The sequence below is a fragment of the Heterocephalus glaber genome, unplaced genomic scaffold (assembly GCF_053883595.1).
Source record: "Heterocephalus glaber isolate CG9 unplaced genomic scaffold, H.glaber_assembly_v1.0 deba00000071, whole genome shotgun sequence".
Taxonomy (NCBI): Eukaryota; Metazoa; Chordata; class Mammalia; order Rodentia; family Bathyergidae; genus Heterocephalus; species Heterocephalus glaber.
Genome location: NW_028258137.1, coordinates 2,252,688 through 2,322,659, shown reverse-complemented (window position 1 = coordinate 2,322,659; position 69,972 = coordinate 2,252,688). Strand labels below are relative to the sequence as shown.

At 57.0% G+C, this 69,972-nt stretch overlaps 1 protein-coding gene across 5 annotated transcripts; it reads right to left on the bottom strand.

Moving 5' to 3' along the window:
- Positions 1–51,035: 51,035 nt before the first annotated feature.
- Positions 51,036–69,112, bottom strand: Irf8 (interferon regulatory factor 8). 5 transcript variants are annotated; one of them, XR_015447009.1, is made up of 10 exons: positions 68,994–69,112; positions 65,720–65,894; positions 61,184–61,367; positions 58,927–59,015; positions 57,777–57,882; positions 56,828–56,875; positions 54,405–54,791; positions 53,265–53,380; positions 52,682–52,937; positions 51,036–52,519 (listed from the first exon to the last, which is right to left on the bottom strand). XR_015447009.1 is itself a non-coding variant. In XM_021256622.2 (10 exons), exons 3-10 carry the CDS (start codon positions 65,891–65,893, stop codon positions 52,761–52,763), a joined length of 1,281 nt encoding a protein of 426 aa, XP_021112281.2. In that variant the 5' UTR covers position 65,894; positions 68,406–68,459; positions 68,994–69,008; the 3' UTR covers positions 52,530–52,760. The 5 variants fall into 5 exon arrangements, 4 of the variants coding, with proteins under 4 accessions (XP_021112281.2, XP_021112282.2, XP_087056321.1 ...); XM_021256622.2 differs by lacking the exon at positions 51,036–52,519 and adding an exon at positions 68,406–68,459 and having other exon boundaries at positions 52,530–52,937; positions 68,994–69,008; XM_021256623.2 differs by lacking the exon at positions 51,036–52,519 and having other exon boundaries at positions 52,530–52,937.
- Positions 69,113–69,972: the final 860 nt, after the last annotated feature.

Sequence of the window (69,972 nt, the reverse complement as noted above, 5' to 3'; positions counted from 1 at the left end):
TGTGAGTCAGACACAGGTTGGGGAGGGGATGGCCCAGCCATGGCTGCAGCATAAACTCTTGTCACAGAGTCAGACGTCAGCCAACAGGATGTGTTATTCCTCCAGCCAGAGGCTTGGTTGAAGATGAGTTGCAACCCAACTGCAGCCAATGAGGCAGAAGAGGATGTGTGGAGGCTTCTAGGAAAGAGAGCTGTTCAGCTCTTTCTCCTTGTGAATGGGAATGTGTGGAGGTGATGCCTGGAGTTCCTGCAGCCCTTTTGCAACCAAGAGGAAAGTCAGTTGGAGTAGGAGCTAATGTATCTAAAGGAAGAAGAGAGAAAAAGAAATGAGGCCCTTGGTGACCCCATGGGCACTGAGCCAAAACGATTGTCATCTCCAGAACATCCGCTCACTCATGCAACAAACGGCACTCTGTTGTGCCCGCCGACACACCAGGACTGGGTTGCCGGCTGGCTCCCTTTGCCTCGTGCTCTGTGTGCCTCATGTCTGGGCTGACCTGAGCTCAAATCCCAGGGCAGGCGCAGCCTCCCTCCTGGGACAGGATGTCCCTGGGAGCCCGGCCTGGGCCCAAGGGCCACATCTGCACATGCCTGCCAGTCAGCGGCTCTGTCCAGCCCGGTTCCTCCGCGTGCACCTGACAGCTCTGTGGCTGGGCCCTGAGAGGTCGAGCACCTGCCCGAGGTCACAGAGCCACCAGGTTTGAGCCGGGAGGGCTGAGGTCACAGGACATCGCCAGCCACCTCACCCCGCACACAGCCGCAAGTGCCAGCTGGGCCCAGGGACTGCGTGGATCTGGGGCGTGAGGGACACACGGTCACATTCAGTTTCATTTCTGCCGCCCTGGCTGCCTCGCTGAACTACTGATTCTAAATGTTGACTTTTGTGGCCATTTTGACTTGGAGGAGAGCCAGCGGTCAGCGGGGGTCAGAGCCCGTGAGGAGGCGGAGGAGGGCGCCATGCGAGCTTCTCAAACTGCCTTTCTGTTGGGTGGTGCTCGGCGGCGGCAGCCAGTGTGTCTTTGGTCACAGCTCTTGAAGTCCGTCAGGAGCTGCTGCGGAAAGCAGTGAGGATGACGTGATGACTGTGGGGCGAGGGGAGGCCTCTGAGGGGCCCTCGGCCACGCCTATCCCCGTGACAAACGTCTTTGGAACGCCATGTGCCCTGGCCACGCCTGCACCCGAGGCCCCGGCCGGCAGCCTGAGGAATGGCACCCCCCGCCCTTCTCGAGGGAGGCACAGAGGCCTGAGACCCAGGAGCTGCTGGGGTGGGTGCATGCAGCCTGGAGCCCAAGGCTCAGCCTCTCTGTCCAGGCTGGGAGAGGACACGGAAGCCCCTCCCAAGCGTCCTGGGACCAGAGCCCATCCTGTCTGGGACCTGAGAGCTGCCCCGGGCACTGAGTTCCCAGTGGCTTCAAAGCCTCAGAGCCCTCAAGGTTCCCGGGGGACCAGGGCCCAGGAAGGCGGCCGGGCCGCTGTCAGACGTGGGGCTGCAAGGCTGCTTTGGTCTCAGCTGCACCGCCAACTGCTGACGGGGCAGCCTGGCCTGGCCGAGGGCCGGTGCAGCTGGGAAGCAGGCAGCGTCTCTGTCTGGGCCCCCAGGAGCTGCCAGAAACCTCGCAGTGTGAGCTGCACCTGGAAGGCGAAGGCTCCAAGCCCAGGACACTTCTCAGAGCCTGGGGGTGCTGAGCTCACACAGCCTCAGGCTGGGGCCTCCATGTCCCGGGTTGTAAAGGAGAGAAGTGGGGCCGTGCTGGTTGCCTGCAGATAGGAAGCAGGCAGTTTGGACAAGCCGCCGCTGCAGCCTCCTGCTCCTCCTCCTCCCCCTCCTCCTTCTTTCTTTTTTCTGAGACAGGGTCCTGCTATGTAGCCCAGTCTGGCCTTGAACTCACAGCAATCCTCCTGCCTCGGCCTCCCGAGTGCTGGGATGACAGGTGTGCACCACCACAACCAGCAGGAGAAGCCTCATATTCATCCATTTTGCAGCCAAGGAAACAGAGACCCCAGGGGACCGGAGCTCTGAGCCTCGCTGCAGCCGGAAGTGGAGGAGATGGGTTTCAGGCTGGGACAGGGCCGACTTCCTGCCCAGTGCCCCACACTGTCATATCCAGCCCTGAGCGGGCCAGGACCCACCCTGGAGGAGACGGGCTTGGGGAGGGGATATGGGGGGCCTGGGGAGGAGGGGTCCCCACTGCTGCCGCCGGGCACAGACTGAGCTGAGGGGTACAGGAGTGGAGGATGGAGGGAGACATGGGCCACTTGTCCCCACGGATCCCAGGAGCCACAGAAGCACCTGCATTGATGAGAACTGTGTTTGGGGTAGAAAATGTAGACACAGGTCCAGCGCGGTCCCGACATTCAGGCTGGAACCCACAGGGGGCGCTCATCACCACCCAAGTGAGCTGTCCTGCGGACGAGGTGCCGTTAGGCTCCACCATGACCAACAGAAAATCTCAAACCATGCATTTAAACCATATAGACGTCAATTCTCTTTTGAGTTCATGAAGTCAGAAGTAGCCAGTAATGTTAGGGACCCAGAGTCTTTCTATTTTGTTTGTTCTACCATGCATAGACTTCTAGTCCCAAGGTTACCTCCTAATCCAAAATGCCTGCAGGAGTGCCAGCCATCACATTCACCTTCTAACCAGCTAGAAGGAGGAAGAGAAGGATAACCACACATGTATGCACCTCATCCTGTTTAAGGACACTTTCACTTACTTTCTATTGACCATAACTTTATCAGTTTGCTGCATCTAGCTACAAGGAGGCTTAGAAAGCATCTTTATTCCCAGTGGTAGCCATGTGGCCAGTGATTTCACTCCTGTCTGGACCGTGGGGAGCAGCTGTCAGTGTGGCCACACCACAGCTTCACAGGCCGTGACACAGCTGAAGGCCAAGTCTGGTGCTCGGTGGGAGCTCAATGTGACAGGAAGAAGGGACAAGAGTGTGAGGTGGGTAAACAGAGGCAGGGGTCCAGCCGGACACCGGGCACAGGGAGGAGGCTCCCGGGCCGGGGGCTGAGGAGGGGACCCGCACACACTGACAGACGCAGCCCCGGGAAGGGAGGGGCCCGGGGCACATGCGGTGCAGGCTGCCCAGGCGTGGGGTGGGGTCGGGAGCGGCCTGGGAGGGCCTGGTGGGTCTAGGGACGCCCTCTCCACCTCCTGTCTCTGCGGCTTCTCCAGGCAGCCCTGTCTCTCAGCCTCCCTCTCTCTCTCTCTCCCTCTCTCTCTGCCACCACCCGGCCCCAGGCCACGACCCTGCATCCGGAGGGAGCAGCGGCAGCCATCAGGCAAGAAGGGCCTGGGCCTGGGCTGGCATGTGGGCCCTCGCTGGGCCCCAGCTGCTTCTCCTTCCTTCAGGTGTCGCCTGGGTCCCCTCCCCAAGCCGCACCCAAGCTGAGACCCCAAGCCACCCAGGGCTGCGGCTGTGTGGGAGAGACAGACGGACAGATGGACGGACAGGAGAGCGGTCCTGGGCTGCAGGAGGGTCATAAGTTTGAACTCAGCCTGGGCTTCTTAGCAGCTTGGTGAGACCTTGCCTCAAAGTAAAACGTGGAGGGCTGGGGGTGCAGCCAGTGCAGAGGCACGGGCTCCATCCACAGTCCAGCAAAAGATAGAAAAGGACAAGAAAAGCAGAAAGTGACAACCACCCAGCCAAGTGGACGTGATGGAGACAGGGCTGCATCTGGCAGGATCTCCAGGACCCTGTCTGAGCCCAGAGCAGTTTGAGGTCGCTGGCAGCAGGGGTTCAGGTCCCAGCTCGGGAACTCGGGCCCTGGGGGCTCCAGGGAAGGGCTGCATGGCCTTGGGCCACTGGTGCAGCCTCTCTGAACCTGTCCAATGCTCAGCCTCACTCTGACTCCGCCCTCGAATCGCGGAGACTGGAGGAGCCAGGTGCAGAGCGAGCACCACACAAGGCCAGGCCATAAACCTCCCGCCCTGTCCCAGAGAAGGGGCCAGCAGGACCGCCCGCTGTCACGCGCTCCGAGGACCCTAGGAGCTGTCTCCTGAGGGACAGGGGCAGAAGGGTCGGAGCTGGCAGAGGAGCGCTGGTGGGGTGTGGGCCCTCAGGGGAAGCCGGACTGACGCCCGCTTACCGCCACCAGGGGGCAGCAGCCGGGAGCAGGGCCGGGAGCTGCCACCCTGAAGCTGACGGGGTGGACCTCAGGCCTCGGGCGGGCGCTTATCCCTGCTAGGGACCTGGCAGGGACAGACAGAGGCAGACACCACGAGCAGGACACGCCTGCTCCCACAGCCCGCCGGCTCCTCCACAGTGACACAGCGCTGCCGTGGTGCCCGTGGTGTCCGTGTCTGTCTGTCCCTGCCAGGTCCCCAGCCGGGATCGGCGCCTCCCCAGTGTCAGCGGACAGTGGACCAGAGGACACGCAGGCTGTAAGGGTGCTGAGCATGCGCGACACTGAGCTGCTGTGACTGAGAGATACCAAAGAGCAGAACAGGGAATTTGTGAACTGAGTGCACACCTTCACAGCTATTTGTGTATTTTCCAAATCCTTTTTAATGAACCTCCTTCAGTAGGAAATCTAAACCTAAGAAACCAGCTCACAGACGCCAGGCCCAGGGAGGGCAAAGACGGGGGCCTCAGCTCAGCTTCTTGGAGAAGACAAGGCTGCAGACCCACTGCCACTGCACCAGCTCCTCCAGGTGCCCACATCTGGTGCATTATGTGTTCCTGGGCAGAGCACACTGAGACATGCCCAGCCCTCACTGTGGGTGTCCTCAGGGCCAGTGCTCACCAACCCTGTCCCTTGGGGCGACGCAGCCTGCTCGGGGCCTGTCAGGCCTCTTGTGCAGAATGAATATGTGAATGAAAGGGTGTTAGGGCGCCGACCCCTGGGGACCACTGGGTGGGCTGGGAGGAGGGAGCGAGCCTGGATACTCTCCAAGTTGATTTTCCCAGCTCTTGGGACTGGGAGGCCCAGAATCCAAGGCCAAGGACAGAAAAGGACCTGGAAGAATCATGGGTTCAAATCCTGCCCCCACCCAGGTGGCCCTAATCTGGTGGCCTCAGGTTGTCCATGAGCTCCCCTGGGGGCTCTGAAGCCCTGAAGCCCTGGCCCAGCCAGGGACTGTGACACTGAGGAGACACCCACACCGTGCCCCTGGCCAGGCCAGGCCCCGATGCTCCCACCTCAAGCTGCCCAGGGCGGGTCAGAGCGAATGTTGGGAGCCCAGGCAGGCTCAGGAAGCTCCAGGGCAGGCCTGGTGCTCCTGGTGAGCGGCCCCGGCCCCCGACACTGTGCCCAGGCCCCTCCACCAAGCCAAGAGGTGCACTGCCATCACCCTGAAGCCACAGGCATGGGGGAGGGGCCAGGCCACGAACACAATCGCACCCTGGACCCAGAGTTTCTTTGTCCCCACACAGACACTGCAGGCTTTCACAGGGTCCCAGCAGGGTCTGGGCCGGAGCAGGTCACTGAGACACCAGGAGCAGCCGGGCCCCATGACTCGCGTGCACACCCGGGCACTGTGCATCTCCGAGGCTGGCCCCTCCCTGTGTGGCACTGGGGCTTGAGTCCCCTCTCTGGGGCCGGGCAGCACCCTCCGCCCTGTCGCCTGGTGTTCTGCGGCAGACACAGCTGTGCAAATGTCCATGTGGTGGAAACAGCCCTTGCCTGGGGCACCGGGGGCCACACCTTGCTGTGCCCGCCCAGTCCTCGGCAACACGTGTGGTCACCCAAACGCCAGCACCAGCAAGGCCCCGCGTTGGTCTGCAGGTGCCTGGCCTTCTCTGCAGCCCCAGCTCCTGGGCAGAAGGAAGTGGGACCCGGAGGCCACCCTGAACCTTCCCCCAGGAAGGACAGAGTCCGGAAGTGCTATCCCCCTGTCGGCCAGCAGGCTTCGAGCTGGGCCTCCCCAACTGCACCGCACCCTGAGCAGTGCAGATTTGCTGTTTGAAGCCACCAGAGAGAGGGAGATTTCTCTCAGCCTGAGCAGATCAAGACAGCGGCTGTGAGCCCTAAATGAGGGAGGGAACCCGGTCTGCTCCATCCCGCCCCAGTCACCTTCTGGGGAAACATCCTGAGCGATTGGCAAACACCTGACATGCAGGGGCCAAGCCAGCCGGGGCACCTGCAGCCACTTCCGAGTCCCTGGGCTCCACCCCCGGACTTCACCTCGCCTGACCCCGCTGTTCCCTCATTGTTCTGTTTTCCTGACAACAGCTGGTTGCCCAGGAAACCCAGGACACACTCACCTCTCCATCTCGAAACCCCTGGTGTGGCCTCAGGAACTAGAGACCCCATGCAGGGAGCTGCAGCCTGACACCAAGGATGGAGGCAGGGCCCGGTGCTGAACACGGTGCAGCGGCATGGCAGGGTGCACCCCACCATCCAGACCGTGGCAGCCGTGTGCCCACCCTGGGGCCTGGTGGCCACTGACATCCTGCAGGGTGCACCCTGCTCTGCTGATAGGCACTGGGCCATGTAGCCCTGACCTTGGTGAAGGGTGGGTGCCACAGGCCTGGGGGCTGGGTCCCCGAGGTGCCACTGCAGCTGCTCTCCAGTCCGGGGGCGCCCACCTCACCGGCCCTCGCCCCACCCCTTTCCCTCTGTGCTTGGGGACACCGAGGCCAGGGAGACGCATCAGCTCAAGCTCCACAGGGCGCCCCCTCTGGTCCAACCCACCTGCCAAGGAGTGAGAACAGAGGCACAGAGAGGGGATGTGCCCTGCCCGGGCCACACACAGCTGGATGAGCCACCAGGCCCCAGAGCCCACGGCCCTTCCTGGCCTTTCCAGACCCCAATCTGCCCACAAGTCCGCGTCTCAAAGTGCAGCCTAGGAGCAGCGGCACCAGCGTCTTCTCAAAGCTCATGGGAATGAGAATTTCCAGGCCCCTCTGAGGAGGAGGTCTACACGGGGCGCCTGGCTCAGCCCTACATGGGTGGCCGCCACTCTGGGGGACTTGGGACAGTGCTCAGGTCTGGCCGCTAGAGGGAGCCAGAGCCCAGTTACACCCGGCAGGGCAGCTGTGCTCAGAGTACCTGCTGTTGGGGCGACCCTGGGGTCACCCGCCTGTGGGCTTGGGAGAGGGCCGCAGTTCACCACCAGGGGGCAGCAGCCTGAGCTCTGTCCACCCCGCGGCCCGCGCTGTCCCAGGCCCACTGGGCAGCCTCAGCCGAGCCCTGAGCCCTCCTAGCACTGGCTGTGGGGTGGGGAGGCTGGATCCCAGTGGCTGCAAACTCCAGTCCCAGCCTTGATGTGCTCAAGACATGGACTATCTTCTACGGGGCTTTGGGGAGCACTGAGCTATCTTGCCTCATGGACGCTCAGAGGGCAGGGGGAGCTGACACCAGGTCACAGGGTCACAGAGGAGAACCCGATCGGGGTGCTCTGGGAGGCCTTTCTGGAGGTGCTTCCAAATCATCACTGCAGGGCCCTTCTGCACCAACTCCCAGCTCTTCTGCACTGCTGCCAGGCATAGGAGTCGATCAAATACCACGATCACCACCCCGCACCAGCAGTGACTCCATTCCAGCTCTCTCCACCCAGGAGGTTCCCCTCGCTCACATGGGGATGTCCTTCAGAGCCCGGGGTTGTCAGGCCCATCTGTGACTGTCCCAGGCTCCAGAGTGCCCGAGGCACAGAGCAGAAACAGCCGACCCAGAATGGCCCAGCCTGTGGCTTCCCACGGCATTCCCCTCACAAGATGCAGAATCCCTCCCAGGACAGCATCCTCATCCCACCCCTGATGGCGCCTGTGGCCGGGGAAGGACGCTCTGCAGAGCGGGGACAGTGGGGCACAGAACAGCTGTGCTCCAAGAGCAGCCACACTGGCTACGCCCCTGGGAGGAATCAGGAGCTGGCCCTGAGGTTCATCTCCCGCCTCAGAGAGGGAACACCCTTCTCCCAGGAGCAGAACTGAAGGGCCATGGGGAAGGCACTGCTCCCCACGGGGCCCATGAGAATCAGGGCCAGGTTTAGAATCCCAACCCTTTCCTTCCTGCTCTCTCCACACCATCATGCAGGAGAGATTACTTGCATTTCCTACTGCAGCCACCCTACTCCCTACCAAGACCAGATACAGCTGGTTCAGACAGGTAGAGCAAGGCCTTGGTGTTGGTGATGCTGCTGATGCTGATGCTGATGATGATGCTGCTGATGATGATGGTGAGAATGCTGATGCTGCTGCTGATGCTGATGGTGATGGTGATGATGATGATGCTGCTGCTGATGCTGATGGTGATGGTGATGATGATGATGCTGCTGCTGATGCTGATGCTGATGGTGATGATGATGATGCTGATGGTGATGCTGATGGTCATGGTGGTGATGGTGTCAGTGGGGATGGGGATGCTGATGGTGATGATGGTCATCAGCAAAGGTAACGCAGCCCCTGCAGCCCCGACTCAGAGCTGCCAGGAAGAGTTTGTTCCACAAGTTTGAGGAAGAGAAAGCCACACAGCGCCATCTTGGCCAACAGGCCAGTGGCTCGGTTCTGTTTTCCTGGAACAGCTGACCAGCCTGGGAGGTCCCCTGTGGGACGTCTGGGCAGTGACAGCTCACAGCCAGATGTCCGACCCCACATGTGCCCTGGCCTCAGGTGCCAGGAATCAGGGCTGCTCATTTGGTGCCTCACTGCTGTTGGGCATGAGACAGGCACTGGCCTCCACGTGGGAGCCTCCCATCCGTCTGATTCCCCCCCGCCCCCCAGACACTGCTTCTTGGAGGATCTGAACAAACCCAGTGACTCCTGGGGAGCCCTGGGCGGTGCAGGGGACAGTGGTGTCCCCTTGTCGGCACCAGGGCCATCAAGCCTGTCAGGCCAGAAGGTCTCCCCAGGGCTGAGGTCTCAGGTCAGAGCCCCCAGCCAGGGCCTGGAGGTGCTGCCCACCAGGACTCGGGGTCCTGGAGTGTGGCCCCCAAACCAGCTTCCATAGAAGCCAGCACATTCCGCTAGGAGTGGTGGTGCACACCAGTAATCCCAGCACTCAGGAGGCTGAGGCAGGAGGATCACTGCAGCAAGTTCTAGGCCAACCTAGGCTACATAGTGAGTTCATGTCCAGCCTGGACTACAGAGGGAGACCCTGTCAGTGTGTCTTAGAGCCCCAGCAGCCTCTAGATTCATCTACTTTTGATGTGCTCTCTCCATCTTTGAAAGAGGAAATGGTCAAGAGACCTCAGAGCAGGGTTTTTGTTTGTTTTGTGTTTTTATCTTCAGTGGTTACAGTGGTGGCAGGTGTCCATCAGCATTCTTCCTGCCAAGGGATGGAGGCCCTGTGGTACCAGCAGGGGAGCATGGCTCACAGGAAAAGGGAAAAGGGAGCAGGACCAGCCCCGAGCCTATGAACCCAGCTCCTGGCTCAGAGAAGCAGGCAAAGCAGGCTGTTTTTAGATGTCACTAATTGCAGCTATCTGTTTGTTTGTGATACTAGGGATTGAATCAGGGCTTTGCACTGAGCTATATCCCCAGCCCTTTTAGTTTTTGGGGGTTTGTTTAAGGCAGGGTCTTATTAAGTCACTAACTTGCCCAGCCTGGGCTCAAATTTGCAGCCCTCCTGCCTCAGCCTCCCAGAGTGCTGTGGTTACAGTTGTGTGCCACCTCACCTGCCCTATGCCTGAGTTCCCATGGCTCCTGCTCTGAGCTAGGTGCTCCCCCTGCATGGTCACACTGTGGTCTCAGGATGTGTCATGATGTCCCAGCTTTACCGAGATACTGATAGACACCCAGGGAGCAGAAGCTGCCAGGTAATGGGTGACTCAAGGCCCTCACCACTAACCCCAGGATCAGACTGCTCCTCATCCTCGAGGAGCCCCTGCCAGCAAGAAGATGGGTCCCAAACACCAGCTGGATTAAAATGGTGGCGCTCTCTCTCTGGGCCAGAGGTTCCTCCTAGATGTGCGGGGTTCTAGACACCCAGCAGTGGGATGGGTCAGAGCAGGGTCTCCAAAGCCAGGCACCCGGCTTCACATCCCAGCTCTGTGGCTTCTCACTGAGGGGCCTTGGCCGGGTCACTCAACTGCCCCGTGCCTCAGTTTCCCTGTTTGTAAAGAGGGCATAACAGTCACCCAAAATAGACTTGTTCTGAGGATCAGAGGAAAGACCATTGTAAGGATTCATAAGCACAAGGTAGGGTTAATTGCATATGAAACAAATGTCATGGTTTATATCTCAATGTCCCTGGGCCCGTGGAAGGGGATAGACTGTGGGCGCTTCAGTGGACTGGCTGCTGAGAGACAGGGCCTGGAAAGGTTCATCTCCCTCCCAGCTCTGCCCCCTCTCTCTGCTTCCTGGACTCAGTGTCCTGAGCCGCTGTCCTCTGCCAGGCTTCCCCACCACGCCATCCTGCCTTGGAACCCACTGCCTCCGGGCTGAAACGTGAGCCAAATCAACCTGTCCTCCCTAGGTCATAGGTGCCAGGCGTGCTGTCCATGACACAAAGGGACTGAGTAAGCAAACTCCAGATCACCCTGTGGCATGGGAGTCTGTGGCCCTCCCTTCAGCGTCACCTTCTGTGTGCAACTCAAAGCTGTGGTTCCCCAAGACCCCGCAGAAGCCACAGTGCCCCCGCGGCCAACCCATGGACAGGGTCATATGGTGTGACCTCATCAGCATGGTGTCCAAGGGGTGGGAACAGGCTCTCCACCGAGCCTCTTCTTGACAGTCCCCCTAAAATGTCGCTTCCTGTGGGCTCTCTTGGGAGATGCACAGTAAAATAAGGGTGCACTTGAAGACACAGCGCTGATCGAAGGCTTTGAGGATGGGTGGGCACAGGAAAGAAAATTTGAAAAAATATCTGGAAAATGTCCCAGTTTGGTTTTAAAAAATCATCTAAGCCACAGATCTTAAAACCTTAATGAATATTAAGCTCAAGAAACATGAATAAAAGTACAGAGTCAAAGTACTTAAAATTAGTGATAAAGGTAAAATCTTAAAAGCAGCCAGAGGAAAATGACACAGTAGGAACAAAAGAATAAAGATAAGGATGTCGGTAATTGAGAGGGTTTTGTGTTATATGGGATGGAATACAAGACTATGAAAAGTTAGGTGTGATACAATAAACCATAAGGAAACCACCAAAGCTAACAGTAGAGAAAAAATATCACTAGCATAACACTAAGTTTAAAGAAAAAGAGAAAAAAAATCAGAGGCCAAATGAGGCAAACGGGATACCCCACAGGATGGCAGAATTAGCCTCAACTGCATCACAAGCATATTAAAATAAATAGCCTGAACACCCATTAAAAGCAGGCACTTCGAGACTGGATGAAAATACAAGCCCCACCTCTTGTCCAGCTCCTGGAAATGCTCTTTAACGCAAAGTCACAAATAAGTGAAAAGTGAGGTGACACAGGTGAGGCTGAACCAGGAGCTGCGGGCTATCTCAGCCTCCCACCTGCGTCCCAAAAAAGAAAAGAGGCCCAGCGCTGAGCTCACCCGACCTGAGAAGCCAAGGGGAGACTGCAAATGAAGCCAAAGGCGGCAGAAGGACGGAAACAGCACAGGTCCAAGCAGAAACCAGCAATATAGAAAGTAGAAGACAGTTCCCAAATCAAACAGCCCCAAACCAGTCCTGTGATAACATCAATTACACACGTATAACCCCCTCGGCAGGCTGCTCAGGAAGAAGAGAGAGAGAAGGCACGAGTTCAGGAACAAATACTGGTCACCTTCTTTGGGGGCAAGAAAAACCTAGCAGAGACTTTCCTCCTGTCCTGCCCGCCAGGGCTGGGCCATGCCAGGTGCAGGGAGGCCGGGAAGAGGGACAGGAGAAGGTCCCCTGCCTCTCCACCCCGGGCCCTGCCCCCTGGCCGTGTCGCAGGGCTGCAGTGTCCACAGCTGCGCTGCTGCAGGCATTTCCACACCTCGGGTGGCAGCCAGAAGGACGAGAAGGTGCGATTCGCGCACACGGCCCAGGGAGCTGCGTCTCGAGCCCGGGAGGCGGCGCTGGTGAGGGACGGGACTCAGAGCCCTGCTCCTGGCCACCCACCCCCCGAGGGTGGTGCCTGTCCACACCGACCGGCAGCCCGGGCGGCCCACACACTGACTCCCGGTCCTGGGTGTTCTGCGAGGGGAACCGTGCCTGTTGCTATGTGGGGACGGAGAACCCCCATTCTCTGCTGGAGTCCCCCAACACACCACCTGTGTGCTGTGAAATCACACGAAACCGTCCATTTTCTAGGCTACAAGAAAACACGGGAAAAATATTGGGCAACTTCCTACGATCCTGCTTAGCATTTGCCCGCGCCTGTTACTTTGCTAAACGCACAGTCCTGAGAGGCCGCCCTGGCTCTCCAACTTGGTATTTTGTTCTTGAAACCCACCCGTGCCCTGTTGGTGCCCCACTCAGCCAGCCCACAGCCTGCGGAAGCGGGACCATGGTCGTCACCCTCTGAGCCCCAGGAGGCCCAGGTGCGGACTTCGGGGGTTCAGAATCCAGGAGTGCACTGTGGGATCTCATATGTAGTCTTCAGGGGCGAGAATGCATCAAAGTCACCCACCCCGCTGACACCCCGAAGTGTAGCCAGCAAAAATGTCCTAGGGACCATGACGGAGGGCGAGGGTGCCATGGCCGGCCAGCAGGGGGCGCTGCTGCCCTTGGGATCCCTAAACCCAGGCGTCCCCGAGTGCAGAGGATGCTGGGGCTGCTCCCCCACCGTGCCTTCCCACTGACCCGAGACCGCTGGAGCTGGCACGAGGCCCAAAAGGCCAGCAGGGCCTTGTCTCTGGACTCTGAAGGGCAGGGTAGGAACAAAGTGAAGGCAAAAGAAGCTGGAGCAAACGTGTGCCCCAAGGCCGAGGCAGCTGTCAGCGGTCAGGGCCTCTCTGCCCCCCTCCTCTGCCTCCCCACGGTGCTGAGCCCTGGGCTCGCCACGCTGGACCACGAGACCAGAGCCCTGCACGCTGGGCAGGCTCGGCCCATGCCACGAGCCTCTCCTGTGGCGCGTGGGGGCGGTTACTAGGGATGGAACCCAGCACCTTCATCCCTAGCCCTTTTTATTTTTTTAAATTTTGAGATCGGGTCGCACTAAATTGCCCCAGACTGAGTTGGAACTTGCCACTCTCCTGCCTCAGCCTCCCAGAGTGCTAGGCTGACAGAGGTGCCACCACACCCAGCTACTTCTTCACTTTAAAACCCAACAGACAATCCCAGCAAACCGGAAGCACCGTGCCTCTGCCTCTTCTGAGTTCCGGAGACCCTGACTCCCTAAGCAGCTGTTCTATCAGATCCACGCCCAGGGTGTGGCGGATCAAGGCCGGGCACCCCGAGGATGCCCTGTTTGCAGAGGAGAGTGGGGCCCGGAAGCTGAAGGACACATGAGTGTCACCAAACAACTGCCGAAGGAGGGTTCTCCACCCTCGCCTGGGTCCAGGACCCGCCGCACCCTGAGGTGCAGGCCCAGGGCTCCCGCCTAGTGGGGAACCGGGCATCGGAGTGTGGGAGAACGTTCTAGAAAAGGAAGGTTCCCCAGCAGACCCCAAGCCAGCTTCGGGAGGGGACTTTGTGGCCCCTCGGTGGAAGCGGGGCAGTGTTCCGAGAAGTATGGGGTCCATGACAGCGCCGTATCTTGTGACGAAGGCCTGAGTTTCCCCCTCACTTTCCTTTCGGTTTTTCTTTCTAATTTTCTCCTCTCGTCTTCTTTTCTTTTTTCTTTCTAACATTGCATTCTCCAGACTCAGCCCATACTGCACTCGGGATCAGAACTGTTACTCTAGAGGCTGGCGAGGGCTGGCTTCCTCGTACCCAAAGGTCCAGGAAAACTGCTGGCGGAATGAACACGCCCACAGGATGTGGGTCCGTCTTCTCAGGGGCGTCCCGGGTGCTTGGCATCCAAGACAATGTTTACAGGCCTCGCTTCTCTCCATTCCAGGGCGGAGATGTGGCCATGGTGACGGAGCCAGGCCCTCGGGAGCCTCTGTCCCATCCCACTGGGGCCAGGCCCCTCATCTGGGGAACAGGGACACGGATCCCCTTGTCCAAGTCCTCAAGGCCCCCAGGGACGCGAGGTCGCTGGGAGGTGGCCCAGGCAGGGGTCCCTCGTTCCCCGCCCCCACTCCACCCTGAAAGGCTGCTAAGGCTCTCAGGAGGCGTGCTCGCTCCAGTCCTCAGTTTCCCCTCCATAAAAGGGCAGAGCCCATCAAAATGGCAGCAGTGCCCGGGGTTGGCAGGCACTCGTCATCTGCCTGATACAAGTGCTGTGTCAGCACCTGACATGCAATCCTCACAAGAGGCCTTTTCAAGTAGGTAAACTGAGGCAGGGCCTGCTTACATCATCCACCAGGGCCCCAGGGCAGCCGAGAGCAGCACCAGGATGGGAATGGGGGCCTCAGGTGCCAGGACCCACTCACCCAGCTTGCATGCAGCCCTGCTGGCCCACCCTCATGTGCCACCTGCCTGGCAGGGGAAGGAAGCACTGGCGGTCCCAGGGGAGCAGGCATCACACACCTGGAGCCGAAGCCACTTCCTGCCTTGAAAGGGACACGGCCGCTGCAGAGACCTCAGGTCCACCTGCAGATGGCTCTACGGGGCCACTGCAGGCATCAATTCCAGGCCGAGATCTGGTTCAGGACATCCAGCCACCTCTGATTAGGGGACAATCACAGCCACAGGCTAAGAATGTCACCACCGAGTCTTTAGTGCTCACAGGTGTCTGAGGACTATGGTCTGTCATTGTCCTTGTGTCCCCAGTGGGGAAATTAAGGCACAGGGAGGCCTGGGGGGTGTCGGAAATTAAGGCACAGTGGAGCCTCAGGAGCAGACCCTGCAAGCCAGGTGACACTATTCCCACCTGTTACACCTGGAACAGGGTGACAGTGCCCTACCCAGCACACGAATGGCCAAGCTGGACAGCCCAGGACACACAACAGGGAGCCTCAGGGGTGTGAGCACGCAGCTTAGGGTCTCAAGGACCCGTGCCAGGGCCACAGCATGGCCCTGGCCTGCACTGAGCTGCTGTATGGCTGGACCCCCAGCAGGGAGCCCACTGTCTCCGGCCGCCCCAGCTGTGCCCTCGGCCCACTGTGGCTCCGCAGGCTTCTCACACACCCAGGCCACAGTGGATGAAGGTCTCTGCACCCCAGGGACAGTCCTCAGCAGGGCCCTGAGGCCTCTCTGCCCCTGGCTCTGCACCCCTCAGGCCTGAAGACCAGACCAGGCAAAGGGCAAGGACCGCACTTTCCCACCAAACATGGGCACCCAGCTGAGTACTGCACTGGGGCCCTGGGATCAGAGCTGCCCTGGGCCCAGGCGTCCTTCATCGTTGCCCAGTGCTGTGTGACCTCAAGCAAACAACTCCACCTCTCTGGACTTCTGCCTCTGCTGAGGCTGGAAGGGGCTCCCAGCTCCCAGGACCTTGAGCTTCGTGCTCTGGTGGGCTAGCATCGGACAACGCTCTGTGAATTCTTTTCTTATGTCACCTGGCCCTCCCAGACAATGGCCCATCCAGGGGCTGGGCCCACACGAGGACTCTGCCACCGTCCTGGGAGGAAGGGCCCCAAGGGCGGCTGGGACCCCCAGCCTGCAGAAGGGGTGCGGGAGCCCTGGAAGGCCTCACAGCGGCGCCTCTCCGAGAGCAGACCTATTGCTCAACCCCGCAACCACTGGGTCTCAACGGTCGGGACCCGGCTGCCAGAGCCCAGGGCCTCGCCGAGTAACCTCGCGGGCCACAGGCTTTTAATATTTTAGAGAAGTTGGGTTTCTGCCAAGTTCCTCTCCTTTCGGATTCTTCCTGCTGCTTCCGGTCCCCTGCCCTGGGTCCAGGCCCTGTCCTGACAGCTCCTGAGGGCCGCAGGCTTTGGGGCCCACAGAGGACACGGGAGCTGAGTCACCCGGTGAGCGGCCTGCCACCCCGGCCCACCTCAGCCTTGCGTCCCTCACCGCCACGGCTCACGGCTGTGCTCCCCCACCCTGCACCCAGCTTCTCCTTTTCTCTTCTTGTCCCCTCTGTCACTTCTTGGGGGAACAATCAGGCCGACAGCCGGTGAGCTGAGGGGTCCCCCGGTGCCTTCCGGTCGCCCTTGGGGACGCAGAGGTCTCCGTCCCCAGCCTTTCTCTGTGACGCGTCTACTTGCTCAGGCAGGGGCAGAGGCCGCTCTCCCGAGACCCCTGTGGGTCATAATCCAGAGTCAGCTCAGCCCGGCAAGGCCACAAGGCTCAGCCTTCGGCACTTTGAGTCTCAGCATCAAAGAGACAAGGGTCGCCCGGTGTGGTGGGCACACCTGTAATCCCAGCATTCCGGAGGCTGAGACAGGAGGATCGATGCAAGTTTGAGGCCAGCCTGAGCTACGTAGAGAGACCCTGTTTCAAAACACCAAAAAAAAAAGTGGCAAGGAAGTCGGGTCGGGCCTCAGGGGCAGTGCGCACACCCAGCACAGGGCTGCCCCTGTGCCATCGCAGCTCTGAGAAGAGAACACTGTGGCCGCAGAGCCGTGGCTCCAGGAGGAAGGCCCTCCCCTCCACCTGCATGGCACGGGCCCCCATTCCCTCCGCAGCCCAGGGCAGAGGGGGCGCCTGGCCTCTGCAGCCTCTCCAGGGGCCCCGCCCCTCGTCTTCCTCCTCCTCCAAAGCCAGCAGCGTAACCCTCCAGCCTCTGCCCGCCTCTCGCCAGCTCCCTTGCTCTGACCTGCGGCACCCCTCGGAGACCTCTCTGATGGCAGCAGGGCGCGGAGAACCCCTGGCAATCTGCCGACTGAGGCCCTTCCTTTCATCATACCTGGAGAGGCCCCTTTACACGTCAGGTGTCACAGCCCCAGGGTTGGGGATTAGCTCAGGGGTGTTTGTGAGGGGCACCATTCTGCCCAGACACTGGCCTCGGGAAACTTCATCCTCCAGGCGTCTCTCCTCTTCAAAATGGGGATGGTGGTGACGGTGCTCGTGACAATAGTAATGTGACTAGCACTCAGGCCCAAGGGGATGCTGGGAGGCTGAAATCCATGCATAGTGACCACTCATACATGGGAACACAGTAAATGCTACACATGTGGGTTTGTCACATTTACATGTTCGAAGGGTCCTTTTGCCATTCGGAATGTTCTGCACATGGCAGTGGCCGTCTTCTTCTGGGCAGCTAACTTGCTGTAGAGCTTGACAGCCCTGCAGGAGCCTCCATTCCTGCCACACTGCAGAGCAATCAGCACCTAGTAGGCTGGGCACTTCGTACATGGATGAACTACACAGCAGGGCCTCGAAGCCCTGGCTATACACACCCTGGTGGGGAGCAGAGCAAGCCTTCCTTCCCCGCGTGCCACCTCCTCCGTCCCAGGCTGTGGCATTGCTGTGCTGTCTCCCGGACAGTGCTCCCTGCCTCTGCCCCTCCCAGCCTGAAGGGAGACCCTGCCGGAAGTGACCTCTGCTGTGGGAGCCCCGCTTTTCCCTCTCAGGTTGTAATGGTGTCATCTGGTGGTCACTGGTGTCTATGTATCTTTGTTCCCCTAATTCCCAGCACCACCGTGAGTGTCTGCCTGGTGAGGCCAGCACTCAGCAGCCCCTCCAGGAGCTGCACACCCCATGCGGAGGGAGAGTAAGTGGCTGGCTAGGGAGAGCCTGGTGCGCCTGGGCAGAGCCACACGGCTGCAGCACTTACTGTGAAGGAGCCAGGCTGTCTGTGACACATGGCCCCAATCTTCTAACTTGCAGATTTGGTTTGTTTGGGAACAGATACCATCTACAGCTTTGGATCTAGGGCATTTAATCCCATGTCCTTGGTTTTCTTTGTGGCTTTCTCTTTCTAACTACAATTTATCAACTTAGGGGAACCTAGCTGCAGCGCACAGGCTACATCGGAGTGTTCAGGGCTAATGGCTCAGGCTCACATTAGGACTGCCACATACGGTGGTGTAGTTTGTCCACTGCGCAAGTCACCGGGCTTTCAAGCGGAGCTAAGATGCGACCTGCTGCCTGGACTGAAGCCAGGGCATCGCTGTCTTTGCGCAGAAGGTACATGGACTGCTTGCCACGCCCTTCGTCTGGGTGCCTGCGCCACCAGGGGGGCACCTTTCAAAATTCCTCTTCCCAGAAGGGAGCTTCCTCCAGCACGAAGGCAGGGAGCAAACCGGGCGCTGGCAAAGAGGGGAAGAAATCCAGCTCCAGCGCCTCACGGGTTGGTCTGCAGTGAGGTGGGACAGGGTGACGGTGGCGCTGCAGCCCCCCGTGCAGCCCCAGCCGTGGGGGGCAGTGGGCCTGGAAGCCCTGGCACCAAGAGAGGCGGTGACACAGGGGATGCTAGGGTGCATGGGGTGTGTGCACCCAAGTCCAGGGGCAGCGTCCACCTCACCAAGGGTCAGGGCCTGAGCCCGGCCTCCCAGCAGCACTGAACACCGGGCACTTACAGGACTCCAAGGGTCCAGCCGTGAGTCCCCTGACTGCCTCGACCAGGGACTCCACACCCTAACCCCAGGAAGGAGCAGAAGTGACTTCCACCCCATTTCCTGGAAGAGGGATTGAGGCTCAGAGGGGAAGGAGGCAAGGCCAAGCGCACAGTGGGGGCCGGGCTGGGGCTGACGGCAGCGAGGAGGAAGGCCAGGGCTGGGCCCGCACCGGAGGGAGCGAGGAAGCAGGGAGAAGCCGGTGAGGGGCAGCGGGCGTGGCCCCGGGTGCAGAGACCCATCTCAGGTCTTAGGGGGCAGAGCAAATCCTGGGCCGCCCACCCCACCCCACCCCTCCTCCCTCCTCCCTCCTCCCTCCTCCCTCCTCCCTCCTGCTGCCTCGCCACTCTGGGAACCCAATGCTCCTCCCGGCCCCTTCTCTTCTGCCGAGCTCTGTTCAACATGGCTCCCTGGTTCTGCAAAGCCCATCTGGGAAAGGCAGGCGGCTGGCATGGACAGCCGTAGACAGGAGGGAGGGGTGCAGACCCCAGCTGTAAGAAGGCCAGGTGTCCAGAGGGCGTCCTGAGCGGGAGCAGCCTGCGGCACAGGTTCCGCACAGAGTTTGGGCTTAGCTTTCTGTCTGCCATGCTGGTGGGCCCAGCAATCTCAGGAGCTGTCCTTTCTAAAGGCCACTCGGAGCTCCCAACACGGCACTCCACCGAGCTGCAGAGGCCACAGGCTGCACGTAAAGCAAGGTCCCCCACCCCAGCTCCACACCTGCTGGTTGGTGCCCACAGCTGGCAAGGCCCAGGCAGCCATGGCGCCCAACAGCTCGAGAAGTGGGGTTTTCCCTGTGGTGCCCTTCTCCGTCCACACCACAGGACTTCAGTGAACTCGAAAACTACCAGAGCCCCTGCCTGGCCTTGGCTGGGGTGTGGAGCATCAGACATCACACCTGGGCACCTGCGCCTTCCGCTCCAGCTGGAAGTGAGGGGCCCGGATGTCCTCACCGCTGTGGCCCAGAAGTAGCACCGTGACATCTCTGGTTTCCTGGGAAGAAGCATCTCCTCTCGCAGGAAGCCTTTGCGAGCCCAGACCTCGAGGCCAACTCACCCCGGGCACCCTGCAAGGCCAGCGTTGTTCAGCCAGATTCCATGAAAGGTCGCCTGAGACTGGCTTCAGTACGGACCCCAGGCCCCGCCCCTCAGAGAGGCACAGACCTTGCATCCGGGGCTGTGAGTGGCAGGGCAGGACCTCTGCAAACCTGGGGCTCGCCCCGTCCTCCAGGAGGCTCTCCACAGACTCCACCGGCGCCTTCCCAGACCACCTGCCCACTCCTGTCTGGCCACGCCCAGTTCTGTGAGTGTCACCCACACTCTGCACACAGCCTCCCCGACACATGGCAAGGCATGGGGTCACGTGGAACTGCAGGCCCCTGGGACCAATCCTTGCTTCTTCTCAACCTTGCCAGCCCCACTGCGCCTAGCCTGTCTCCATCCCTGCTCACGTCTTCCCAGAGCTGGCACCATTAGGCCCCCTCAGTGGGGCCACCAGCTGCCACTCCAGTGGCAGGCACTGTATCCCAGACCCTGCAGTCTCCATACTAGTGCCTGGGCTATGCCGGAGGTTGGTGTGGGCATCAGCTGTGTCCTTGGTCATCAGGGTAACCTTGGGCTGTGACCTTGGCCTCCTGGATTGCCTGCTGCCTGGTCACTGGCCTTGATCTCCCCACTCTGTGCTCCAATTAATGGGGACCCAGGCTCCTTTCTTCCTTTATATAGCAAATCCCCTTGTCTGGGGCCCTGGTTCCTTGTCTTCGCTACTCCACAGGCTCCTCACTCACATGCAAGCACAGCTGTTCCCAGGGGTTCATGAACCCTACCTCCTGCTACCAGGGCTTCCTGGCCTGACCAGCTGCTGGTTGTTCCCAAATTCTTCCTAGCTCTGCTTGGTCTTGACTTCCCCTTCACTCCCTGGCCTTTGGCCTGTGGTGACCCTCCCTGCAGAGACTCTGGCCTGGATTTCCCCTGCCCCCTCACCATGACAGCTGTGTCTGTACTCCCCTCCCCAAGCCATAGCCCATAGCAAGGTCAACAGAGGTTTGTTGGTAGGTATGAAGAGGGAGAGATGGACGGATGATGGATGGAGAGATGGATGGATGATGGATCATGGATGGATGGATCATGGCTGATGGATCATGGCTGATGGATCATGGATCATGGATGGATGAGTGGATGATGGATAGATGGAAGATGGATGGATAGGTAGAGGAGGAGAGTGGGAATGGACCAATAGGCAAGTGAATGAATAAATGATAGATAAATTAGATAGATAGATAGATAGATAGACAGTCAGACAGACATAGATAGAGGCAACCAGTTGACCCACCCAATCCCAAAGTCCAGCATATCTCAGCATATACTTCTGGATGGGCCCACAGCAGCATCTGGGAAGCTTGCTGTGCCCACAGCCTACACAGAAGAATGGAAGATGGTGCACACAGTCTTAAGCATTGGGCTCCAGTGGGAGCCAGACCGACAGGCCACACCCTTGCCCATGTCCTGTGCTTCCCTTGTGGGCCACGCTCACTGCTAGGAGGTCACCCTGTGGGCTGGAAGCCGTGGGGTTCACGCTGATGGGCTCACCGTTCAGTGCTGGAACCAAGACATGCTGACTGGCAGAAAAGGCCACACTGGGGATTCAGGACGCTTGTGTGTGCTGTTCCTAGGGTTAAGCAACCAGCCCTACCAGGCTGAGTGCTCCTAAGAGGCCAAATGGCAATTCTTCTCCATTGATCGTCAGAAACAGACCTACTGGAAAGTACTCTGTCCCTCAGCAGAGCCAATGACTACCTGAAGTATTGAGACTGCAGACACAGGGACGCGCACCAAGCACTCCACTGCTCCTTCGTGCTTCCCCAGCCCCACGGTGTCAGGCAGTGGCTTGTGTTGGTGCTGAGGACAAGGCGGGCTGCCAGGGCCGGGGCATGGATCATAATCTAAGAGTTCGTGTGTTGGAAGCTTGGTCCCCAGCATGGTGATATTAAAAGGCAGGAGGACCCTAAGGACAGGGCTTAGGGCACATCATTGGGCCGTGGGGGCCCTGCCTGGAAAGGGACTAAGATGGCTCCCTGGGTACCTGGTTCAGTTCTCTCGAGGGGGTTGTGTCAAACAGCAGGACAGGCATCCCTTGCTCGAAGCTTCCTGCCTCCCACGTGACCTCCCTGCTGCATGTGCTCCTGCCTTGACGCACCCGCCGCTCAGAGCTAAATGAACATTTTTCTTAATGAAGCGCCCAGCCTCGGTTTGCTGTTACAGAAACAGCAAACACTGGAGCTCCTCGCAGCACCCAGCTGGTTAACAACCACTCGGGTTGACTCAAGGTATAGAGACTGCTGACCAGAGGAGTTGGAGCAACTTGGAAATGAGACATTTTGCCCGCCCAGGCAGAGGCGAGCCTTGCTGGGGAGACAGAGAGGAATATCCGACAGTTAACAATTCGGCGTAACTGTCATCACGCCTTTCTAAACATGCACCCATGTTCAGCAGAACACAACACGTTTGTTTCTCATTAAATCGGAATTTAAGTCAGTCCGGAGCTGCACTCTGGTGGAGCCCCTGACTTCCCACGCAGATATTCTGTCTCTGTGTCTTCATTTGTTGTTCTAGTGAGCATTTGCCGGCCCAAACCCAGCCACAAACAACCTAACCCATGGCAATCCAGGTCATGACGTTCAGGAGGTAGCAATAAAAAGCCGCACCCAGGCTCTTTCCTCCTGCACACGGGTCCTGCTCCTGAAGAGAACCCACCACCCCACTCTGGCTACCCGAGGCTTGAACAGTAAAGCCAAGTCCTGTGGCTGAGCCTCTGAGATTTGTTACTGCAGCACAATTTAGCCTAACCTGACTCTACACATCATGATGCAGCAGCAGCGATCCCAGTTCTTGACTCTGCCCTTTATTCTTACACTTATCATGGAGTTGAGTGCACTAATGTGTTAATCAGTTTTGTTTATTTGGGGTGGGTAACCCCGTCTCCACACAAAGACACAATTGGCAGGGCCAGGAAGGGCCCTGCAGACGCCTTGCTTTCTCCCTGTGCCCACCAATGCGGACCCAACGCACCGCACCGCTCTGTCTCCTCTCCTTGAAATCTCCTCTCAGGCAAACAGTTGATCTGCCACTCCCCTAGGGTCCATTTGCATATCGAAGGGGTTTACTTCCAGCTCCCCTCCTGCTCTGCCCCACACTACCAAAGGCAAGTCCCAGTCAGAGCGCAGCCGCCTCCCCAGGCTCACGGCAGCCAACACAGGGCCTTGTTTGCCAAGCCTAGGGCCAAAACAGTCTGTGACAAGGCACAAGGGATAAGAGCCTGGGCTGCCACCCCCGCTGACCCCACCACTCTGCAGACTCCGACCTCTCGGGCCTCAGGGGTTTTTCTGGAGAACGAGGACAAAACCCATGGTACCAACCCACATTCACTTCCTGTGGCTGCTGTACCAGCGACCACTAGCTGGGTGGCTTCGACAATACACACGTGCTCTCTCACAGGTCTGCAAGGAGCAAGTCCACAGACCACGCCATTGGGTCAAAATCAGGCTTTGAGCAGGGCCGCGCTTCCTCTGGAGGCTCTGGGGAGAATCCGTCTCCTATCCCTTGCTGCTCCTGCCGGCTGCCAGCTTGGCTCGCCCATGCCCTCATCACCAGTGTCCGCCCCGTGGTCGAGCCGCCTTTCCTGCCTGGCCGCCAAGGTCCTCTCCCTGAGTCCAGAGCCTGCGTCCGCCACATCCACAGAGACCTCTCTGCCATCTCAGGCCACACTCCTGGCCCCAGGGTTAGAACGTGGCATCCTTAAGGCCACTGTGTCCACGCTCAGCCCCGGATAGGCATCTCTCCTGGTACATAGCCAGGCCTGCCATGCCAGCTAGATTCCTAACAGCAACCATTCAACACCAGGCAGGAGGCCCTCGAGAGCACAGAACAAAGGAGCTGCCATTGTCACCTTTGTTGCTCTCATCCTGGAAGCCCAGAGTAGACCAGCCGTTGCTTCACGCAGTGTTTCAGAAAACAGATGCACCTGCAGTTTGCCTGAGGGAGGCCCCTCTGCTGTGTGACCACAGACCCCACAGCCACTTCCCCAACAGACTCAGTCAACACCCAGCCCCGATGGAGCTGGAGGCCCTGCAGCCTTAGTGTTGCGTACCATTAGGAGGCCTCATGCACAAGAGACAGCCAACTTCAAGAGGGAGGAACAAACCACCCAGCAGGTGGCGGGACGCCCAGAGATTCGGTGCCTCCGGCCAAGAACCCTGCCACGGGGCACTTGAGTTGCAGATTCAATGCCATCTGGTGTCCGCCCTATGCGTGACCTGGAAAAAAATCCCTCTGTGGGACGAAAGTCAGAGTACAGTGGAAGAGCAGGAAGGCTGCCTGGGAAAGCCACATGTGTTTCCATGTACTTTTGGTCATTTTTGAGCAACCTTCCTTAGAGGCTACAAGGAATTAACTTTCTTTTCAGAGTCAAATGAATCCCAAAGGTGGATCCATTACTGGGGAATTTCCATGGAACTGGATATTAACAATGGTATTAAAGTTCTTTCATGTAAAAACAGCACTGGGGCTGTGAGAAGTCTTTATTCTTAGCAAACGCTGCTGGCATCTTTGTGTAAGGTCTATCAGTGAGCCTGAAACTTACCTCCAAACGGGCCAGCAACTATGGCAGCATGGACACAGAAGGCAAAAACAGTGATGCGGTCATAGCCACTGACCACCCCCCTGGTATGGTATCTGTCTCCCTGAACTTCCCTGTAAGTTTCAAGTTTCTGTACTGAAAGTTGAAAGATGGCTACATGAACCAAAGTGCTGTATGGACCCTGCCCAAGACTCAGCTTGATGGGCCGGGGCCTGGCTGAGGGGAGGCGTCAGAGAGCAGGGATGGCAGGAGCAAAGATGCAACCCCTGGCTCTCTCGGGGAGGGATGAAGAAGGAGATGACATGGGGATGGCATGGTGAACTGAAGCTGAGATGCCCATGGCACAGTAGGCAGCGGGGCTCAAGTCAGCAATGCCTGTGGGTAGAGTTCAGCAAAGCAAAGCCAGCCAAGGAAGCTGCTGGAGCTTGGTCTCCAGGCTTGGCACCTCCAGTGCAGCTGCTCCATGTCCAGGGAGTCTACAAGGCTCAGAAATCAGTAGTATACAGTGATGCCCACCCTCAGCTCCCAAGCCACTCCCTGTCATTACTCTAAGCCAATCACACAACCCCATCCCTCAGGAGTGATTGGTTCAAGCAGCCCTGCCACACCATGTTCACCCCCAGGCAATTCTGCATGGTGGATGCCATGCTCTGGCTAAGACAAACCACCAGCTCCTAGCCACCTCTGCAGTTTGGTTTCCCTCACCACAGGACTGCAGAGACAATAGCCACACAACTGACCTGACCACTGATGAGGCCAATGCCCCAGGAGAGAAGGTAAGCTCCAAAGAGTCAGCAGCTTCAGGAGAAATAGCACATGGGAGGAACAGCAGTGTAATCTCAAGAAAATCCCACGGCTGTTCCAAACTGCAAAAACAGTGTGGGGTTTTACCCCACGAGTGACTTCTTCCTGGCAGGATAGAGTTGGAGAAGAAATCTATTGCAGTATCCACTGTATTTCTAGAGTTTAACCAGGGGCCATTTGGGAAAGGGGCTGATTGTGTGGGACCAAGAAACAGAACACCTATGCTACAGCTTCACCTCAGGACTTTCACTGTTAGCCTACTGGTGTGACTGGGTGAGAGACACCCACAGGAGACAGACTGGGAGAGGGTAAGGGTTAGACAGAGTACCCCTGAGAGGCTCAAGCTCAAGACACGGGGCCTGCATTCTGTGTGGGAGGCCAGGCTTGGTGGTGTGGCTTTCAGAGATGGCTGGATCAGAAGATGATGGCATTGAGCCCAGCGGTCTGCTTGAACTGCTGCCCTGCTGCCTGCATCCAGCAGAGACTAGTGGTCTGATTGCTTTCTTGTTTATCAACACTAATGGGAATGAGCCTCGGCTTGGCCGGTTGCCACAGTCCAGGGTTTATGGGTGGAGGGGCCTCTGGGGCAGGGGGCACCTCACAAACCCACAGGCAACAAAGCTGGGGGGGGAGGATCATGACTTGCTGCATCCAAAGACTGCAGATCCTAGAAGGAAACCACTCATTTGGAAATGAAGAGGAACTTTTTGGACCCATTTTTTTTCTCTTTAATTGGCTTTTCGGTGGTGTTTGGAATTTTCCCTTTTTTCTTTCTCAATAAGGCACTTGGCAATTTCAAAGAATATATAACTAAACAGATAATGATCCTAATAAGCAAAATGAGCAGCAAGCTAGCTGAGCTAAACAAAGTAATGCAAAACATGACGTGCAGCTTAGAAAAGAATCAGAGTCCGTGAAAATGTACCAAACAGAAATTCAGGAGATTAAAAATTCTATTGAAAGTATAGGCAGCAGAAGTGGCCAGTGTGAGGACAGAGTGTCAGAACTGGAGTGCAGGGTTGTCAGTGGTCATTTACTGGGAGACACCTTAAAAACGACAAGAGAACATGAAAAATGGACCCAACTGCTGCTAGACGACACATAGAAGACTAATCTAAGATTATTTGGAATTAGTGAGAAAATCATAAGACAGAAAAAATGGCATAAAAACTGTTTATAGAACTAAAGACAGAAAACTTTCCAAATATGGGGGAAATTTTTAACATACAGATAAGCGAATCATGACCAGAAAAAAATTTCTCCACAACACATCACAATCAAAATCCCAGAAATCCAAAACAAGAACAGAATCTTAAAAGCTGTTAAAGCAAAGCAACAAATCATTTATGAAGATAAATCCATTAGAATTATGGCAGCTTCTCAACACAAACCTTGAAGGCCAGAAGAGCTTGGAGTATAGTATTTCAAGCCCTAAAAGAAAACAATGTCTAACCCAGACTCATCTATCCTGCAAAACTCTCTTTCAAAATTGATGGAGAAATAAGATATTTTCATATAGGAAAGAGATATTTCCATTTCCGTAATATTTCCATTTCTGAAATAAATTTATGACCACCACACCAACACTCCAAAAAAAATCCTCAAGGATATTAAAGAGAGACAATGAGGCTAACAATGCAGAAAGGTCCACTAGCATGAATACACCAGGTAGGGTCAACAGGTAAGTAGAGAGGAAAGAAAAGGAATCAGTAACAGGAACATAATACAATGGCAGGCAGAAGTCAATAACTATCAGCAATAACTCTCAGTGTTAATGGTCTCAATTCACCAATCAACAGACACAGATTGGCAGAATGGACCAACAAAAAAAATCCAAACACGTTTAATCCCCCCAAAATTAATAGAATAAACATCAAAGGATGAGAAACAATATCCCATGCAAAACAAAGCCCCAAACCTAAAACCAACAGAAGTAGTTATGCTATTTTCAGACTAAGTAAACTCTAAGCCAAAATTGTTCCAAAGAGGCAAAGAAGCTCACTACATATTGGTTAGGGACACTTCAACAGGGAGAGGAAACAATTATAAGCATACACGCACTGAAGGATGGTGTGCCCAGCTTCATAAAACAAACTCTAGTGGACATAAAAGATCAAGCAAACAGCAATATAATTATAGTGGGGGACCTCAATACCCCACTATCACAAATAGATCAACTAGACAAAAAATCAAAGGGGAAATATCAGAGTTGAACCAAATCTTTGAACAAATGACTTAATAGATATCTACAGAGTGATCCACCCAACAACAGCAGAATAGACATTCTTCTCAGCAGCACATAGAACTTTCTCCAAAATAGATCATACTATCATAAAGCATACTTAAGTAATGCAAAAGAATTGAAATTATCCCATGCATATTATCAGATCATAGTGCAATAAAACTAGAACTTAATGGCAAAAGAAACCACAGAAATCACTCAAGTGCATGGACATTATACAATATACTCTTGAATAAGAAATGGGTCACAGGAGAAATCAAGGACGAAATAAGACAGTTCCTAGAATGAAATAATAATGCCAGTACACCATACCAGAACTGATGGAACACAGTGAAAGCAGGCCTAAGAGGGAAGTTTATAGCTGTGAATGCCCACATCACAAAAACAGACTGAGCCCAAGTAAATAACCCAAGGATGCACCTCAAGGTCCTAGAAAAACAAGAACAATCCAAATTCAAAGCTGGAAGAAAATTATGAAATAAGAGCAGAAGTCAACCAAATGGAGACTAAACAAGCAATACGAAGAGTCTGTGAATTGAAGAGCTGGTTCTTGAAAGAATAAACAAAACAGACAAACCCTTAGCCAATCCTACCCCCAAAAAGGAAAGAAAAGACCCAAATCAGTGCAATTAGAAATGAAAAAGGTGAAATCACAACAGACAGTGCTGAAATCCAGAACATTATTATCCAGGAGATTTCATTTCTACTTCCACCGATTTGGGTTTTTCCCCCTCCTTTTTTAGTAAGAAGATTATTAGCAGCTCCTTTGCAGACCTGTATGCCAATAAATTGGAGAATTCACAAAAAACAGATAGATTCCTAGATATATATGAATTACCAAACTCAACCAAGAAGATTTTAAAATCTTGAATAATCCAATAGCAAACTCTTTAATGAAATTGAAAGGGAAGAAGTACTCCCAAAGCCACTCCTGGAAGCCAGCATTACCCTGATTCCAAAACCAAAGAAGGATCAAACCACAAAAGAGAATTATGGACCAATCTCTTTAATAAACATAGTTGCAAAAATCCTCAACAACATACTGGCAAACAAATCGAACAAATCATCAAAAAGATAAGTCGTGAACATGTTGGCTTCATCCCAGGAATGCAAGGAAGCTTTAACATATGCAAATCAATAAATGAACTACATCACAGGAACAGTAGGACAAAAGCAATAATCTCAATAGACACACCGAAAAAGCATTTGACACACTCAACATCCATTCATGATTTTTTAGAAAACCCTGAAGAAAATAGGTATAGGCGGATGTTATCTCAATCCAATAAAAGTCATTTATGACCCACCTACTGTCAACATCATATTAAATGGAGAGAAACTGAAAGCTTTCCCTGTAAAATCAGGAACAAGACAAGGATGTCCACTATTACAACTCCTGTTCAATATAATACTCGAAGCTTTATGCAGAGCAATCGAGTAAGAGAAAGAAATGAATGTGAAATGTATAGGAAAGGAAAAAGTCAAATTATCATTATTTGCAGATGATATGATCCTATACATAGAAGACCCCAAAAATTCCCCCCAAAGACTGCTAGAATTAATAGCTAAATTCAGCAATGTATCAAGATACAAATCAACACACAAAAATCAGTGTGTATACACCAACAATGAACTCACTGAGAAAGTTATTTGGAAAATAATACCATTCACAAGAGAATCAAGAAAAATTAAATACTTAAGAATTAACCTAACCAAGGAAGTGAAAGACCTCTGCAATAAAAACTATAGCACTCTGTAAAAGAAGATCGAAGAGGACATCAGAAAATGGAAAGATATCCCTTGTTCTTGGATAGGCAGAAACAATATAGTCAAAATGGCCATACTTCCAAAACTGATGTATGGATTTAACACAATCCCAATCAAAATGCCAACAGCATTTCTCACAGAACTAAAGGAAACAATCCTAAAATTCATGTGGAGCCAAAAGAACCCCAGAGTAAGAAAAGCAATCCTGGGTAACAAGAGCAAAGCAGGAGGCATCACAAGCCTTTATTTGAAGTTATATTACAAAGTTCCCATGAAAAAAAAATCATGGTACTGGCACAAAAACAGACACGTGGATCAATAGAATAAAACAGTGGAAGTGGGAAAAAAGCCCAGGCATATTCAGTTATGCGATTTTTGACAAAGCTGCCAAAAAAAAAAAAAAAAAAACTGGAGGAAAGACAGCCTCTTCAATAAATCATATTGGGAAAATTATCTATAAATGCAGAAGATTGATTCTAGACCCATATATCTTACCATGTACTGAACTGAAATCAAAATGGATGAAAGATCTAAATGTTAAGACAAAACCAATCTTCTGAAAGATAAAATAGGTAAAATACTTGAGGACATGGGCATAGCCAAGGACTTTCTGTACAGAACTTTAGTTGCACAAGAAATAGCACACAGAATCAACAAATGGGGTCACACCAAATTAAAACTCTTCTGCACAGTGAAGGAAATAACCAACACAGTGAAGAGACAGCCTACAAGATAGGAAAAAATTTCCCAGCTATTCCTCGGATAGAGGACTAATATCTAGAATATATAAAGAATTCAAAATATTAGACCTCTGCCAAAATAAAAGATCCAGTCAAGAAATGGGCAAGAGAAATGAACAGATACTTCTCAGAAGACAAAGTGCAAGTGAACACTAAATACATGAAAAATATTCAACATCACTGGCCATTAGAGAAATGCAAACTAAAACAACACTGAGATTCCATCTCACTACAGAAAGAATGGCTGTGGACAATAAAACAAATAATAACTGATCCTATTGAAGCTGCAGGGAGAAGGGAGCCCTTCTACATTGTTGGTGGGAGTGTGAACTGGCACAAAAACAATGGAAATCAGTATGTAGATTCTTCAAAGAGCTAAAACTAGAAATTTCATTTTTCCCAGATATTCCCATTCTAGGTATCTTCCTGAAAGAGTTAAAGACATCGTATTACAGTGGTCCATGCATACTCAAGTTTATAGCAGCATTATAACAGCTAAAGCATGGAAACTGCTCATGTGCCCGTCCACAGATAAATGGATGAAGAAAATGTGGTATTTATACACAATGGAGTACTACTCTGCCATAAAGAAGGATAAACTTGAGTCATGTGTAGGAAAACGGATACTCCTTGAGACCATAATGTTAAGAGAAACAGACACACAAGCTTCAATATCACATGGTTACTCTTATATGAGAAACCCAAAATGTAAATAAAGAGCAAAATACATTATAGATCATGAGAGTCAGGGAGATCTTTTTCAAATGCAAAGGGGATCAAGAGTTGGAGGGAAAGAGGATAAAAAGGAATCAAGATCTGTTTATGTACATGCACAATAAATGTAATTGTTATGTAATGCAAACATGCACTAATAAAAAATAAAAATTATTTTAAAAAGTGATTGGTTCAGACATGGGCACGTGACCCACATCTGGCCAATCAAATGTAAGACCAAGTCATCCAGGAGGCTTCTGGGGAGACTCTTCCCAGGAGGAAGCCACAGGAGAGGTGTCGCACAATGTGATGCTGGAACGGCTGCCACCATCTTGTGACCGGCTGGGAGACGAAGCCACTGGCAAGGTTGACACAGCAGAGAGATGGACGGAACCAGGTCCTGGAGGTCAGCCCTGCAGCCTGTCCTTCCTTCCTGCTGTACGAAAAGTGAATGGCCTCATCCTTCGGGCTGTTGGATGTTGCTGGTACAGGCCCAGGAAGCCAATCCCATGCCCCGCCTGACCTGGGAAGGGTGGCCCGACCTCCAGGATGACACAGAAGAACGCAGACAGCTGCCAACCTGCATGCTGTCCCTGGTGCCAGAAACCCCGCCCAGCGATGCTACTGGCAAACCCCTAGGTTCACCTGCCAGGCTGAGATGCTCCCCCCAACTCCTGGGTGGTTCTGGCCCTGGAGAAGTTCAGGTGATGCCCAGGGGTGGGGGTAGCCACCCTCCCACGCAGCCCGCCCGTCCTGTAAACTTCCTTCCAGACTAGCCGTGTTCTTGATTCTTATTCAGTCCAAGCCCTTCCTTTCCAACCAGGCCACTCGCACGCCCTGTGGCAGACCCAGAGCTGCGGCCGCTCTGTCTCCCTGCCCAGCCCTGAGCCACCAGGAGGACACTCTCAGCTCCAGGACCCCGCCTGCTCCTGCTCATCAGGGACCCAAAGGGTGGATACAGTTTCCCATGAAACATTCTTAGCAGCCAGAAGTTGCAAAGTGGCTCCAGCCCGTGTCCTGCTGGCCTCCCACAGCTCAGCACAAGCTTGGTGGCTCGGGAAGTGAAGAGCCATTGGTGGGGCCTGGGAGATGGGCACAGGGCAGGACAGGGTTCAAGGACAGGAGAGCACACTGGTCCTGGGCCCTGGGGCTCATCAAGAGGTGGCGGGCACTTGGCTTCTGATTCCCATCCAACAGGCCATGTGTCAGCTTCCTTTCCGACTCACTGCGTTCCACTGCCAGGCACACCGGGTCGAGGAGGGCCCAGCTGCACTTCCGGCAGAACCAGATGTGAACTGGCCATGAGCTGCCATGAGTGATACACTCACTGGCACCTCTCCCCCCCACACACAGATGGACTCTTTCCAGCTCTCACAGAGGCAGCTCACAGGGGTAAAGAACCATCGCTCTGGTTGAAAAGGCAGAGCAGACAGGAGTTCAAATAATGCCCTCATAATCCCAGCACTCAGGAGGCTGAGGCAGGAGGATCTCTGTGAGTTCAAGGCTAGCCTGGACTCCATAGTGAGACCTTATCTCAAAAAGAGAAAAAAATGATGTCCTCATGCTGTCACTTTGATCACCATGCCCTAGCCCAGCTCCTTGGCTGAGTTTCAACCTTGATACTCATCAGCGGGGTGACTTGGGCCAGTTACTTCCCCTGTCTGTCCCTGGTTCTCTTGGTTTAAAAGTGAAGCATGGATCATCTTCATGTCCCTTGCTCTTCACCTGGCTGAGATTCTCTGCCAGCACCGACACCCATGGCTTCGTCATGTTACCACGGTGAGCACCTCAGGCCAGGCCCAGCATGAGGGAAGCAACAGCGACACTCAGACAGGTCACTTGGCACTGCAGATTCCTCTGGCAGGGCCCCTGGGAACCACGAGCACCTCTGAGCCCCACCCAGGGTGCAGGGGTCCCCTCTGCACCCCCAGGGCCTAAGGGATGCCTGGCAGAAAATGGATGCTCCCTGAACAGTGCAAAATCAGCTCGCACATAGCAGGGAGGGCAAATGAGTGAGGGGCTGACAGGTCTCGGGCCGTGCTGTCCTGGTCCCTGGGCAGAGCCACCGTGTCGTCCGCTCACAATAAACTCCATTTACGCATGGCAGGTTTGCAGCTCTCTGGCCGGCAGCTCAGGAGACCCCTAGCCTATAATTCCTCCTCTCCAGCCTCTCCAGACCCACACCTCTCTCATCTCCCAGAGAAACTTGAACTTGGGACCCGGCGGCCAGGAGGCCCGTCATGTGGAGCACTTGAAGCCCGCGAGCCGAAGCTGTGCCCTCATCCACAACGCACCCCACAGCATCACATGGTGACCACAGTTGCATCTGGGAGGCTGGCAGACCCTTTTCTCTTGTCAGGTTTCCACCGGCATTCCACTTAGAAGGTCCGAATTCCCTTGAAGTGCCTGGCTTAGCTTCAAAACTCTCAGGTGAGGGCTGGGGACAGCGTTCAGGGGCAGAGCCCTCACCTGGCATGTGCGAAGCCCCAGGTTCCGTCCCTAGCACAGGAAAAACAACAACACAGACTTGTATGCTGGCAATTACTCCACAAAACATTCTTTTTGGTTATGATAAAAAATCGTTCATGACCAGTTAATGTTACTTTTCCGACCCCATCCCAAACTTATTAAAATGGAGGTGCAGACAAGGCCACCGAATGTGTCCTGAAGCTCCTGACCCTGGCCGCAGGTGACAGCCAGTTTAAAATCCAGAGCCCTGGACAGGGAGGAGGCCTCCCCAGGGTGTGCGACCATCCAGGGTGGACGCTGGTCATCGCTCACCTGTCCAGACCCGCAGGACCTCCCCAAGCAGCGAGCCCCACTGAGCAGGTCTCCCCAGGACAGTGGCAGTGGCATGTCAGCAGGCTCACCATCTGTCCCCGCACACCACCCCAAGCCCTGTGCCGCTGCCAGCCCAGGTGTCTGGCACCTTCAACTTTCCACCAGCCTCAATGGGAACCTGAAGAAACCCCATTTTCTGACTTATAAAAAGCACCACACCTGGGCGCCGCATGGTTTCCCAGTGTCCCTCCATCCTGGTGTCCTGGCCATCTGCATCGTCTTTAATTAGCACAGTGAAAGTGGGATTTCCTCCTACTGGTTCCTCCTTGGGTGGGGAAGCAGCCTCGAACACAGGTGCCGCCCGCCCCAGCCCCTGCCACCTCCACCTCGCGGTTAGCCACCGAGTTTGGGGAAGAGGAGCCGGGCGGGGCCGGCTGCGGCTTCTCCAGGTGTCCTCGGCCCGCATGCACCAGGGTCACCTGGTGAGTGCTTGAATACCACTGGGCCCTGCCTGGGAGCCAGAGCGGGATCGAGGGCCTCGGCCATCATCGGCCAGCTGTCCCCTCTCGATGGCTCCAACTGCCAGCTCCCGGGTCGCATGGGCCTGGGATCCGTCCCACTCTGCCTCTCACTGTCCCTTCGAGCCTCAGTTTCCCCAGTGTGACACGGGAAGAACAGTGCCCAACTCAGACCCCAGGGCTGGAAAGCAGCCCCTGGCCTCTCCAGCTCCCCACATGCCACAGGTCCCCAGAGTCTCATGCCAGGCTGGCAGGCATTTGGGTCCCTGCTCAGCAGAGGAGGAAACAGAGGCTGGAGTCATTAAGAGCCCTCTGCCTGGTCATCAGTGTCACCACTGGAGAAAGGGCCCTGCTGAGGTCTCCCCATCTCCTAGGACACAGCCCAGCGGAGAGACCTCAGCCCCGGGAGCCAGCGGGGAGCAATCAAGTGCCTGTGTCACAGAGCCCAGGTGGAGAGCGCAGAGCAGCAGGTAATCAGGACTCTGGCTGAGTGGGCCCGCCCAGCTGGGTCACCCCTCTGGCCCAGCTAACCAGTGTGTGTTGTCCTGACTGCTTGTCCTGCTCATCAGCAATGGCCCCAGGAGACAGGAATGGCAAGAGTCCCCCCACAGAGAACGCTCAGCTCAGGGATCCAAGCTGCCAGCGATGTCCGCCCAGGGTGGAGGCTGGGTGGGACCAGGTTCCCAGCCCACAGGGGCTGCCTCCTGGGTGCTGCCGGGTGTGAGTCCACTCAGGTTATCACAAGTCCCCAGCCACTGTTTCGCAAGACAACGAGGATCCAGCATGCATTGAGACAGAGACACCAAGCAGCTGGCGCTGTGCACAGCCACCTCTGTCACGTGACGTCAGGGATGGGGCAGGACCCAGCCACCACCTGGGATGCAGGATGCGGAGCCTCAGAGAGGGAACTTGGCCTGTCCGAGTTCACATAGCAAGCTGGTTTCCGAGTCCAGCCAGAAATACAGGTTTGCCATTTCCTCAGCCCTTGCCTGACCACCAGGCCCCGCAGCGTCAGTGCAACCACATTCCCACCCCAGCAGCCAAGCCAGCCAGGGGCGGGGCTGGAGCCAGGACGGTCGTCAGCGCCACCTTGGAGAAAGGGGCCCTTCCTGTGGGCCCATCCTCTCCAGGGCGGCAGAACACTGTGAGCCGTGAGCTGCTGCAGAGAAAGGACCCTCCGTGGAGCATGTGCAGCGCTGTGTGAGCCGGGTGAGACCTGGCCCCGGGCATGGGTCTGGGTCGGCACCCGAGTCCGTGCTCCGGCTCTGTCTGTGGCTGGGGCCTGAAATCTCCAGATTCGGGCCACCAAAGGGCGCCCATGGCCTGTGTCTCGGAAGACAGAGCCATGTTCTTTCCCCAGCACCTCCTCCCAGAGGTGTTCATGTGGCGATTCCCTGCCCCAGGCACACGCGCGCTGAACACCCACTGGCTGTGGTCCCTCCCTGCCCTGACAGAGGCCCACAGCAGGCCGGTGTCAGGTGGTGACGGGTGTTCCTGAGAAGGACGAGGTTGGACAAGAACAGAAAGAGGGAGGACAGTGCTCTGAGGAGACAGCATGGCAGAAGATCCCAGAGGAGGGAGCAGCAGTGCAAAGGGCCTGCGGCAGGTCTCATGTCATGCATCTGTGGACAGCAGGAACCAGTGTGGCCAAACACAGCAAGGGTGCAGGCCAAGGGGAGCAGCTGAAACAGTGGCCATGGAGTAATGCTAGGCCCAGGGATCATGCTAAGAGAGCAAATAGGAGCCAAACCCACACCCATGGTATTTGTTGTACCGTCCAGGAAATCAGGAACACACAGCCCAACGGACAACCTGCAAGGGAAGCCTTTAACAGTGGTACCCAACTCTCCAAACTCCGCATGATGCGAAGATGTTTTAGCAATGAGGAAAACATGCACTATATAAAAAGGTTCTGTTTGGTTTTTCAATCCCAGAAGTCCGAATTGTGGCCTGGAGCTGGGCTGGGATGAGGCCCCCGGGTGGAGTGGACAGCAGGTGGGGGACAGTTCCTTTTTTCTTTTCTTGGATTTTATATAATGCAGTTGCTGCTGTATTATTTTTATAATTAAAAACATTAAGGGAGAAAATGTGTTCAAACCAAACCTGGGGCCGAGAAGGGAGGCAACACAGAGGCTGGTTCCCTTCCTCCTGAGCCGCCCTGCGCCGTGCGGCCTTCTCCCGGGCCTGAGCGCGGCCAGCCTGGAGACACGCCCTGGCCTGCGTCCTCCTCCGGGCCTCGGGTGCGGGCCCCGCCTGCCTCTGGTATGCACAGGCGAGGGGCCCCTATGTCACAGGTCGCCTGGATGCTCTCACCCCAAAACACAGCCCCCGCCTCTGCCAGAGGCTCCACCTCCCAAGACCCATTGGGGTCTCAGAGTTCCCTCCTCACGGGGGGCGTCAACCAGCCCCCAGTCCCTGAGTGCAGTCCAGGGAGCCACCGGCTGTGCTGCCCCTCCACCCTGCCGAAGTCACCCAGGGCTTCCCCTGGTCACCGCACGACCGCAGGACACCAGGGCTGCAGACCCCTCCAGCCGCCCCGGCCGGCGTGGAGACCTCAGCCCCGCTTCCTCTCAGCCTCACTTCCCCTCACAGGTGTAGCGGACCAGGCCAGATGCTGGGCTCCCTCTGCCCTGGGCCTTCACCCACCCTGCCCCTGCTTCAGGTCCCAGCCTGTGCTGCCCAGCTGTGGGCCCCACTCAGCCTTCCCCTCCTCTGAACAGCCTCCGGGCCCCCTGCATCCCGGCCAGATCAGCAGGGGCATCTCTTCCTGCCCCCTCACTCCTGGGGGCACCACGCGGAGGCAAATGAGCTCCTGCGGGGTACGTGATGGGGAGAAGGGGAGTGCTATGGGAGCAAGTGGAGGGGCCGCACAAAAAACAGGGCACAGGGCCAAACTGAGCCGCCCCGACCATGCAGCAGAGCTGTGGAGAAGCCCCATTTCCAGCAGCACAGGGAGCTGAAGGGACGCCCCTTGCCACCAAGAGGGATGAGCAGCACCCTCAGGGCCTGGGCCCTGCCACAGACAGGGGTCCTGGGGCACTGCCTGGCTCAGGACCTGAAAGCTCCTAACCAGAGGTCTGGGGAGCACAGACCAGTGTCCCCAGAGGGCTCCCGGGGGGCTGTGGCCCAGGCCTGGCCCATGGACAGCCCCAGGTCCCGGCATTTCCAGCAAGCCGGGAGGGTTGGAGGGAGACAGACAGACTCCCATTCCTCCATGCCGGGGCCCTGCACGGGAAGCCGGAGGGAAGACCTTTCCTATTGCCCCAGCTCAGCCACACACACCTTGCACCTCAGCCAGAGCCTCAAGTGTGCTCAGATGTGACACCTTCACCCCAAACCCAGCACCGTGGGGCCCACAGAAGGAGCCCAGACTGACAGAGGAGGGACTCCTCTTCCACCTCCAAAGTAAAGCACAGAGGCCCTGCCCGACGCCAAGACTTCTCACCTTCCCTCCCTCAGCTCCCAGCCGGCTGGGCTCAGCCCCTAAAGGGTCCCCCGAGCTGAACAGAAACTGGCGTGGCAGGCGTGGGGAGCCCTGCTGGCCCATCTGGAAGCGGGGTGCTGGGAGTGGGCGTGAGACCCATCCCTCTTCGCCTGCTCCTGCACCTGCCCTGGCCGCGGAATGGGAGGCGCCCTGCACCGGGCAGAGGGAAAATGTGGAAGTGGGTTGGTGGCCCAGCTGGGGCTGCGGGACAGCTTTGGAGGAGGGCCGTCCTTGGACCTGCCCCGCGGGGCCCTGGCCTGGGTCCAGCCAGCTGCAGCCTTCCCAAGCCTCAGTTTCCCCTCTACAGAATGGAAACAATGAGTGGCACACATGCTGTCGGCAGCGTGCCCTGTAGGTGCCCAAGTCCTGACCCCAGCACCTGTGACGTGGAAAGGCCCGAGGTCGCTGACTGGCCAACCTTGAAACAGAGATGATCCCGGCACAAGCAGGGGCCTCTGACGTGGGCAGGACGAGCACGGGGCCTTGAGCCCAGGGCCACAGCGGCCTCTAGCAGGTGGTAAAGGCAGGAAGGGGACCCCACCCTTGACCTTAGCCCAGTGAGAGCCAGATCAGACTGCCGACCTCCAGGACTCTGTTGTTCTAAGACCCCTGATTGGCCACAGCAGCCCCCAGTTGCCAATGCCAACACCTGGCAGGTGAGTGCAGCAAGCGGCCGTGCTTGGTGCCAGAGGTACAGACAAACAGCTGCTTGTATCACAGGCGGAAGGGACCTGGGGTCTGGTGCCAGCCACCTCCCTGTGACACTCACAGTCGCCAGGCTGCACCAAGCCCTGGAAGCAGCCGGCAAGGAGCGGCCCTAAAGACGGAGCCAGGTGTGGGGCTGGGCTCATGAGGGCAGCTCCCAGAGCATTTGCTCTTGGTGTCCTCGTCCCGGCGTCCCTGCGTGCACTCCCAAGGAAGTCGTGCTTCTCCCAGGGCTCAGTCCCGTCACCCCCCACCCCGGGGGCTGCAGGGCCAGCTCCGTTTTGCTGCCAGTACCAAGCTGGGCACAAGGCAGGCGCTCAGCACACGCGTTAAATGAATAAATGAGTCCGAGGCCTCTGCAGAGTATTGCTTTACTGAAAAGGGCTCAACAGTGCTGGAAACCACAAATCAACAGGGTGCATAGTGTTCACACTGGAGGAAATATTAACAGGTAAGGGGAGATGGCCAGGAGGTTCAGGGGAGAAGGGTGGTAAAAACATTCTAGAAGTAACAGTGGTGAAGGCCACGCAGCTGTTCACACAGCACAGGGCTCTGGGTTGCACATTTTAGATGAGCGCTGCATGAATCCTATCCCAATAAACGTTACAAAAACAAGCAGGGCAATCTAGGGGGAAAGCATGGAAATGCTCTCTGTACCATTCTTAGAACCTTTTTGCACATTTAAAATTATTTCCAAACCAAGTTTTCTCAGTGGCTAGGTATCAGGTCCCTCAAGAGGGCAGGGTTTCAAGGGTCCCTCTTGGCCTCCTGCTCACCTATCGTGTCCATGTGTGTCCAGTGACAGCCCCTTCTCGGGCACCAGGTTGCATAGTCCTGAGGTCCAGCCCCACAATGCAGGGAGGTCATCAAGTCTCCTCCATCATACGAGGGAGGAAACCGAGGTCCCGGAGGCACAGCTGGCAGGGCTGCCCAGCTGGTGAGCAGAGGAGACAGGACCCTCCCCGGCCCCACTGGGTATGGGGTATGGGATCAGAGAGGAGCCCTCAGGGGCACAGACAGGGTGCTGGCTTTTCCCGGGGTGTCCTGCCGTCGTCACCCTGAGGCCTTGTCCCCAGGCACCTGGGCCAGCTCTGGCCAGAGGCCACAGGACCCTCTGCAGCTGTGTCACGGGGAAGACACAGCCTCAGGATGCTGGGCCCGGGTGGCAGAGGAGGGACGGCCACCTTGTCAAGTACAGCACAGGCGCTACCTGGCCACCAGCCGCCAACTGGTGGTTGAGGTGAGATCTTGAAACCAAACCTCCCCGGACCAGTTCCCCTTCCGATGCAGTGAAATGAGGGACTTCCACCCAGGACCCCGTTCCAGGAGTTGCTGGTTCCCCCGGGCAGGACTCAGCAGCGCTGGATTCAGGAAGTTGCCAGGCGTCCTCAGGCTCCAACTTCGCCTTTTCGCTTTTCTTATCAGAAAGGTGCATGAGTAATCCCACAAGTTAGCGCCTGGCGCTATGGAACTAACTACCTGCCCTGTGGGTCCCCGAAACTCCTCTCTCCTCCTGGCGGGTGTCAAGGTGGGAATCTGAGCCGAAACGAAATTCAGAATGAGAAGAGCCTAAATAGAAAGGAGAAGACACAGGGCTGGGGTGTGGGTCACACATCCTGGAGCTGACACCCACCCTCCTGGTCAGGGTCTCTGCGTGGGGAGGGGATATTCTGGGAGCAGACTCCACTAGCAATGGCCTCTGGGGGAGGTGGCGCTGCCCCTGTTGGGGACCCAGCACGCTGAGCCACGCAGGCCTGACAATGCACAGCAGCTGCCGGGCACACCTGTTGCTTGGCCTTGCTAAGCCTCAGTTTCCTCATCTGTAAAACAAGCACTGCAGGGAGCACCTCTTTGCACACTCCAGACCTGGGCTTAAAGAAAAGAAAGAAAGCTGGCTTCAAAATTAGCACAAGAGTAGCTACCAAGAACACAAGACGTGGTTTCCTGTATTTTTTTTCTTGTTTTTTTAAGACTCCCAGAAAAGTTTCCTCTGAACAACTGAGACCAAAATGGTACAAAATGCAAATGTGATGCCCCACCTTGAACCACTGTCTGTACCCCAGAGCCTCTCCATGGCCTCCAAGTCCTGAAGAGATATCTAAAGGAGTCTCCAAGTCCTGGAGAGGTCTCTAAGTACCAAAGGCCTGGAAGCTCCAAACAAGACAAGGGCTGGACCCATCACCTGGCGGGTCACCAAGACTGGAAGCTCCTCAAGGGTAAAGATGACTCCTTTGACCCTGTGCTCAAGCTTGTACTGTGCTTGCCTCAGTAGATGAGGGGATGAGAGCTGGGTGGGTGGAGGAAAGAGGAGGATGGATGGATGGATGGATGGATGGAAGGATGGGTGGATGGATGATGGATGGATGGAAGTCGGTGAGTGGGTTGGTGGATGGGTGAATGGATAGATGGATGGATGAGTGGAAGGTGGGTGGATGGATGAGTAGGTGAACAGATGGATGGATGGATGGATGGATGAATAGATGGGTGAGTGGGTTGGTGGATGGGTGAATGGATAGATGGATGGATGAGTGGAAGGTGGGTGGATGGATGAGTAGGTGAACAGATGGATGGATGGATGGATGGATGAATAGATGGGTGAGTGGGTTGGTGGATGGGTGAATGGATAGATGGATGGATGAGTGGAAGGTGGGTGGATGGATGAGTAGGTGAACAGATGGATGATGGATGGATGGATGAATAGATGGGTGAGTGGGTTGGTGGATGGGTGAATGGATAGATGGATGGATGAGTGGAAGGTGGGTGGATGCATGAATGAAAGTGGTGGAGTGAATGAGCAGCGAGTGAGAGCACCAACTGTGGTCCTGAACACGGCCTCGCTGGCAGTGCCCAGAGCAGTCTGAGAGGAGACACAGATCCTCACAGTGCAGGTTTGGGGCCCGCACACTCAGAGCCAGCTCTGACTGAGGACCTGGGCAAGGGTTGCTCCAAAGACTGGCACTGCTGGTCCCCACAGTCCCAGCCCAGAAAGCTGAGCTCAAGTGTGCAGCATGAGCTCAGGGGCTATGTTAAGCTGAGGCAGGCTGAGGCTGCAGTCAGCCAGATGTCTTGTGGGACAGGGTTCCAGGGATCTGCCCAGGCAGAGAAGCGTGAGCTGAGCCAGTCTGTCACACTGCAGAAGGAGCCAGGACACCAGCTGCTGGAAATGCCACAGGGAAGAGTGAGGGGCCATATGGTATCTGCATGCCAGGAGTCTGGGCTGTGGGTGGCAGTCATAGGGTCAGGGCCTGCTGATGTCACTGTCACTCCAGCTGGATGAAACCCAGGCTGGTGAGGCTGGGACACAGGTTCAAGTTTGGAAATCCCAAATTAGTGAACTCAGCTCACCTCACTTGAAATGTCCTCTTAAATGCAACCCTAGGGAAGGCAAAATGGGAAAAGGCAAGATGACATGAGATTTAGAGGTAAGAATCACCCCACTGCAGAGTCACAACCCAGCTCTGAGTTCCAGACACTCTAAGGCAACCACGGTCCCATGCCCCTGACAGTGATTGGTTCAGGAAGGGGCATGTGACTGCATAACAACCAATGAGATTGGAGGAAAAGACCCGCTTGGGATCCTGGGAAGGCTGCCTTCCCACTGGGTGGAGGGAACAGGGTTGCCATCTTGCTGTCAGCCCATAGGTGGTGCTGACATGTGGACATGAGGGTGCCAGGTCACTGGAGTGCCACCCAGGTCACTGGGCTCAGGACATCCATCTTTGAGGCATATACTCCCTTGGGGCGTGTCTGTTCCTTGTTGCCCAAAGCAGGCTGAAGAACATTTTCCGATCTGCTTCCTTATCCCTCCCAGCCCCTTCCCTGCCTACAGGAAGCCTCAAGGACTCTATGGCCTTGGGATCCTGTCCCAGCCTCTCTCTGGGCCTCCACTGGCTCCCTGTGAAGTGGAACTCTCCTATGTCGCCCACATCGCCCACAAAGGGAGGCCCCTCAGGAACAGCTCATGCTTAGGAAAACCAAGGCCTGGCAGCACCTGTGGTACTGCCTGCTCGGGTCTCTTTCCTGGTTCTCCCCTGGCTGGCCTGCGTAGATCTCATGATGCTTAATCACAATCGGTGAGGATAATGCCACACCTTCTTGTGGGGTGGAGCTCTGTCCCACGGCCACAGTTTCCACCTGTGGAGCACTTCCTGCCTCATCTCCTTTACTAGACCAGCAATGCTCTAAAGTATTTATTATCATCCTTCCCGTTTTACAGATGAGCAAACTGGCACGGAGAGGGTAAGCAGCTTACTCGAGGCCATGAAGCCGGCTCCTCAGTGGCAGAGTCAGCCCAGGGCTCATGTGCTTACCCATCACTGTGGTGCTCACTTAGGAAAGTGTCCCGGATGTAGCAGAACAAGGAATTTGGTGTTGTGACAGTGTGCAGCCTGCCCGTGGGCAGGGAGCCTCGGGTGAGCTGTCATGCTGCCATCGGGGACAGCAGTTCTCAGTGACCTGACCTGAGGTTGGCAGGCCAAAGACACGGATCTTGAACCAAATCCAGGCCAGTCTGGTGACCTTTTCCTTCCAGAGCTGTGGCACCTGGTGGTGGTGGGGCCCGCAGAACACAGGGCCTAGTTCAGGAATCCCAGCCACGCACATGGCTCATGCTGCTCAGCGCCCAGTTAGCTCAAGTGGCCACGGAGCCAGGTGCCCCCCGGTCCCCCCATGGGGACAGCACCACGTGTCCCCAGCCCCACATGCGGGGCTTCAGGGTCAGCGCCTGCACCCCATCCTGGCTGGGATCGGGACGGCCCTTCCATGCGTTTGGTAGTGGGTTGACCTGAGCAGCCTTTCCTTACCCTTGTCACATGTCAACGCCACCATCCTATGGCCTGTGAGGATCTGGGCCCCATCTCCCTTGTCACCTGGGCTCTAGCCGCACTGGCTGCCTGCCTGCCTGCCACACTCTCCAGCACGCCATGCCCACTGCAGCAAGCCCAGGCCCTTGGCGTAGGCTCCCTTTCCTCCTGGATGGGCTGCCTCCTGCTCCCTTCAGAGCTTATCTCCAGGGCCCCTTAGGAAAGCCTCTCCTGCCCATCCCACTCAGGACCACTCCGTTGACACCATACGGAGCCCACACCTCGTCCACTCACTCACAGGAAGAGCAAGGAGCGAAGCCTGCATCCGCCTGTGTTCACACTGCAGCCCGAGCCTGCGTCCCAGGGCTCAGGGCCAGTGCCAGGCAGTGGGGGCCCAGCCTGAAGCTGATCCTCGAGAAGGCGCAAGGGAGGAGGGGCTGGACACGTGCACACAGTGGGCTCAGCAGCACGCTTCCCCTCCGAGTTGTGGTGCCCGGGCCTCTGTGAATGTCCTCGGTATTTTTAAACGATCCCACATGAAATGAAACAGAAATTGCGACCCTCATTTAAAAATAATCTTTTTCCTCCCACACAACCCGAGACAGCGCATCTGGTGACATCATGAACATTTTCCAGTGACAAACCACCTTTCGGTCAAGCCCCAGAATGTGATGGAAGAGAAGGAGAGCTTTTCGAGAAAGCCTAGGCACAAGGTGGTTTGGGTGGAAATAACTTCTTGGCTGTGACAGCATCATGGTTCTCACACCCCAAGAAAGGAAACGCCAACTTTAACCTCAAGATGAGGAAGACCATGCAACAAGAAGAAAGAAGACAGCGATCTGATCCTCTGCCCCAGAAATGCCTCTCGCGGCCAGGCCTGGGACCTCAGGTCCTTTCCCGGGGAGCTCCTCCAGGCTGTCAACAGAGACCCGAGCCAGGGCCCAGGAGAGATGCAGGCACTGGGAGGACGGGGCTGGCAGGGGCCGGGCAGGAGGAAGTGGCTTTGTGAGCCACAGCCCCACAGCAGGGGAGAAGCAGAAACCTAACCAAGCAAGGTGCCGAGCTATTTTCAACCTTGGGGTTTTCACCCCAGCATCCCCGAAGTGCTGGGGCCTGCGTGGCTCCCCTGTGAGGCCAGGACTGGCAGACTGAAAGGGACAAAAGGGAAGCCGGGTGCGGGGTAAGCCTTGGGAGGGTGCGGGGGGGGGGGCTCCGTCGTGGCCACTGTGGAGGCTCAGTTTCCCCTGTGCTCGCACAGGGTCTGTTTCCAATGCTGCAGTAACAGCTGACCACAGGGAAGGGGCTTAATCAACACTCACCAGTTCTCCTACCCACCTGCAGGCCAGGGACAGGAAAGGGCATGGTCCAGGGGAAATGGGGTTCCTCTCCGGCTTTTCCCGGCCCACAACCCTGCCTTCTCTCCCGGCCAGGAATCCCCTCCCCAACTTCAGCTCTGCCCTCCCCCCGACTCCTCTCCACAGGATCCCAGGTGGCACTGGCACGGCAGCAATCGCCCACCACAGAGCCTAGCTCGAGATCTAGCTTACAGGAGCCTTGAAAAGCCTCCCATTCCCAGGCCCTGGGGACAGACGGGGAGGGGGCATTCAGTGACCTGGCCACATTCCCTCGGGGTAAACAGCAGCGCCTGCAGCCTGACCCCATGTGCACGGCCACCCTGCTGCTGGAAGCAGGGGTTGTGGTCACCGATGGGTGGAGACAGGGAAGAATTAAGAGTGAAACTTCTTGCCTGGTGCAATGGCACATGCTTGTAGTCCTAACTACTCAGGAGGCTGAGGCAGGAGGATTACAGGTTTGAGCCCAACCTGGGCAGACTTAGGGAGACTCTGTCTGGGAATAAAAAGGGCTGGGTGTGCAGCTCCGTGATAAAGCTCTTGCCTAGCACTTGTGGGGCCCTGGATTCCATCCCTAGCACCGCAAAATAAAATAAAACTTTTCAGCATCAGGAACCCCAGGAACGAGAAAGGGCCCTGCCACTTTGGAAGGCAAGTGGCCATGTCTCCCCGGGGGTCACGGCAGCTCCACTCATGGCTGCCGGGAAGACGAGAGCCAAGTGACCCAGGTGTGGAGCAGAGCGACGTGTCACCAGGGAGCTTCTGAGTCACATGGAGTCCAAGAAGGCAGCACCAAACCCAGCACAGTGGACACCTGCCATTGTCCCTCGTGTCCTCCTGGCACCCTGGTGCTCTCTACCACCACACACACCTGACCCTGGCCCTGCTGTGTGCTCCTGCCACTCCCTGCCCCTCTCTGTTCCCCCAGGCCTGACCTCACCAGCTCTGCCCAGGTCTTCCTGGGGTCCCGAGACTGGGCGAGGAGTCTTCCCCAGGTGGCGGGTCCTGCTTGTTGCAGACAGAGTGGGCACATACCCCTCTGCCCCTGGTCCCAGCGCTGAGCACTGCCCACGCTGCCTAGCCTGGGTCTAGCCCTGGGTCCCCCTCTCTCGTTTGTCAACCACAAGCTCCCCAGGCACCCCAACCAGGCGCCAGGTGCCCCGTCTCCCTCGCTCACCCAGGGCCAAGGGTGGGACCAGTGACTGTGTCCGTCCTCTCTCCAGTCCATTGCCCTGGGAGGCCCAGGTGACCACCCCTGTTTTGCAGATGAGGACAGCAAGGCCCAGACAGTCAAGTGACTGATGCTCGGGAGCTGGGATGCATTGGGCTGAGTCCATGCCCTCCGGCTCCGCACAGAGAATAAACCTAATGCAGGACCATGTCCTCTGAAGCCCATGCCCCATGCACCCCTCTCCCTGCAGCCTCCAGGCCCAGGCAACACCCACGTCCCCATGGAGCACATGCCAAGGGGCTCCCAGTCGTGGGCCAGAGCCACACAGCCTGGAATAGGGCCTGAAGACACGGCCAAGCCCAGGACACAGCCGGACAGGGAGGGACATAGGGGCCTGGAAACCCTGTCACCTCAGGCAGAGCCCACAGGCTCAGGGCTGCAGCTGGAAGCCACCAGGAACTCAAGGACCTGTGGGAGGAGAGGGACCAAGGACAACATGGGCAGCTGCAGGCCTCCCCACCCAGTGTCCATTCACCAAGATGGTGCAGACAGGGGCACCACCCCATTCAGGGACACCAGCATCCACCAATCAGAACACTCCAGCTCTGTGGAGCACACCAAGGGCCCAGGAGACCCCTCGGGGACACAGGCAGGGGCTGCAGCACCAAGAGATGTCCCGGCTCCCTTGCCCTCAGAGAAGTAGTGGCAAACCAAGATGAACGAAGAGTAAACCTCGGAAGGGATGCGCTGGTGAGGACGCCAGCCAGGGAGCAATCATTCCCCACAGGGCATGACCTGGGGGGCCCAAGATGACCCGGTGACAGCAGGCAGTCACTGAACACTCACAGGTGACTCGGACCACTCCCCACAGGAGCAAGGGTGACAGCCCAACCCCAGAGCAAGCCAGGCCCTCATCCAGGCCATGGCCTGTGGCCAGCACGGGGATGAGTGGTCACCACCCAGCTGCTAGGTTCTGCTGGCGCAGCATTCAAAAGAGCCACCGGGGATGTTGGGGCTCCCTGCTTTACAAGGAAACAGGGACATGGTGCCCCAAAAGCCAAGATGGGGTCTTCAGAGGGCCCGGAGCTATCTTCCTGGGAGCAGGGGTTGAAAGGCCCGGCCGAGGGGAAGGTGGCCAGGCAGTCACCTGGGCAGTGCCTACAGCCCTTTCACAAACAACAGCCATGGTGCTCTCTCATTTGCCAGGAGAGGAAACTGGGGACTGGAAACCCAGGGACTCAAAGACTTCACAGCAGAAATGTGGCGAAGGTGGGCAGAGCAATTCCCCACCTCCAGGCCTCCCTACCACTGCCCTCCAGCCTCTCAGATGTCCACAGCCAGAGGGGAGGCAGGCGCTGGGCTTGTGCCTGGTTCACAGCTTTGAACAGGAGCGGCAGTGTGGCCCTGAGAATCTCGGGTCCCCTTGTCACTACCCAAGAGCAACCCGTGTGTGAGGCCCTGTCAGCATCTGTGGTCTTCAAAGGAGCCCCATCTACCCGGGGCACCACATCTCATCTCCCCCACCCGCCCAGGCCCCGCCGAGACACCCTCCAGCTGCCCAGCCTCCCCTCCTCAGACCCGGACCCCAGAGGCCCTGTGTGAGGAAGCACCTCCAGCCCCTCCTGTTCACTGAGCACGCGCTGCAGGCTGGAGGGTTAGTGGAAAGTGAGGCAGATGCGATCCCCTCTTCGAGAACACAAGCACTCTGCACAGCACCTCTGCAGCTCAGCACCATGGAGCCTGGGCTTGGAGAACCACGCTGGGCTGCTGCACCCACCCTGTGCACCATGGGATGCTGAGCAGCAGCCCTGACCTCTACTCCCAAGGCCCAGCAGCACCTGTCCCCAGTCCTGACGACCAGAATGTCCCCAAACGTGGCCAGCTGTCCCAAGGCCCAAGCCACTCCTGGAGGAGAGCCCTCACTAGGAGACAGGAGGGGGCTAGGTTCGAGGTCCGAAGGGAGGAGCACTTGAGCCTGCTCAGTCTGATTGCACCGGATGTGTCCAGCCCTGCACAGGGAAGGACCGGGCCAGGGAGGCCCCACTTCCCACTGGCCGGAGAGGAGCACTGTGGATGCACACAGACTCCTCCCTCAGCAAGAAACTGGAAACTCAGGAGAAGGCGCAGAGGCCAGGCTGGGGATGGCACCTGGGCCACCGAGGGGCCGGTGCAGAAAGCCCTGCCGGAGCCTGTGTGGACACAGGGCCATGCGATCATGGGGACCGGCACAGAGGCACAGGAGGAAGCCTGAGTCCTGGCCCTGCCACCCTGCACGCTGCCCACAGCCCAGCTCCCTTGGCTGCAGTCCCAAGCGTGGATGCACACGCCAAGCAGAGGCTCCAAGATGTGAAGGCTGCAGGTACCTCCCGGCTAGGACCCCGACCCTGCCCCTGGCTGAGTGTGTCACCAGCCTTGTGTGGGCCTCAGTTTCCTGTGCAGAAACAGAGAGGGTGAGAACCCTGTCCTTGCGATACCAGCTGAGCAGGGAGACCTGCAGAGCCCCGGGCCCCTGGCGGGTGGCCTCCCAGGGGCAGCGAGCTCCATCCGCAAGGCTGGTGGGCTCTGCAAGCATCACAGGCGCTGCGTCTCTGCCCTGACTCCCCCACTGCGTCCTTGCGGCACAGGGGCCAGGTTGGCCTGCAGCGAGCCAAAGGAGACGGCGCCAGCCCCAGGACAAGCAGCAGCAGAGCTGTCCCCCCGAATCCCAGCCCTCTGTCCTCCCCCGACCTCCTGCTGGCCCGGCGGGTGTATGGTCAAGGAGCTCAGCCCTGCAGGTGGAGAGCGGTGCCCGGGGACAGCGGAAGGACGCCCTGGAGAACCAGCTCGGGTCCTTCCTCCCCGGGGCACCCCACACCCTCAGGCAGCACCAAATTGCCACTGGACACCGGCCTGCGGGGAGAGGGCCCCTCAAGCACTGGTGCACGGAGCAGTCCTGCGACGCCTCACACATGACCTGGGGGACGCCAACCCATCCCACCTCTGCGGCCCAGGTCTGAGTGTCAGCCGCTTCCCCATGCCGATGAGTCACTGAGTCACCGCACCAATGCCAGGCTCTGCACCAAGCGTGCTCCGGGGAGCACCAGGCCCGCAGCAAGGCTGAGGGCGCCCAGGACTAAACAACAAGAGGCAGTACCCCGCTGCCAGGGCTTTGGGGTTCTCCCATCCCAACCTCTACCATGGACAACTTCCCACGGGCCCTCTCATCTGCCCCCACGACCGCCCCAGCAGCGGGGACGGCCACGCAGAAATATCCAGGTGATAGAGGAGCAACGGACACTCGGTAGCTGCGAATACTGAGGCTCAGGGAGGGAAAGCCATTTCCGGCCTCACACAGCTGAGCAGCAGGGGCTTGGGCTGACCGGCACCCACACGGGCCGGCTGGGGTGAGAATCCTGGCGTGTCCCTGCTGCCCCACTCCCCTTCTCTCCAGCGCCTCCCGCCTCAGCCTGCCTGCGGCTCTGCGCCGGGACCTGCTGGGCCGGGCCAGTGGTGCAACACCCGACAGCCTTGCAGTTGAACTGCTCTGTCATGTATGGCAGGCTGGGCCATCTGCTTCCTCCCCGCTGCCCTCTGCCCTAGCGGGATGCGGGGAGACATGCAACAGTCACTTTATTTCTGGGTTCAGGCCTCCTAACTGGCTGGGATTGCTCAACACCTCCCCAGCCAGGCCGGAGGGGTAGAGTGAGGCTGGCAGGTGCCACGGGAAGTGGGAGGCATCTGGGGCCGCTGCAGGCACTGTGATTTTCTCCTCCAGGCCTGGCAGGAAAATACCCAGCCCCGGCCTCTCGAGCTTCTGGGGGACTTTTATTCTCCAGTTTCCGTTTTTCCTTTGTAATTCAGAAAAACTCTGTCTGTGTAACTCAGGAAAATGACCAGGGTGAGGTAGCAGGCTCTTGACAGAAGGGTGTGGCCCTCCATGTCCCAAGCCCAGGTCAGCGCAGGTCACCCCGGCCCTCCACATCCACCCGCAGAGAGAGCTCACCCCACGGCGTGGTCTGCACACCGCGCCCCGCAGCCCCTGCTCTCCACCCTCCTGCCTCAGCCTCCCTCCCCCCCTGACCCCACGGGGCACCCCTCAGGACATCCCTGCTGTCAGCCTTGCTTTATACCACTCCCCCGCAGGACCCCAAGAAGCTCTCGGGTGTTTCTGGGCTGCAAAGGGAACACACTCCAGCAGCAGGTGCCTGGCCACAGTGCCCAGGCTGCTCCTGCTACCCAGGCGTCACCTCCAGGCCTCAGCCTACCACCTCTACTCCCCTGCCACCTGCTCAACAAACAAGCAGGGCCACCCTGGGCCCCACACTGGGCTGGAGCCGGAGTCGGGCCTGGGCAGAGGCGGGCGGTGGCCCTGGACAACCACAGGCCCCACAGAATGACTACATGGCAGCTGCTTCATAAGAGCGTTGTGATCATTTAATTACCTACACCATCGCTATCTCTGATTTGTACAGTGAAGTGATCACTTCAGCAATTATGTTGCCAGTTATAAATTAAATTATCCTGTGTAGAATTAAAGAGAACTGACTAATTCTACTCATTAGTGTGATGAATGGCATCACTATTCACTGATATGATCATTGTAGAATTATAGTTATATGTTATAGTTCCTGGACATACTTTCTGATACTTATAACTACGTAACAATGCATGACATGTAATTACATGAGCAATAAATGCACGTGTGTGTGTCTGTAGCATTTGCTGCATGGCAGGAGCTGTTCTATGCTGGTCGAGGGCAGAAGATGCAATAAAAAAAAGTAATAAAATCAGCCAGATGGGGTGGTGCATGCCTGTCATCCCAGCACTCTGGAAGGCTAAGGCAAGAGGGTTATGAGTTCCAGCCCAGCCTGGGCAACTGAGTGACTTAGTGAGATCCAGTCTCAAAATAAATAAATCAAAAAGGGGTGGGGATGGAGCTTAACATAAAGGTCCTGAGTCTAATTCCCAGTACCTCATCAATCCATCCATCAATCAATGAAGGCAGTTGAGGTGGGTAGGACCAGACCAGGTCAGCGACCCACATGACAGACACTTACAGTGGTGCCAGTGAATGGTGTGCAGTAGATTTTTCTTTAGAAAGAACATCTAGGACTGGGGATTTACCTCAGTGGTGACTCCGCCTGACTCGTAAGTGCAAGGTCCTGAGTTCAATCCCCAGTATGAAAAAAAAAATTCTAAAGATTTCTGAGTAATTAGCTTGCAAAACTTTCAATTGTGGAGAGCCTGAATCATGCCCCAGTCATCCCTTTCTGACCCAGGGCTGCTTCTCTTCCCCCACAGACCCATCAAGGGCCTGCGGGCGGTCCCTGACCTGCAGATTCCACCAGGACTCCAAGGGCCCAGCAGGTCCCTCAGATGTTTGACCTCGGGGGGAAAACAAGAGTTTTGCAGAAAGGGATCATTGAAACCTCCGTCTCTCAGGCATTTTTACTATCCACAGCACGAACGAACGCATCCTTTCACGCTCCGCTAGCTGTCAGGGGATCTTCTCTGAAGTCGGCTCCCATCTAAGGTCCTAGCAATGTCCCCAGGACCCCAGTTCTCACTGGGCAGACAAGAGCTTCTCAGAGACCCAGCTGCTGCCCACAGGGATTAACACAGCTTCCTGCGAGAGCCGGCATGTGGCCAGCCGCTGTCCTTGTCCCTAGGCTTCCACACTGGCCAGACAACCCCTCCTATGGACAGACTCATGCCCGCCTGGTCCTGGTGCCCAGCTCGTGTGTGCCCACCCACCGGGTCCCTGCAGCTCCCAGGATGGGGGCGCCAGAGTCACCCCTCTTGGCCACTCACAGAAACCCGGACGGCCAAGCCTAGCACAGTACTGATGCCTGCCCACCTCCAGGGGACTCGGTGCCACCAGCCAAGGCCCAGACCCCTCACTGGCTATGGTTCCAGGATGAACAAAAGACAAAATCCTTGCAGTCACAGTCATGGTGCCCATAACTCCCTCTCTAGATCCTAGATCTGGTAGAAACTACAAAATATCTGGAAAAAAAAATACCACAGCAGCTTTATAAAAGAGCACTTTATTTCAATAAAGAATAAGATCAATATATTTTTCCAACGATACAAAAATAAATATTCATTCCACATATTAAAGACATGCTTTCACATTGCAACCGGGAGCGAAACCTCTGGTTAGCTCACCATCAGCTCAGCAAACGGTCTGGCGGCCATAGGAAAAGGCTCCCTCCGAAGCCGGGAGGCCCCGTCTGGGCGAGCTCTGACTTTCCAGGTTTTGAGTCCAGACTGCCCAGGCCCTGTCTCCCAAACCCCAGACTGCCCTTACCTCCCACTGTGAGACTCAGGTACATCGGGGTCACAAGGAGAAGGGATCCTGCTCCTGTCCCCAGCAGGGAATGGACAGGACCTTCCCCACACCCCCAGGCCTGCCTGGGATCTACACCCATGATGGTCCCACCCAACCACTCAACATCTGCAACAAGCAGGGCTCCCAACACCCATGCAGCCCAGTCTACTGGTGCCTGGGGGCACCCAGGACATAGGCATCTAAAAGGGCCTTCAACAGGCAAAATACAGCATTTTTTTAGAAAACATGTTCAAGTATTTTTAATAATGCACGTGTTGAAGTGGTTTCGGAGATACATTAGGGCAGAAGCTGGAAAGTCAGAGGCATGAAAGGAGTGAACGGCCTTGGCCATTACGCCAAGCCACCAAGCCTGTGAGCAGGTCCCCACCGTCTGTCCAGAGGAGAAAGGCAAGACCACTCCCAGCTCCGCTGCCCTTGGCTGGCATAGGTGTGGGCTGGGGAGCCCCGCAGAGTGGCAGGGAGGTGGCAGACAGCCCCTGCCACAGCCCCCAGGACGCCCCAGATGAGATGCTAAGGAAGTCCCATCTGGCCACACCCCAGCCCAGGTGGGTGGAGTCCACTGAACACATGCAAAACTCGCCTGCGATTCACAGGCACTTTCTAAACTTACAGTTTGCATCCTGCTCACTTTAAAGAAAAAATGATTCAAAGCAGTTTACAATAGAACACGTAGGTAAGGCAATTACAAGTACAAATATTTTTAAAACAAATCAAAACCTTCTAGAAAGAGAAGAGAGAGGAATCTGGAATGATTTCATTACAAAAATAAAAAGTTTAGCTCTCAGCTTCCAGGTAACAGAACCCCAGAGGAAAAGTGTGCCTTGTCTGAAAGCCAAACCCCCGAGGCCCTACACCAAATTCCAGGAAGAAACAATTCTCCCAACAAGCCCAGGTTTCGGCTCTTACCCCTTAACAGAAGGCTTGTAGCTAAATACTGAGAAATCTTATTAAAGAGTTTAAAAGTAAATAGAGTCTATGCTCCACATAGAATCCAACTTGTGAACTTCGCCTGTACCCACAGGAAGATGCAGACAATGAAAAGCCTGATCCCACGAGCTGACACTGAACACCTCACTCCTGACCCCAAGGAGCTGTCACAGGAGCTGTAAGTCTCTGGAGATGTCACTTAGCCCCAAATGCAGAATGAATCACAGCAACTAAGACCAATGAAAGAAAAATGCAGAAAGCACAATTTTTAATCACGGGTTAGAATTACAGGGCCCAGGCCACTGCCCGAAAGTCCCCTCCTCCTGAGCGAACAGAAGTCTGGCCGGCTGTGCCTGGTACGCACTCCTCAGGCAGCACAGCCAGGGGCCCACCTGGACTCAAGGGCCAGCGCCTGCCGCCGTCACTGTGACCGAGGGTCGCGGGCAGGGCGGGGTGCCGGACAGGCACTGCTCAGACCGTGATCTGCTGGTTTTCTCTGAAAAAGGGTCTCTGGTGAGAGGCACAAATCTCGGGAAACATCCGGAAGGCCTGGTCCGGCTGGGGCTCCTCGGGGGCTGGCGGCACAGCGCCCACACTGCAGCTCTTCCCCGAGTCCTCCACCAGCTGCCGGACATACAGCTGCTCCACCTGCAGGGCGGCACAGCGTCAGGCGAAGGCACCAGTGGGGCCTCCCACTGCACCCCAAGGATGAAGGGAGCGGGCGGCATTCCCAGCACGACTGGCCCATGCCCGGAAACCCACCACTAGAGGCCATTCCTTTGCTTAACTTAGAGAAGGGCTTAGCAAGTCCTAACCCGACTCAGACCTGAAGCTAACTGAGCTGGAGGAATCCTTCTGGAGAAGAGGCTCTGATTTTGAAAAGCAACCAAATAATGACACACACCACCGAGATGAGGACGGCCCGGCCCAGCCCACATCTGAAGGTCCACCCCACCCCAGGCTGCCCACGCTCACCTGCACCAGGATGAGCTTGGAGCGCAAGGGCGCCATGTCCGGAAACTCCTCCCCAAAGCACAGCACCACCCTGCTGTCCGGCAGGCGGGCCTGGCTGCCGTAGAACTGCTGTAGCTCTGGAGGACACAGAGGGCAGGAGGGTTGGGACTGGCTCCGTGCAGTGAGTTGGGGATGGTGGGCTGGGGACAGCGGGGCACGGAGGTGGCAGCAGGAGGAGGCTCAGCCAACCGAGTGCACTAGGCCAGCGCCACACCCCTCCATATGCCCTCAAACCGGTGGCCCTGGGGCCAAGGTCCAGCTGAGGCCTTGTGGGCTTGGCCATTGCCTGGGTGGCCCTGGATTTGGGTGCTTTCCATGCCCCAGGTCCCTAGTCCTCCACTCCCTGTCCTCCTGGGGACACTGTTCCCTCCCACTCCTACCTGGTCCCCACAGGTGCCTGTGCTTGCAACCCTCCGATCCCTCTCCCGGGAGCTGGTGAGGAACGGGACCCAGGGCCCTGCACCCTCCCCGGGAGCTGGGGCTGCAGCAGCCCCTCGAATGGCGCAGCCCTGCACTCGGGATGATGACCCCGGCCTCCCTGCTGTGCTGTGGACCCCGGCTCACACTGGGCTCTCGCCCTGCGGGGCAGCAGTGCCCAGCACCAGCTCTGGGCTGGGCTGCTCCAAGGCAAGGTGCAGACACGGGGAAGGACACCCAGCTTTTGAGGAGACCCATGCAGGTCCCAGACACCGGCCTCCCACAGAGGGGCGTGGGCAGCACTGGGAGTGTCTGGGTGTCACCGAGCACTCAGCGTGCACAGTGTCAGCGCATCTCAAATGTGCTCCATGTCCCAGGACTATGCCAGCCTGCAGATGCTGAACCGGGCCTGCCGAGCCCACATCTCCAGTCAGTCCCAGCCCGAGGTGACAGTGCCCAGGGCAACTGGGAGGTGGGGGTCCCAGGGCCACGTGCTGATCTGAGCTCTCCCATTCCCCCTCGGGAGACTGAGGCACAGAGACCCTCAAGAGCACTCCCAGACCAAGCACAGGCCATGGTTCAGGGGGCCCGGCTGCAGCCTCACCCACTTTCCTCCCCACCCAAGGCGAAGGTGCAGATGGCCCTCAGAGGGAAGCAGGGTCACTCCAGGGTGGCAGTACCGACCTCGGAAGAACTGGCTGGTGTCGAAGACCTGGACCACCTCGTCGCGCTCCAGCTTGTTGGGCCTGCCCTTGCGCACCACGGCATTGCCACTGCAGAACACACGGCCCTGGCACAGCCGCTTGACGAACACGCCCTGACGGCTGCTGTGCAGGAGCACGCCGCGCTCCAGGTGCCCGAGCAGTTTCCGTGTCACCTGCCTTTGGCGCTCGGTGGCAATGGTGTCGGCCGGCGGGAAGCGGACCAGCTCCAGGCCCTCGGGCCCGTACAGCTTGGCGCTGGGCAGCCCCGGCGGGCCCAGGGCCAGGCGGCAGCCCTCGGGGCAGGTGGTGGTGGCCTGGCCCACCAGCTTGCCCCCGTAGTAGAAGCTGATCACCATCTGGGAGAAGGCTGCGGGGGACAGGGGCGGTCACTCAGTGCTCAGCCGTCCGAGGGCCACTCCTAGCGCATGAGACACACGCGCTAGGGAAGGTCACGCGCCACTCAAGAGTGCCGCTCTCAGAAGCAGAACACGCAAAGGAAGACTGGGGAGGCCAGGTGTACACCCCACCCCTGCCACACTGAGCTCATTCTTTACATCCAAGGCCAGGGGAGGCCTGGTGACTGTGATGGACGCCACCACTTATCACGCTGGAAGGGAGGAGATGGAGTGTGAATCGGGGAAAGTGAGGGTGTCACCTTCTCAATATGGTCTGTCCCTGGGGCTCCCGGGGTTCAGAAACCTTCCCCCCAAGCCCTGGCACAGAGCAGGTGCTGCCAGTGGACTGCCACAGGGCCGAGAGACCGGTCCCGAGAAGAGCCCACGATCCCCCCTGGCCTGCTGGTGGAGGTGAGCAAAGGAAGCAGCCGCAGTGCCTGCCGACGGACCCTTACCACCTCCCGCCTGACAACTTCCTGTTAGGACAGCGGCAGCGAACCGAAATCGGGGCTCCAGCCAGAATTCACTAACGCTGCGCTTGGCTGTCAGGGCATCTCAGCTCTGGCCTCTGACACCCTGCTCCCAGCACGGCTCTTCCTTCTGTAGGCAGAGAGAGCGGCTTCCCACTAGGAAGAGACACCCGGCGACAGTCACACAGTGGCCCTGGACCTGCTGTTTCCGGCCCTTATCTCAGGGCCGCACCTGCCAGCTGTGTGTGAACAGGCGGTGCCACCGGGAACAGCATGGGGTCTCGGAGCCAGGGTGAAGGCAGTGAGCGGGCTGCACTGCACACATGTGACACCAGGCCCCGCCCAATGCAGAATCCCAGCGCTGCAGCCGCTCAGCTCTGCAAAGCAGGGCTGGCAACAGCACCCGCCTACTGAGGCTCCTGCTCAGCGCACGAAGCGCAGGGCCAGTGCTCACTTCATACTCCAGGGCCAGGACGAGACAGCTCTCCACAGGGGACTCCTGAGCCACAGTGGTGGGCTCTGGCCCATGGGGCACCATGAGGTCTATGCCCAGGGCTGGCCGCAGGCCCCCCAGAAGGCGGACCTAGCATGAGGACTGTTTTCCAAGTAAGGGAAGGAAGGCCCTGTGGGGCGGGGGAGAAGGGGGTCTGCCCAGGGGCACAGCTGCAAAGCGGGGGCCCTGGCCTTATGCCCCACAGGCTGGCTGAGTCTGCACCCTATGCCAAGCTCGCACACACATGGGGCAGAGGCATGGCATCCACCTCCCAGTGCAGCAGTAAGGGGACCTGGGGCCAGCGTTCCACTCCAGAGTTCCCATGAGGGAAACTCGAGCCTGGCCAGGTCCAAGCCTAGGGCACGGCCACTCCGAGCAGCCCACCCCAGGGCGCCTCTCCACCCCGCGGTCTCCCCACTGCCCAGCATCCTTGCTGTCCACTCCTCCTTGCATCACTGAACCAGCCAGCTGACCGGGGTCCCTCTAGGAGGTGTCAGACTCCGGGGCAGGGTGGCAGCAGAGCCACTTCCCCCACCGCATACTGAGACCACAGATTGTCCTCGCCTCTCCCTCTGATGCCCACAGCGCCGAGCAGGCTGTGGCTCGGGCCTGGCACCCACAGAGCCGCCCAGCTGCAGGACAGGCTCCAAACAGTTTTCCCAGCTGGGTGAGCACCCCTCTGCCCCGGGAGGTCCAGGGCACATGCTTGTCCGAGCCCTTGTCTCCCCCTGCCCAAGTCCCCCACTCCATGTTCTGTGGCCAACCTGAGGAGCAGAGTCCGTTCCCCAGAACCTGCGTGCTGGGGAGACACCAGCTTCCTCTGGCCCATGTCACCATCTGCTACCACAGCCTCAACCCCTGGGGCCCCGGCAGAGCATCACACAGCAAGAGGCCACCTCTGCCCACAGTGGGCAGGGCTGTGCAGAGGCAGTGGCATCAGAGCCCCTCCAGGGAACACAGTGAGGGGGTCGGGTCCTCAGCCTTGGCCCACACGGCCCTACCTCTGTCTTGGAACCTCACCCACGCCCACCACAGCACTCCGTACCTGCATGGTGTGGGTCATAGGTGGGGTACCCGGTCACCAGCGGCAAGCCTGCGGGGGACAGAGAGCAAATTCAGCCGTGCTGCGTGCCAGCAGCTGACCAGAGGCCCCAGCCATCCAGGCTCCCCAAGGCCAGGCCACAGCTTCTGCTGACCTTGCGCTTTCCCTGCAGGCCCAGATTTCTGAAATGCAGAAGCCAGACTGCAGCCAAACCAGAGGCAGGGGACTTCCTCTGCACTGTGGGGCGTCCGGCCCTGTGCCAGTGACCCTAAGACCACATTCCCTTCCCCCTAGGGGAGGGAACATCACTGGACCCCGTGCCACCAGGGAACCCGGGCTCTGAGCTAGCATTCTCCGAGGTGTCCCACAGGAGAGGAAGGGACACCAGACACTGCCACTCACACCTGGTCACTGACACCTGCTGGGCCGGCTGTCCCCTCCTGCTCACGGTGGAGACTCAAAGGTGCCCAGGTGCTGCAGAAGCCAGAGGCTGGGAGCGCATCCTGAGCAGCTGAGGGCTGAGCATGCCCAGCACAGCAATCTCAAGAGTGCATGCACCGTTATTACCTGTGACCCACAGGGCAGCCCCCATGGCCTCCAACTTACAGAGGAGCAAACTGAGCTCAAGAAGACCCACAGCTCCCAGTGTGGCTCTGAGCCATTTTGCACACCAACCTGGGCCCTCCTCCCTGAGATACCCTGCCCTGAGGGCTCCCCACTATCCAAACATAACAGAGCATCCAGGATGGGTGCAAGTGGCCCAACACCGAGTCCTTGGTCCAGCCCTGGGGACAGTCACCTGAGCCCTGCTCTGGCTCTGCAGAAGCACAGGAGGGACAGATGCACCTTGGTGGGGAGCCAGGGCCTGTCCTCACCTCCCTGGGCTCGGTACCCTCGACAGGACAACCAGGGCCACAGCACAGACCACCCACACCATCCCCAACGGGCTCACCTGCGCTGGGCTGCGGCACCCACCAGTCCGGGAGGAGCTGGCTCCTGCAGGCCTCTGGCGGGGACGGGCTCCTCTTGATCAACCCCATGTAGTCATCCACAGGAGGCTGCAACAGGCGAGAGAAGGCCACTCAGTCCTCAAACCACCAGCACAGCCCCAGTGCATAAAACCGAGCAATGGCTGCACAACTGAAGCCACATGACCACCTCTATCCCAGGAGACCGTTAAGCTTCACTTGCAACTTGAAAGGCCTTGACTGTAAGCCCCCCAGGCTAGCAAACAAGCATGCTGAGTGACCAGCCTCTTGCAGGCCAGCGGAAAGTTTGGAAAGTTTGCTGTCTTTCACAGGGAGCACCTGCTGCAAGCCAAGCACTGCAGGTTATGCAGCTGCCGGACGGCTGAGTTGGCAAAAAACTCTTCTAAGCACAGCAGGACACCGTGGGGGGGGGGGCGCTCAGAGCCAAGAATCTGCTTGGCCAGTGGCCAAAGACCACCCAGAAACCCAACAGCTGCACCTGCAGAGGAGCTGGGCAGCACACAGCACCCAAAGAGCTCTACACATTTCTTGAGAGCCCACATCGTCTTTTTCGAGGGCTGTGGGGCATCACTTTAGTGGCAGAAGCCCACCTTGGAATATCCACAGAAAGCACAGGAAAGGGGCAAAAGATAGCATCCAAATAGCTAAAAGAGCTTCATGAAAATCCTCCATGTTTCACCTACAGAGGCCCGAGGGGCCCTCACTGGTAACCTATTAACTGTGACTCTAGGTACACTTCTCACAGACCTGGTTAACTGGTTTTCCAACCCATCAAGGAATAAAATCTACACGTTTACAACACAGGCAAACTGACAGCCACGAGTGCTAGCACAAGAATCCATGTCACAGTGACAGCCAAGCAGCGGCACAGGCTGACATCCTGCTGGCTGCAGCCAGCCTAAGAAGGGTGGGAGCATGGTTAGAAGGCCGCCATCCAGAATGTTGACACAGATGAGACTGCAGCGCTTGAGAGAAGCTCAGTGACGCAGAGCGGCTCAGGAGGAAGGAGCAGATGTGCCCAGCAGGTGGAGGCCGGCTGGGCGCGCAGCCAGGGCTCCCTGCGCTCTGCATCTGCAGGTGTGCGCCGCTCGCTGGGACCCCGGCCCCACTCACCTCCTTGATCATGTCCTCCAACTCGGGGCGGCCACACTCCATCTCCGCGACGTCACTCACACAGCCGGGAGGCGCGAGGCCCAGTTTGCCTAGGGAAGCCAGAAAGCCCTGTCACACTGGGCACCAGCAGCACAGCCAGCCCTTGGTCACATTCCCGCTGCGTGTAAGAGTCAGCGGCACCCTCACTGTACCCAGCAGTGCCCGAGGCCTAGGAAAGGCATACGTCTTCACCCCCAGGCTTCGGTCGCTGGACCCCCAAAGTCAAGAGAGAAGAAGGCGGTGGGGGTTGTAAAAACAGCACTTTTAGGGGATGGAGACAGAGCTCCGGCCTCTTCCTTCTCTTCACTGAGACGCAAAGGGAACCCTGTCAGATATACGTTACCCCAGGTGTTGACTACCTACCCTACAGAAGTTAAATTTGCAAGCTGGGGGATTTGAAAACACCCAAAGATTTCCTGGCAAATGTGTTGGCAGGGTGAGGAAGTTTTTTAAAGGTAGTTGGCAGGAAATCTCTTTTTGGCCTTTCCAAATATATGCATATCTCTGTGCACACACAGCCCTAGCGCTGATAGCCCACTGGACCAGCCCATATCAGCACCTGCCCAGGGGTACCCAGGGTCTCCAGGGCGAGCACCCTCGACCAGCACTGCTCTCCCCTGGTCAGAAATTCACCTGTCAGCTTTAGCGGTTCAATTCGCATCCAGACCAAAAAACTCTTGCCGGCCTTCCGTGCCCGCCTCTGCCCACCCTTCCGTCCTCACTGAATTCTGATTCCATCTTGACAGATTCACGAATTCACCTAGAAGCTGCTGCTGAAGGAAAGGGGGCAGCCAGGGCACCCCCAGTGCAGCCCGAAGCCACCCAAGTACAGGTAGTGTGGCTCCATTTGTACACTATACAAATGTACCACGTGCTTGACCCTGAGAATCTGTCACTTCTCCTTTTACATCCTGCAGGTGACAGGGCCCCACCCCTGGCTATAACAAGTTACCGTCACCTGTGAGGTCAGGCTTGGCCAGTCCTGGAGGACAACGAGAGAAATGTCCCTGCAGCTTCCAGTTACACGCGATTTTGCAGTGACAAAACATTACCCAAAACTGGGGGGAAGGAAGAACAGTGTCTGCCTGGCCTTTCTGGACACATGGATGTGTTAACCGGACCCTACAGGCCATGTGATTCTCCAAGGGGACCGCTGTGTCAGACTCAGTGAAGTCAGGTGCTCATCTGCAGCTGGGGAAGCTACAAGTGACCAGGAGAAAGGATAACACCCCAAAACACGGTCGTATCATCCAGATCAGACATTCATCTTCCCGTCCTTCACTGACCAAACACACCACCGCCTCAGAGTCTCCAGGGTCTCTGTCACAGTGTCACTTCTGTCCCTGGTGAGTTAAGTACCTCTCTGACACAGGCTCGCTGTGTATCTCTTTGAGTCATGATATTAACGTTCTAAAAATTATGCATCAACATTTTCAGCAGCTGAGAAAATCAATGTGCTAACAGAATGTTTTAAACCAGTGGTGGCAATTAGACTTTATCTCCTGAGCCAGCTCTGATTCCCAGCAGCTACACAGCCATAACTTTGAGAAGGATTCTCATCTGATTGATTGGTGATGTCTGGCCGGAACACAGGAATGAGAAGTAGCGGACCTGTGGCTTTTTGTTTTGTTTTGTTTTGCTTCCCCGAATGCTTTCGGGGTTACAGAGCTGGACGCGGTCTGAGGAAGGATCACATGCCAAAGTTCCCAAGCAGCTCCCAGGATGTGACAACACTCTGAGCCTGTCCCATCTGCAGCAGTGACACCGAGAGTCCTGCCTTCAGAAGCTCTTCTCTCAGCTCCATGACCCGGCCTCTCCATGCACCACCCCGTCCCCTCATCCCCTCTGCAAGTGCAGAGACCCCCTGGGATTCCTCAAGAGAAGCTGCTGCAGGGTCTGTGTCCCATCCAGGGGAGCTTGTCCTCAGCTTGTCCCCCTGCATGTCCCTGGCCTGGACCACAGCCCAGTCCCCTCCAGCTTCCCCGTCCTCGAGCCACCCCCTCAGCTGGAAGCTGCCACTTGACAGCGGATGGTGCATGAGGTCAGCGGAAAGAGACCTCAGCGCTGCTTACAGAAAGGAGAGAAGCATTTGTTTAACTAAAGCTGCGCGCCCAGACCCTGTGGCGACGCTGCCTACACCCACCCCAGACCCAAGCCCTCCGCAAGGCTGCAGACCTGGCAGCTTCTGGAAGTCTGAGTGCCCACAACCGATAGTTACATTTTTGCTCTTCCTCCGGGACAATTCTATAAACTTTGTATGGCTCGGAAATGTCCAGCTGGGATCGGTCTGTCACTTCCTCAAAATCTGGGCTCTTGTTCAAAGCACAGCGTAACCTTGTCTTCCAAGTGGCTGGTTCAGCTTTGTCTCCTTCTTTAAACTTCCCTTTAAAAACTGCCCAGGCCTGAAGGACAAAAGGGGAGCACGTTAAACACAGGAGGCCCCCTGACCACACATCTCCCCCGTGGGGCCTAGCACGCCCTCCTGCCTGAGTCTCAGGCCACTATCTCTCTGGGTGTGAGGAGACCCAGGCCAGGCCGGGCGTCCAAGTCACCCAGGGTCCTCCCACACCGCCCCTGGTCTGTGCCTTCCACAGTCCCTCCCTGGGCTACAGGGCTTGGAGTGGCTGAAGCTAAGCTGCTCAAAGAGGAAGTTGCACATGATTTCACTAGAATGTTCAAAACAGACTTGTTGCTTTTTCAAATCGTCTCCTAGCTAAAACATACTATGAAAAGGGAACATTTGCAAAAACACTAAATGTGGCCATTGACTCCCCTGCTCCTTTTAATAGAAATTTTGTTTTGCATTTTTGCAAGATGCTGGCCTTTCACCCCTCAACCCAAAGCCTTGCTTTAAATGCAATGAAGTGTTTTCTATCAGTTATGTTTTTCTCTTTTGAATAGCTCTGTTTTCTGACCTCTCCAAACCTCAGGATCTGAACTGGGACCAGAAATTCAAACTAGGAAACTTAGAAGTTCAACATGTTAAAAGACATGGGGGCTCAGGGGACCATGCCTGCCTCGCAAGTGCAAGGTCCCCAATACCAAAAAAGAAAAGAAAAAATACATGGGACAGTATTTTAAAACTAAAACATGCAAATAACCATATTTTAAGACTCTAGAATTGGAATACAGTGGCCAATCAGGAGGTAACTGCTAATGGGTAAAAATTACTTTGTTTCAGGCAAAATCTGGCTGTGTTCTCCAGCCTAAAACAACAAGGGGTCTGGAGGGAACCCTCACTCCCAGTCAGGAAACTGCAATTCCAAGAGGAAAGCCGCATCCCCAAGGCAACCCAGTCCTGGGCTGGATGCAGCTGGACCAACTTCCAGTGCAGCTGGAGCTTAGGGTACCAGTAGCCCCAGGAAGGCTTGTGAAACGCAGACTCCTGAGCCCTGCTCCTTCAGTCCACCTGCAGCCCGTGCCAATCAGGTCTGAATTTATATTTCCAGAACCCAGAAGGGCGCCTTTTCCTCTCAAAAAGACACAACTGTTTATAGTTTAAGGCCAAGGCTCTCTCTCTACTGATGCCAAACTTGCATCTACGCCCTGGGAAAACAGAGCTGGAAGAACACTCCTGTCAGTGAACAAGGCAGTCCCTTCCTTTCCGAGAGGCTTCTCTAGTAACCAGCTATGGAAATGACCCTGAAAGTATAGGCTTAGTCCCTTCCTTTCCGGAACAAGACACAAACCCTGTTCAGGATGTGTCTTGTAAGTAACTGTCTTCTTTTTTTGTTGTTGTTTTTTGTTTTTTGAGACAGGGTCTCACTATGTAGTTCAGGCCAGCCTCAAACTAGAGATGATCTTCCTGCCTCAGCCTCCCAAGTGCTGGGACGACAGGCGTGTGCCACCACTCCCGGCGTGAGTAAATGGTCTTCGATTCTACCCTTTGCTGGCTGCATTGCTGACCATGCACCGATTTGCGTGTCGCTGTTGTAAGGAAGCAGCACAGCAAACCTTGTGCTAATGGAACAGTAACTTCAGGCTTTCTCTCACTCTGCCTTCCTGGTCTGTGGAGTTGGCTGGCTCTGCATGGAGCACCCTGTGCACTGCAGGGTACTCGGCAGCACCTGTGGCCTCGACCCATGGATGCCAGTAGCATCCTGCCCCCTTTGACATTCGGAAACGTCTACAGGCCTGGCCAAGTGTCCCCTGGGAAAAGTCATGCCCTCCCGCCCACCCTTGAGAGCCACTGGTTCCCCATCCTCCACCAGGACCTTGAAGCCATGGACTCCGCAGTAGTGGGATGACTGGTGTGCACCAGCACTGGCACCTCTGCCAGGCTCCCTCAGTCCCTAGCCACTCACTCACCAGGAGGAAGGCCAGGAGGCCCCATCCAAAACAGGCCCGGAGCCGGGACGTGTCCTGGGCTGCCACTGGTACCACCACACCAATCCCACCCCTGTCACCAGCAGGCACCTGGCCTCTCAGGGCGTCTCCGGCCGGCTCTTCCAGAGCTCAAATCAGACTTCGGATGATGCCAGCCCCCGCACACTCTCGGCAGCCAGGGCCAGGTCTCCCTCACCTAATGTTCTATCGCATGTCATGTTTTAAAAATTGATTCTTCCAGGGCTTGTGGACCCGGAACCGCTGTGCCCGAGGAGACCCAGCTGTCCGGCTCCAACAGCGTCAATGGCCGTTCATCGAGTGCCCAAGATCACAGCTGCACTTGGCCAGGTCCACCCGCCTGTCTTCACGAAAGAGGGAAGACACTTTTTTAAAACAAACCACGAGTTGGCATCAGGGCCTCCTCACTGTGCTCGGGTGGGACAGTGGGAGCTAAGTGCCTTTTTCACCATCCTGTCTGTGGCCAGTACATGACCTGGCTTCAAGAGGACACCGCAGGTAAGCGCGGAGTCTCTGGTGTAAGTGGCTTCTCACCGATGCTCACAACAGCAAGAAAGCAAACTCAGATTTTTTTTTAACTCCCAAATCTCTGAAAGATTTCCTTTGCACATTTGAAAAAGCAATGTCTCCACCTCACCTGCGGCACCCAAGACAGCTCCCCCTGACCCTGCATCAGTCTCACTGTTGGCTCGTTCCAGCAGCGGCCATGCCTGACGGCCACCTCAGGGCTGACCCTCGAGAGGACACGGAAGCGGAACCTCCGCATGACCAGCGCGGGAAAGCACGAGATGCTGCCCAGGACACCACCCTAGCTCTCACCGGCACCAGCCCACCGGCCTCCCACTCGGTGGGCACCCGTGTCTCCTGCCTGTCCCCGTTCCTGCTGAGATTGTAGACTCATTTCAGATTGCCACATCGAGCAACTGCGTAACCAACGGAAACATTGGGAATCTTGCACATCTTTCTCAGCACTGTTGAAACGGCCATGAAGAGCATTGCATAAGATGTATAAATCTGGGGCTTTATTTCATTACCCCAGTGCACTCGCCGAAGCAGGGAACGGGTGGAAGGGAGAAGCTGCCTCTCTGCAGCCTGCCGGCCACTGTCCTCACCTCTGGAAGCCTGCAACTGAGCCCAGGCCCCCAATACCACCGCTCAAGCGTTGATCCCGGCCATGGTCAGCTCAGGACAGGGTTTTCCATAGGAAGGGTAAGACTGTGTTGCCAGGGGGCGTCTGGCAATGTCTGAGACATTTTTGGTTGCTGGGAAAGGGGATGCTACTGGCATCTGGTAGGAAAAGACCAGGATTGCTAGAAAATGTCCTACAAACCCCTCACAGCGGAAAGGTATCTGGCCCTAGAACTAACAGTGCTAAGGCCCGGAACCCTGGCCTGCAGCTACCAAAACCTAGAGTTCCCAGATGACGGGGCACTTGAGCACTGTGTACCCTGAGCAGAGTCATTCCAAAGAGAAAGTCCCCATGGCACCAAAGGCAAAAGACAGCTAAGAGCACACGCATGCGAAATCCATACTGGCCCTGTGAATGGAAGAGCAGGGGCTGGCCTCACAAACCCTGGGGTGTCCAGGTTTCCTGAGCCGAGCCTTCGATTGGAAGAAATCTGGGGGACACGTGGGCAGTGGGGGACCCCAAGGGTGAGTGCAGCATGTTCCCACGTGCCTGTTTTCCTTGAAGCAAGCAGTACAATTCTCAAAGACAAGCCCAGAGCACAGAGTTAACAGAATCACCAAAGCACAGAGCCCACTGCCAACATGGACCAGAGGCACCTGAAGGACTGACACATGGGTTCAAGCCAAGCCTGACCCAGCTGTGCCCTACTCTGGGCCAAGACTCAACCTTTTGTTCCCTCTGGTTACCTGCGTCAGAAGTCAGTCATCTGCAGCTCTGGTCCAGTGATGCAGTGCAGCCCAGCAGGCTGAGCTCCCCAACTTGCTCATGGTCTCAGGCCTGTCTCTGGTCCTCTGCGACTCAGCCCCTTCCCAAGCACTCCAACCTCTTCCCATCCCCTGCCCCATGTGCACACAACCCGGGCGCTGAGTCAGACCACCTGCGGACCTCGCCCATGGGTGACTCTGATGGCCCAGCTGGCCTGCAGAGCCGCTGCCCTGGTTCCCGTTTCTCTGTCTGAAACTAGGTGTGTGAACCATGGAGGCCAGGCCTGGCTCAGAACTGTCCACACCAGACATCACGACATCAGAGGGGGAAGCAGAGGGCCAGGCCCAGACGTGGGCAAAGATGGCTCTCACGAGAGAGGAGAGCACATGGAGACACGGTCTCCCAGCTCAGGACACCTCGGAGCGGTGGCTGCAAGGCCAAGCAGAGGCAGGGGGACACCTGCACCACCACCAGGGAGAAGAGCAGCTGCTCGGTTTGCTGGGGACACGGGCTGACCTTGAAGATGGAGGCATCCACCTCCTGGTTGTAATCCTGCTTGCCGGCGTGCTTCCACGGGATGCGGAACATGCTCTTCTCCTCATTCTCCCAAATCAGCCCTGGGTACATGTTGCTGTCGATTTGTTCAATCAGCCACTGCCGAAGCCGCCGCCCGCCATTCCTGTCACACATCCTTCAGAAGGAAAAATCAAATCCTACATATAACAAATGCTGCTTGATGAACCAGAGCCACTCAAGAACACAGCCAACAGGAAATGTGCAGGTTCACAACAGAGGTGCTGGCGTGGGGGAAACCCCAGGGTCAGGGACTCCAGGCCACCTGCCAGAAGACAATGCTGGCCTCCATGACCCCAACCTGGATGAAAGTTTCCAGCCAGCTCCCCTCACCCCTGTGTGAGCCCCACCTTTGGTTCTGGCTGCACTTCCCGCTCTCCCTGACTTTCCGTCCCAGACAAACACGGCCACGTCGAAGAGCAACGTCTTCAACACAAGTTGAGGAAGTCACCTTCCCATGGTGCAGTGCATTAAGAAGCACCCCATTACCCGATGCTTGGTGGACAGGTGCCCCCAAGAAAGAGGAAGGCCTCAAGGCAGCCCTCCGGATTGTCCCTTCACAGCTGGTGGAGCAGCAGGAGCAAGAGCTTGGAATGAGACAGAGCTGCGATCCTGTTCCAGCCAGGGGACCCTGAAGTGTTGTTTAACCCTGGAGTGTCAGGGAGGACTGTCACACTGGCAGCACTGCAGTGAGAGTCCAGGCGCTGCACAGGAAGTAGCACCTGAGCCAAGGCTGGTGCCTTGGAAGAGTCCCTCGGTCACAGAGGTGGTCACCTTCTTCCTAGGGACTCTCACACCCAAGAGGGACAGTACATGAGGGGGAGAATGAACCGCAGCTACAGAAGAGCCAAGTAGCTGGCTCAACCCTTTGGGGGCACGGTGACCTCGGGACCCCAGGACACCCAAAGGACCCTTAGATGTTCCTGCCAGCGCTCACAGGTGGCTTCCTGGTAGCACAAAGGAAGAGAAGACACACATGCTGTCACAATTCACAGCCAGCACATACAAGAGCAGTGCTGGAAATCCCCCAGGCAGTTGGACAGACGCCCACCCAACAAAGAAACCAAAGAAACAGCATTTCCATTCTTCCAGTGAAATGTGACCTCTCTGGGCACACAAGTTTGAAGTGATCAGCAGCAACAAGACATAACATCCCCAAGAATATGGTCACGGCCAGAGCCGTGCTGGTCCACAGGCAAAACAAGTCAGTAACCTTTGCGAGAAGTGCATTTGGGAAACTCCGGCCCCTGCAGGTGCTGTGGGGGCAGGGGGGGGGTGCCAGGCCCCGGGGGGGGGGGAAGGAGGTGAGATCTCAAGCACTAGTTTCAGCTTTTCCACCCAATAACCCCGTTGCTCCCCTGTGGGCTCAGAAGGGGGTGCAGGTGTTAAACAGGAATTGGAGTTTGGAAGCCCGGCCCCAGCAAAGCTGCTCTCCAGCGGGACCTCAAGAACCTCTCTGAGACCCTGCATCTGAAAAGTGAGGGATGTACTTCCAGAGGCCCAAGAGTCTGTGTCCAGAAATAAGAAGGAACCGACTCAGGAGGTTGTACCTAGGGAGAAGAATGAAGCAGCACCATCACGTACCCTCAAAACAACCAAGCAGGGTGCCAATCCCTACAGCTCCCTGGGGAGGAGGGGGACTCCTGGCCTGGAGGAGGTGAGAGGGAGAACACACAGGGGCTGGGCTCTGGGAAAGTGTCAGGCCTCAGCCTGTGGTCGCTAAGCCCCCTAGTAAGAAGCAAATCCTGTTGGTATGGGCCTTTTCTAGGAGTGAGCACTTTCTCTCCAGGATTCCTAGGAGTTCATCACCCCAAAATTGCTAAGGATGACCACCTTAGAGATTCATAGAAAATAAGGAAAAGAAGAGAAGAGAGTATGAAACCTGGAAAACACTTTAGAAACCATCTGATCCAGCCCCTCTTTACCCGAAGAGGGAAAGGAGGCTCAGACAGGTACCACACCCCCCAGGAACCTGGCAGACTGGATCAGATCTGCCCTCCAGGCCCCCACAGCAGCTTATTTTCTTCATTCTACAGAGAAAAGCCACAGTTAAGTTAGGAGGTCTCAGCACATGGACAGCCCCGCCTGACTCTCCGGCAGTCACTTCCGAGATTCTAAACGGCATTAGAGCCTACAACTCTTACAATCATGATCCCGTGTGATTTATTGAACACTAGCAAATTAACCTCACCAAGCGCCCGGCCAGGAAAAAATAATATGCCAGTCATATGCTTATAACTTCCTCTTCCTCGATTTTGAGGTAACAATCGCCTCCACTGACCAAGTGCTATCTGGAGCTAATCTGCATCCCAACACATGTGCTGGGTCCCTGCCCAGAGCACCCAAGGGGACTGGGACAAGGGACCTGGCTGGGCCCCTGAATCTGGCCACCACTCTGGGTACCAGAGGCCTCCCTACACTACACATTTCTCTCTTGCCTCAAGGGACAGAATACTCCCAAATATTCTGGGGAAGCCACCAGCTGTATCCCAAAGGAAAAGCTCATTTAACTACAACCTCTTACCTTTGTTTTTTTAAGTGGGGGCTGCAGAGTGGGGACAATTTAAAATTCCAGAGCCTTCTGTCCCCAGGGCCCACCTCTAAAGCTCTGGGCAGTAGCAGATCTCACCTGGGCAGTTGTCCTGAGCCCTGGGGTCCTCTCTGTCTCTCTCTCTCCTTCTCCCTAGTAGAGGAGATTGAACCCCGTTCTGAGCTACATCCCAAGCCCCTTTTAATTTTTATCTTGGGCAGTACCTAAGTTGCCCAGGCTGGCCTCAAACTTCTGATCCTCCTGCCTCAGCCTCCCAGAGTTTTGGTGCTATAGGCATGCGTCACCATGCCCAGCCCTGGGGCTCACCAGGGCCTGGGGCTCCTCCCACCCCCAGAACTTCCCACGACCCTGGCTGGTGCCAACCTCCTTTCCCCGGGGGAAGGGACACCCAGGAGCCAGGTGCCGACCCCATTCGGGAACCTCTGCCCGCGCGCGCTGCCGGCCAGGTTCGCGGCTCTTCCGGCTGCCTGGTTTTGGGGCTCGCTATGTCCCCCATTAATAAGCTTCCCAGGCGAGCCAGAGCTTAGGAAAACTGAGTTTCACAGCGCGGCCAGTCTGGGGAGCAGGCGACAGGGACAGCGGCCGGACCCCGGCTCCCAGCGGCGCGCGTGGCGGGAAAGACGCGTCACGCGGGGTCACCTCGCCGCTTCCCCGCCGAGCTCCTACCTGCCCGCCTGCCTCCCAAACTCCCGCCGCTCCGCGATGTCGCCGCGGGCTGGGGAGCCCGGCTTTAAGGGTGGGGTGGGAGTGGGCGGAGCCAGTCCAAAGAGGGACAGCCGCTTCGACCAATGGCGCCCGGGAGGAGAGCAGGCACCGCCCAATCGGCGCGGCCCACCCGGCCCGCCTTCTTCGAAGCGCTCGGCTTTCCGAGAAATCACTGTGCTGTGCGGGGCGGCGGGCGGCGGGCGGCGGGGATCCGGGGCCCCCTCTGGGCCCCCACCCCCTCTCCTCGTCCGGGGCCGGGGCCGGGACCGGGGCCAGGGGCGGCGCGGGAGGGCGCTTCCCACAGGAATTCCCAAGGGGTGCGGGGGCGTGCGCCAGGCCAAGCCGGGTCGCGGCCCGGGTCCCCGCAGAGACCCCACGTGGCCACTCTGCACCGCGGCTGCCTGGAGCCGCAACAACCTCGGAGCCGCGGGGACCGCTGTCCCGGGAAACCTCGAGCGCGTGTCCCGAGGCGGCGGGCACCTGTCGCGTGGGGAAAACCATCGCCCTCCCCGCAGGCCCGGAGAGGGCCGGCGACTCGGGGGTGCCGAGCGTCCACTCGGGGTCCGCACGGACCCTGGGGGCGCAGCCGGTCGGCTGGGTCGGGGACACCCTGCCCCACTCCGGGCGGCCTGCGTCCCCGCGTCCAGCCCGTCCTGGGTGAGCCGCGTGGACGTGGGTGTGGGAGTGGGCGCGACGCAGCGGAGGGAAGGCAGCAGGAGGCTTTCCGGGTCCGCTCCGCGCCGGCGCCTTAAGGAGAGTCAATGGACTTCTATGGACAGCTGGCCAATCACATCCGGCGCCAGCGCCCTTTAAGGCCACCTTACTCATCCGGCCTTTCAAGGACCTGTGGAGACGTTGGAGACCGAAAAAGAAATTTTTCTGGTTTCACAATTCCAAAAAAAAAGGAAAAAGAAAAAACACGGAAATTTTCAAATAGATA

Bases quoted from the DNA above. Each gene is read 5' to 3' on its own strand.
- Irf8 (XM_021256623.2), bottom strand. From the start codon at position 65,893: ATGTGTGACAGGAATGGCGGGCGGCGGCTTCGGCAGTGGCTGATTGAA. The intron at 61,368-65,719 runs GTCAGCCCGTGT...TTTGTCCTTCAG, and splicing joins TGGATGCCTCCATCTTCAAG to GCCTGGGCAGTTTTTAAAGG. The intron at 59,016-61,183 runs GTAACTATCGGT...TGGCTTCCCTAG, and splicing joins CCCGGAGGAAGAGCAAAAAT to GCAAACTGGGCCTCGCGCCT.